At 39.0% G+C, this 72,089-nt stretch overlaps 2 protein-coding genes, 2 long non-coding RNA genes and 1 pseudogene across 5 annotated transcripts in view; 2 read left to right on the forward strand and 3 right to left on the reverse strand.

The window, feature by feature from the left end:
* Positions 1 to 5,535: 5,535 nt before the first annotated feature.
* On the forward strand, positions 5,536 to 34,634 carry LOC144316907 (uncharacterized). Its single transcript, XR_013382735.1, has 3 exons — positions 5,536 to 5,597; positions 5,873 to 6,000; positions 34,480 to 34,634. It is a non-coding gene; the product is annotated as an uncharacterized LOC144316907 (long non-coding RNA).
* A 4,356-nt stretch (positions 34,635 to 38,990) lies between these two features.
* On the reverse strand, positions 38,991 to 50,566 carry LOC144317725 (uncharacterized). Its single transcript, XR_013383722.1, has 3 exons — positions 49,809 to 50,566; positions 43,121 to 43,313; positions 38,991 to 40,112 (listed from the first exon to the last, which is right to left on the reverse strand). It is a non-coding gene; the product is annotated as an uncharacterized LOC144317725 (long non-coding RNA).
* On the forward strand, positions 43,640 to 56,254 carry LOC144317724 (DLA class II histocompatibility antigen, DR-1 beta chain). The gene is made up of 6 exons (XM_077904539.1): positions 43,640 to 43,834; positions 50,851 to 51,120; positions 53,770 to 54,051; positions 54,808 to 54,918; positions 55,384 to 55,407; positions 55,910 to 56,254. Exons 1-6 carry the CDS (start codon positions 43,735 to 43,737, stop codon positions 55,921 to 55,923), a joined length of 801 nt encoding a protein of 266 aa, XP_077760665.1. The 5' UTR covers positions 43,640 to 43,734; the 3' UTR covers positions 55,924 to 56,254.
* Positions 47,699 to 49,818, reverse strand: LOC144317723 (large ribosomal subunit protein eL8 pseudogene; annotated as a pseudogene).
* A 13,596-nt stretch (positions 56,255 to 69,850) lies between the features above and the next one.
* Positions 69,851 to 72,089, reverse strand: part of LOC144317726 (HLA class II histocompatibility antigen, DR alpha chain) — a 4,782-nt gene continuing 2,543 nt past the window's right edge. The window contains exons 3-5 of one of the 2 annotated variants that reach the window (XM_077904540.1): positions 71,446 to 71,727; positions 70,980 to 71,145; positions 69,851 to 70,245 (exon numbers count right to left, since the gene is read on the reverse strand). In XM_077904540.1, coding sequence (XP_077760666.1) covers positions 70,991 to 71,145; positions 71,446 to 71,727 — 437 coding nt within the window. In that variant the 3' untranslated portion in view covers positions 69,851 to 70,245; positions 70,980 to 70,990. Of the gene's footprint in view, positions 70,349 to 70,979; positions 71,146 to 71,445; positions 71,728 to 72,089 lie in introns of both variants that reach the window. The other variant, XM_077904541.1, reaches the window with a different exon arrangement.

The raw sequence follows: 72,089 nt of genomic DNA on the forward strand, positions 1-72,089 counted from the left end.
AGGAATTAAATAGACATTTTCTAAAGAAGCCATCCAAATGTCTAACAGGTACATGAAAAAATGCTCAGCATCACTAATCATTAGGGAAAAGCAAATCAAAACCACACTTAAGGGAACCCTGGATGGCGCAGCGGTTTAGCGCCTGCCTTTGGCCCAGGGCGCGATCCTGGAGACCCGGGATCAAGTCCCACATCGGGCTCCCGGTGCATGGAGCCTGCTTCTCCCTCTGCCTATGTCTCTGCCTCTCTCTCTCTCTCTCTCTCTCTCTCTCTGTGACTATCATAAATAAATAAAAATTAAAAAAAAACCCACCACAATTAAGATATCATCTTACATATGCTGGAATGGCTGTCATCAAGAACACAAAAGATCTGGCAGCCAGGGTGGCTCAGTGGTTTAGCGCCACCTTCAGCCCAGGGTGTGATCCTGGAGACCTGGGATCGAGTTCCATATTGGGCTCCCTGCATGGAGCCTGCTTCTCCCTCTGCCTGTGCCTGTGTCTGTGCCTCTCTCTCTCTATGTCTCTTATGAATAAATAAATAAAATCTTTAAAAAGAAACACAAAAGATGGAGTGCTTGAGTGACTGGCAGTTGAACATCTGCCTTCTGCTCAGGAAACCAGAGTCCTGGGATAGAGCCCAGCATCAGGCTCCCTGCTCAGGAGGGCAAGGATGTGGACAGAAGGGAACCCTTGTATATTGTTGGTAGAAATACATATTGGTTCATCCACTATGAAAACAATATGGAGTTTCCTCAAAAAATTAAATGTAGAACTATCATATGATCCAGCAATTCCATTCTGTGTATATACCCAAAGGAAATTGAAACAGAATTTCAATTTCTGTTTGCCAGATTTATTGCAGCATTATTCACAATATCCAAGATATGGAAACCACCAAAGTGCCCATCAATGGATGAATGGATAAAGAAGATGTGTTTGTGTGTGTGTGTGTGTGTGTGTGTGTGTGTGTGTATTATATACATATGGAATACTATAGCTATGAGAAAGATATCTTGCCGTTTGCAAAATCATGGATGGACCTTGAGCAAATTAAACTAAGTGAGATAAGTCAGACAGAGAAAGCAAGTACTGTATGATATCCCTTCAACGTGGAATCTAAAAAGTCACTCATAAGAAGAGTAAAAATGTAACCAGGGGATAAGAGTGGCAGCATAGGACAAATGTTGTTTAGGGTACAAACTGGCAACAAGTAGTAAATCTAATGCATGGTATATTGAATAAAGATAACAATATTGTATTTTAATCATCCAACACGCAAATATTAATAATAGGAAACCTCACTAAAATGGAGTTGGGAGGATAGAAGGGGAAGCTCAAACCAGTACCACCCGATGCCTGTTATAGACCATAACCAAATTCTCAACAGGAGAGAATCAATTACAGACTCCAACAGGAAAAGATGTACCTTGCACCTTCTACAAGAAACAGACTATCCCAGCAGCTCAGCCAATGAAAGAGTGTCATCACCTACATTCTTCCTTTTCTTCAATGGATTTTTGTTCAAAACAACCCTTCCCAACTTCCTCCTTCCTTTCCACAAAATAATGTTCCTCTCCTTTTTTTGTTGACCTAGCTGATAGTTTTTACCAAATCTTGTTTTGTCCCAAATTGCAATTCTCTGCTATTCCTGAAGAAACCCATTTTGCCAGTAAAATAGCTGTTTTATTTTTAAGTTCAACACTTATTAAGAGAGTAGAACTTTATTATTTCAACTATTAAAAAAGGATAATTTTTATAATGTGATAGATACTAAATATTGATAAAATGGCAATCACATTAAATATGTAAATGTGTTAAATTAACATGTTATACACCTTCAACTTATACAATGTTATGCATCAAATATATTTCACTATAAAATGAAAAAATAGAAAATAAAATAAAAAGGAATACTTTAAAATCTATTAAACAAATTAAAATTTTAGTTTAAAACTTTTAATAAAGAGAACTCTAAGACCAGATGACTCCACTGGCAAATTTTACCAAACACCGAAGAAATAAATAATACCAATTCTATAGGACTTCTCCATAATTTAAGAAAAGAGAAAACATATCCCAACTCATTTTATGAGGTTAATATTTCCCTGATACCAAAACCTGACAGATATTACAAGAAGAACAAACAATAGTTGGTATTTATATATACCAATTCTCAATTAAATACTATCAAATAGAATCCAATAATTACAGAAAAGCTTAATCATAATTAAATGGGATTCATCCATTAATGCCAAGGTTGTTCATCATGATATGATGTAACTTATCATATTAATAGCATGAAAAACACCCCACAATGTAATCATGTCAATAGATGCAGAAAAAGCAGAGCTGACAGAGTCTTGACAGAGTTTAACCTCTTTTCATGATAAAAACTTTCAGCATGTCTTCAGCCTGATAAATGGCATCTACAAAAAACCTATAATCAACACCACGGTTAAAAGTGAAAGACTAAATGCTTCCTGCTAAAAATGGCCACAAAACAGGATACGTGCTCTTACCACTCCAATTAAGTATCAGTTCAGAAAAACAAAACAAAACAAACAAATAAATGGCATACCGATTGGAAGAGAAGAAATAAAATATCTCTATTCATAGACAATATATTTATTTGTCTATGTATAAAATCCCAAAGAATCTATAAAACTTACTACAGTAGATGAGTTTAGCAAGGTTAGAGTTTGAAGATCAATATACAAATATTTATTTTATTTCTATTTATTTGCATTAAACAATTTAAGAATAAAATAAGTACCACTTACATAGCACTAAAACCCATAAAATATTTCACTATAAGTCTTATATAAAATATACAAATCTGCATAAAAGAAATCAAAGACCTAAAATACCCTGTTCCTTGATAAGATGACTCAATACTATTAAGGTGTCAATCTCTTCATTTGATCTATAGTTTCAATATCTTTCTATTTAAATTCTCAGCAGGATTTTTTTTGTACAAACTGACAAAGGAATTCTAAAATTTATAAGGAAATGCAAATAAAAGAGAAGAAATTAGCCAAACTCCAATAAGTGTGGCTTATTGAAAAAGCAAAACAGAGTTGGAAGACTCATGTTCCCTGATTGCCAGATTTATTCTAACACTAAAGTAAGACAGTATTGTATTGGTGAAAGGACAGGCATATTGATCAATAAAACAGAGTAGTCTCAAATTAGGTCCACATATATATATAGTCAACTGATTTTTGCCATAGTGCAAAAACATTTCAATGAAGGATAGACTTTTCAACAAATGGTGTTGGAAAATTGGATATGACATTATTACGAAAGCAAATTATAAGGATAGGGAAAGGGGTTGACTATAACGGGGCACAAGGAAATATTTTGGAGTGATGAAACTATTTTACATCTTGATCATGGTGGTGGTTGCATGATTATATACATTTGTCAAAACTCACAGAATTGTGAATTAAAAAGGGTGAATTTTAATTTCTCTCTCTCTCTCTATCTATAGATAGATAGATATCTTAATTTAAAAAATGGAAAAACAACCAAAATCATAACTATCAAAATGCATAATATAATTAGAAATAATTATAATGAAAAATATGGAAGACCTCTAATCCAAGACCCACAAAATACAACTGAGTAAAATTTAAAAGATCTAAAACATTGATATATATATATATATATATATATATATATAATACATATACATAATGAATTTAAATCTCCAATATTTTTAAGAGGTTAATTCTCTTAACTTAGTTTATGGAGTTAAGTTAATTCTCTCAAGTTAGTTTATAGAGTCAATATCTTAGCAGGATCCTCCCTCCTCCTACGTCTTTTTCCTCTTTAGAAATAGCTGGACTAAATACATTTATATAGATATGCAAAGGATCTGGAATAGCCAAAACAATTTTCAAAAAGAAGAAAACCTTGTAGAACTTAAATTTTAGGGATATGATGGGATAGCATACAGCCCAATTAGCAGTGATCCAGTGTCCTTGCTGCCCAAATCACATAAAAAAGATGATGTTAAAAAAAAAAAAGGTGATGTGATTACTTCGAAAATATGGGAATTTATTTTCTCATTCTCCCCCCACTCTCCTGCCATGGATTAATATAATGAATGTAATGAAATATCTTGTTTCTTAAAGCCATTCAGATTTTTGCAGCTGAAAAGGAGAGATTGTTGTTCAGTTATCTGAAGGATAACTGAATACAAGCTGTCATAAATCTGGAAGAGCTTCGTTCTTTGAAAACCTCGGCAGAAGTGTTCTAAGAGAATGATGAAACAAGTTTTTGTAGGTGAAAGCATGTGCTTCTAGTGTGGGGAGAGTAGATATGTTTCTCAGGGTCCCTGTCCAGGCTACAAGTGTGCTGAGGTCATCCTAGACTTTTGAGAAGGCTTTTATCCAGCTTTGTATTTCTCAAATACCTTGGCATACACCACTGCCATTGCTGGCAGGTTGTTAGGTGACAAGAGACTGTAAGTGTACAATCAGAATTAAGATGAAATTTACCACTCAAGTGTCCATGTCATTTGGATGATAAATGTAGACACCATGAAAGCCTACCTGCCTTTTTTTTTTTTTTTTTTTTTTTTACCTGCCTTTTTTTATTGATGGGGAATGATCCTTTGTGCCTCAATGTGTCTCTTCCAACTACTGACTTGAGGAAATATCTTATCTCCTCAGACTACAGAGTATGGGAGAAAGTATTGTCTCCTTAGGTAAAGGAAATGCATGCTGAAAGAAGGAAATACTTAGGTAGATTAAACAGTGTGGGTGAGAAGAGTAATTATAAGGCACGTAGTAAAATCAGGAAAAGACAAGAGTTCTTCCTTAGTTCTGCTTGTTCATCATTCCTGGAGAATTTTAGATTTACATTGTAATTTTAGAATTTTATGTGATATTTGATTTATCTTTTTTCTCTTAGCTTTTCATGTTACACTAAATTAAAATTATTAATACTGAAATCAGAGACGATGGGATAAATCATCTCCATAGAAGAACAAAATATTTCCAAAAAGAAGCAGCATTTTTATAAATTAAGCAGTACAGTGGATACAAAATCTAATTATTTATAAAAAGTACATGGCATAGTGTCAGATACACACACATTTAATCATTTATTGTTTATTTACAAAAATTTTGAATACTGACTTTCACAAACACATCATTAATTTTTAGGTTGTCATGTAGATCTTGATGGAAACTGCATTATAATCATACATTTATATTATATTTCTCACTGTGAATATTGTATTCTGCAGTACTTTTCCAACTTTGGTGTACTTTTGTAATGTTTTCTCTGATGACTCTTTACATCGTTGTTAAATATATGGCTTAGTATTTATTTTTTGTTTTTACTGTTTTCTTTTTAATGGATACGTTTTTCTTCTCATACATCTAAACATTTTTTTCTTATGCTCCTTCGTGGCTTAGTCTGCCAGAGACCAATGATGCTGCCTCCCATGCGGTTTTCATTTGTCTGAGAGGAACGCACCCAATGTCTTATTTTGGTTTCACTTAAACCCAATTTCCACAAAGATTGTCAGCAGAGCCTGGCTAGAGAGAACTGGGTTATAGAATTGCAGATTTGGGTGAAAAAAAAGGTGATAGCACATAGAATATGGGTGTGCCTTTCAAAATGCTCTGCTTCTCTATTGATAAAAATGTTCCATATGCAAAGAGAAGCAAAGGGCTCAGCAATTAGATGAGGGAATACATATTACCCCTCTGATCTAGGTCACAATGCATCTGCCCTTAAACCAAGGGTGGGGTCACAATCATAGGTTGGTAGGGTAATGACAGCTATTAATACTGACATCTTAAAGTGTTTCCACTTCTCGAAACGCAGAGGAAGTTTTATTTAATTATGTCTGCTCAGTTTCAGGATACCCTCTGCTCACCGATCTGCCAATAAACCCCCAAATCAACTACACATTTGACCTGAATCAATCAGGTGTAAGCCTGATTCTTGCAGTTTTCAGCGTCAACCAACAATTTCTGGGACATGTAAGTGGTGCAAAGGAAATCAGGGAGGGAGGGAGGGAGGAGGTGGATCCAGCCCTTTGCCTTCCTTTCCTATTGCTGGTTAGTTTCCTGGAGGTGAGCAGGGCAATGGCAAGACCTAAAGCATGAATGGCTGTTCCCTACTCCTTCCCTACTCCTTCCTTTCTTTCCTTCTTTCCTTCTTTCCTTCTTTCCTTCTTTCCTTCTTTCCTTCTTTCCTTCTTTCCTTCTTTCCTTCTTTCCTTCTTTCCTTCTTTCCTTCTTTCCTTCTTTCCTTCCTTCCTTCCTTCCTTCCTTCCTTCCTTCCTTCCTTCCTTCCTTCCTTCCCACCTAATGTAAAGAAAGCCAGGCTATTTTAGTTTTGACACGGAGACTTTCCTCCCTGAGGTATTGGATCCCAATCAACCAGGCTAGTGAGAGAGTGAATAAAGACAGATTGCCAGGTTACCCTCGAGGCCTGATAATTAATTGAGAAAAATAGTGATGATGATAATAATCATAATCATAATCATAATAATGTATAATGTTTTCAGAGTGCTTTCTATATGCCAGACACTCTTGTAAGTGCTTTTCCTATACTAACTGTCTTCATCTTCATGATACCATGAGGTAGGCATATTATTATCATCTCCCTTTCCCATTATACCAGCAAGGAAATTGTAGCATGGACATTGCCTAAGGCTGTACCATCAGGAAGGAGTGGTGCCAGAATTCAAACTCAGGCAATCTAACCTCAGGGTGATGTGCTGGAGGGGCAGCTGTGCTGCACTGTGAACCAGAAGGACATTTGTGCACACTTCCCCTCACAGGCACTAGGCCACAAATTCTCCTAAAGAACGAATTGCTTAGACCTCGGGCCACATATGTACACCTTCCAGTGCCTCCACCTGGCAGTGTTTTACCACGATAAGCCTGGGCACCTTGGGGGTAGAAAAGAGCTCTTCCTCCTCTCTCTGTTTCTCATACCTGACAGCATTTTGTTCATGCGTGCATGGATGAACACTCCTGGTCAGTTCTAGTGTCATTTACTAAGGGTTCTTTAAAGAGATGATACGTTTTGGAGACATCCATGCTCAGCTGAAGATTCTGAAGTTGTATTCAGTCAGACTAGACTAGGTTCAAACTCTTGGAGGCCAAACCACTCTCCAGCTTCATCAAAATCCCAACAAGTGTTCCTGTGCTGAGACCATTGCTAACTGCAGCCAGAGTCAAGGCTTCCCGCCGATCACAAAAGTTTCAACAAAAGTTGCTGTGCCTTCACTCCAGACCGGGCCTTTCTTCTGAAAGTTTCCTTTTGCAAGGAAAGGAACAGCAGTGTCCATGGGTTCTGAATTTAAGGCTTTATTGGATTTGAGGAGTGTTCATGTTTTTCTTCTTTGTATCTGGGAGGTACAAAGGAGTAATTCTTTTAGTTCTCTGAAGTGAGTGGATCAAAAAGGCACACGGTGAAGGGAAATGAGAGATAGAAATGACTAAGATCTATACAAGGATTGCAAAGTGGGCGGGAGCCCAACCAAGTTCAGAAACTTTGTGGCCATGATCCCTGGGGGACCATGACATCCCGTGGGAGAGAAGAAAGGCAGGGGAGTCCCAGTGGGTATGGCATGGACAGTAACTTCAGAAATTCTGCACGATGCTCCATAAACAGCATACACCGATGCATACACCGATTTTTCTGAACTGAGATGTTAATAGAATTTCTCTCCCCTGCTCTGTCTGCCACCACAGGTTTGGGTGTGCCTTCTTGACGGTTTAGTGGGAGACTAAACCAGAGACAAATGACGCTGGCTTCCCTCATTTGCCTTGTGAGCTGGGAGGAAATGTATTTAACAGCGTATCATGGTTTCATGTAAATGTGGGCTCTGCAAAGATTGATGTCATCATCCTTCCTCTTCTACCTCAACCCTGGTCTAATAACTGCTTCCTATGCCCAGACAGCTTCTCCCTTCCAACAACCATCCAGGGTGTTACTGTTTTTTCTGATGTTTTCAATGTAAATTTTAGACAATAACGTAGTCTTTGGTCGATTCTCCAAAAGTTTCACAAAAGAGGTGAGGACCATCAGGGCAAACTGTAGGTAAAGACATCCAAGGAGTGTAGGCTACTACTCCCAACTGTGAAGGCAATTTTCAGTTAAACACTGTACTTTACAGAACAGCTTCCAGGCCTCTGAATCCAACATATTAATAACCACACTGCAAAATTTTCTAAACACATTGGGGATGCCCATTACAGTAAGTAGAATCTGGGATTGTTTGGCCCAATAGTGAGAGTGTGTTCAGCTCTGGGCCAGACAGCCTTAGGGCCACTGTCTCAACATCAACATGAGAGACTGTGCTGGAAAGGTAAAGACTACATTAACCAGGAGGCTGGGCCTGTAAAGCCCACCCCTGAACAGAGATGGGAACCCTGTTGACTGTCAACTCAGGGTCTGGGCAGTAAAGGATCCCCTGCTGGAGGTGAGCATATGAATACATGCTGGCCATCAGTAAGGGCACCTGTGTGTTTTCTAGAACACATAGCTCTTTAGGGCCTGGGCTAAATTATCCAGCACCCTCCTCTCCCTCCACTCTTACTATTTAGTCAATGGCAAATCTGATAAATCAGCCCTCATTTGCCCTGTATTATAGATTTTCTAAATGCAGGAGCTGGTAATTTGAGCCAAGCTGGTTTCCATTGCTACTGACTCAAGAACAATGTGGGAACTGAAGTCTAAGAATAGGATTTTGTATTGCTATGCACATTTATCAGTGAGGTAGTATATCTCACTACCCATTCATATACCTGTTCTTTGCTGGTGCTGACTAAAGATACATGACATTAAGGAGCTTTAAACGAGATTGGTACCATGAAAGGTTCACTTGCAGCTGTCCTGGATTTTCTCTATTACAGTTTGTTGTATCTTTCTCACTCTTGCTGAGGCATCATCCAGTAAGCTTGCAAGTTCTGTAATCTCTTTGTTCTGGTCCAGTTCCTCTCTTTAAATTTAAATGTAGTATTATGAATCCTTTCTGACCCTTGGACACTGAGAAGAAGCATCTCTCTATTCCCTTGTTTACTAAAAGGGGCCTTCTGGTCAACTGGAGACTCTGCTCACCCTAGCCAAGGATAAATTTCTCTACTAATTACCTCAGTTATTGAGGGTTCCTTAATATGAGAGTTCTTACTATATCACATGGGGAAAATGAAGGACATGACTGAGCTTGCTGGGTTGCTTTGGGGCGATCTGCTGCACTGTGTCCAGTAATTTGGTGAAAGGCACTGTTGTCTTTTCCTATTCTGAGCATTTTGATGTGAACATCTCCTTCCCAGGAAGCCTTCATGCAGACCTGGCAAATGGTGAAGAGATTCTGAGAAAGTTTCTAAAAACCTTTTCCATGATAGAAATTGGTTATTTCATATTGCTTTATCTGATGTCATTTGCAAATACCTTCTCCCATTCTGTAGGTTGTCTTTTAGTTTTGTTGACCGTTTCCTTTGCTGTGCAGAAGTTTTTTTTATCTTGATGAAGTCCCAATAGTTCATTTTTGCCTTTGTTTCCTTTGCCTTTACCGACATGTCTTACAAGAGTTTGCTGTGGCTTTGATCAAGAAGGTTGCTGTCTTTTCTCCTGTAGGATTTTGATGGAGTCCTGTCTCATATTTAGATCTTTCATCCACTTTAGTTTATCTTTGTGTATGGTGCAAGAGAATGGTCCAGTTTCATTCTTTTGCATGTGGCTGTCCAATTTCCCCAATGCCATTTATTGAAGAGATTGTCTTTTTTCAGTGGATATGCTTTCCTGTTTTATTGAAGATGAGTTGACCATAGAATTGAGGGTCTATTTCTGGGTTCTCTATTCTGTTCCATTGATTGATGTGTCTGTTTTTGTGCCCTTGCCATACTGTCTTGATGATTACAGGTTTGTAATACAGCTTGAAGCCAGACATTGTGATGCTTCTGGCTCTGGTTTTCTTTTTCAACATTTCCTTGGCTATTTGGGGTCTTTTCTAGTTCCATACAAATCTTAGGATTATTAGTTCCAACTCTGTGAAGAAAGTCCATGGTATTTTGTTAAGTATTGCATTGAATGTGTAGATTGCTCTGGGTAGCATACACATTTTCACAATATTTATTCTTCCAATTCATGAGCATATTATTTTTTTCCCCATCTCCTTGCATCTTTCTCAATTTCTTTCCCAAGTGCTCTATAGTCTTAATTTATAGATCCTTCGCCCTCTTTGTCAGGTTTATTCTTAGTATCTTACGCTTTTGGGTGTAACTGTAAATGGAATCAATTCCTTAATTTCTCTTTCTTCAGTCTCGTTGTTAGTGTATAGAAATGTCACTGATTTCTGGGCATTGATTTTGTATGCGGCCACATTGCCGAATTGCTGTATGAGTTTTAGCAATCTTGGGGAAGATTCTTTAGGGTTTTATATGTACAGTATCTTATTATCTGCAAAGAGGGAGAATTTTACTTCTTCTCTGCCAATTCGAATGCCTTTTACTTCTTTTTGTTGTCTGATTACTGAGGCTAGGACTTCTAGTACTATGTTGAATAGGCAATGGTAAGAGTAGACATTCCTACTGTGTTCCTGATCTTAGGGGAAAGGCTCTCTGTTTTTCCCCATTGAGAATGATATTTGCTGTGGGCTTTTTATAGATGGCTTTTAAGATGCTGAGGTATGTTCCCTCTATCCCTACACTCTGAAGAGTTTTGATCAGGAATGGATGCTGTATTTTGTCAAATGTTTTCTCTGCATCTATTGAGAGGATCATATGGTTCTTGTCTTTTCTTTTATTAATGTGATCTATCAAATGTTGAACCAATCTTGCATCCTAAGGATAAATCCCACTTAGTCATGGTGAATAATTGATCTCTTAATGTATTGTTGGATCCTTTTGGCTAGTATCTTGGTGAAAACTTAGGCATCCATGTTCATCAGGGATATATTGTTCTATAATTCTCCCTTTTGGTGGGGGTCTTTGAGTTTGGAAGTATTCCATTTCTATCCTTTGAAACAGCTTTAGTACAGTAAGTATTATTTCTTTTTTAAAGAAATTGATAGAATTCCCCTGGGAAGCCACCTGGCCCTGGACTTTTGTGTCTTGGGAGGTTTTTGATGACTGCTTCAATTTCCTCACTGGTTATTGGCCTGTTCAGGTTTTCTATTTCTTCCTGTTTCAGTTTTGGTAATTTGTAGGTTTCAAGAAATGCAACCATTTCCTCCAGATTGCCTAATTTCTTCGCATATAGTTGCTCATAATAAGTTTTAAAAATCGTTTGTATTTCTTTAGTATTGGTTGTGATCTCTCCTCTTTCATTCATGATTTTATTAATTTCAGTCTTTTTTCTTTCCTTTCTAATAAGTCTGGCTAGGGGTTTATATATCTTATTAATTCTTTTGAAGACAAGTCCTGGTTTCACTGATCTGTTCTACAGTTTTTCTGGTCACTATTTCATTGATTTCTGCTCTATTCTTTATTATTTCTCTTTTCCTGCTTGTTGTAGGTTTTATTTGCTGTTTTTCTCCAGTTCCTTTAGGTGTAAAGTTAGCTTGTGCATTTGCAATTTTTCTAATTTTTTGAAGGAGCCTTGTATTGAGATGTATTTCTCTCCTAGGACTGCCTTTCCTGTATCCCAAAGATTTTAAACAGTTGTACTTTCATTTTTGTTAGTTTCCATAAATCTTTTAAATTCTTCTCTAATTTCCTGGTTGACCCTTCATCTTTTAGTAGGATGCTCTTTAACCTCTAAGTGTTTGAGTCCTTTCCAAATTTCTTCTTGTGATTAAGTTCTAGTTTTAAAGCATTTTGGTCTGAAAATATGCAGGGAATAATCCCCATCTTTGGGTATGAGTAGTGACCTGATTTGTGACCCAGTATGTGGTCTATATTGGAGAAAGTTCCATGTGCACTTGAGAAGAATGTATATTCAGTTGCATTGGGATGGAATGTTTTGTATATATTTGTGAAACCTGTTTGGTCCAGTGGGTCATTCATGGCCCTTGTTTCCGTGGTTATCTTCTGCTTAGAAGACCTGTCCTTGACTGAGTGTGGAGCACTGAAATCTCCTACTATTAATTGTATTATTATATATGTATCTCTTTGGTTATTAATTGGTTCATATAATTGGCTGCTCCCACATTATGGTTATAAACATTCACATTTGTTAGGTCTTCTTGTTGGATAGACCCTTTAATTTTGATATAGTGTCCCTCTTCATCTCTTAGTACAGTCTTTGGCTTAAAATCAAAATTTTCTGACATGAGGATTGCTACCCAAGCTTTCTTTTGAGGACCATTTTCATGGTAAATGGTTCTCTTTCCTCATTTTCACTCTGAAGGTGTCCTTATAGATAGCATATGGGTAGGTCTTGCTTTTTTATCCAGTCTGATACCCTGTGTCTTCATACTGGAGCATTTAGACCATTCACGTTCAGCGTAACTATTGAAAGATATGAATTTGTGTCGTAGTATTACCTATACAGTCCCACTTTCTGCAGATTGTTTCTTTGGGCTGCCTCTTGTCTTACAAGGTCCCCCTTAATATTTCTTTCAGAGCTGATTTGGTGATCACATATTCTTACAGTTTTTGTCTATCCTGGATACTCTTTATCTTCCTTCTATTTTGAATGACAGCCTTGCTGGATAAAGTATCCTGGGCTGTATGTGTTTCTCATTTAGTACTCTGAATATATTATCCCAGTCCTTTCTGGACTGATAGAGCTCTGTGGATAGGTTTGCTGTTAATGTATAATTTCCCCCCAATATGTTAGGAATCTCTTGTCTCAAGCTGCTTTCAGGTTTTTTTCTTTATCTCTGAAATCTGCATGCTTCACTATTTTATGTCTGGGTGTTGATCACTTTTGTTGATTGAAGGGGGGGCATCCTCTCTATCTCTTGAATATAAATGCTTGTTTTCTTCCCCAGATTAGGGAAGTTCTCAGCTCTAATGTATTCAAATATATTTTCTGGTCCTCTCTCTCTCTCACTCCATACTCTCTGGAATCTCATTAACAGGAATAATATGCTTTCTCAAACTATCACTTATCTCCCAGATTTTCTCCTTGTGGTCTCTAATTGTTTTTCTTTTTTCCTCAGCTTCCTTCCTTTCCATCAACTTGTCTTCTATGTCAGCCAGTCTCTTTTCTGCCTCATTAACCATAGCAGTTAGAGCATCCAATTTAGACTGCATCTCAGTTAAAGTAGTTTTAGTTTTGGCCTGATGAGATCTCAATTCTGCACTAAGAGATTCTGTAGAGTCTTTCCTGCTTTTTTCAAGCCCAACTAGTAACTTTATAATTGTAATCCTGAATTCTTTCTCCAACATTTTACTTAAATTCATGTCCACCTGGATCTGTGGCAGAGACTATTACTTTTGGTTCTTTCTTTTGTGGTGAATTCTTTCTTCTATTCATTTTGTGCAGTGCAGAATGGCTATATGAGTGAGTAGAGTAAAAAATATCAACCATGCCCTAGTAAAATATACCCTAGATAATTCCAAAGAGGTCATAAACCAGAAAATAAAAGAAAAAAGAAAAAAGAAAAAAGAGCAAGAAAGTAAGAAACAAATTTAAAAAAACAGTAAAAATAATAAAATTAAAAAAGGGGGAGAGCAAGTAGTGGGGGAAGGAGAATATAATCTCACAGAGTAGACTAAGACAGTGATCCTCTTGGTTCTGAGTATATTTCGTTCTGTATGTTAGAAGGTGCTAAATTCCAAATTCAAGTCAAACTCTCCCTCTTCGCAGATGACATGATACTGTACATAGAAAACCCTAAAGACTCCACCCCAAGATTGCTAGAACTCATACAGCAATTCAGCAGTGTGGCAGGATACAAAATCAGCGCCCAGAAATCAGTGGCATTTCTATACACTAACAATGAGTCTGAAGAAAGAGAAATTAAGGAGTCAATCCCATTTACAATTTCACCCAAATGCATAAGATACCTAGGAATAAATCTAACCAAAGAGGCTAAGGATCTATACCTTAAAAACTATAGAACACTTCTGAAAGGAATTGAGGAAGACACAAAGAGATGGAAAAATATTCCATGCTCATGCATTAGAAGAATTAATATTGTGAAAATGTCAATGTTGCCCAGGGAAATTTACACATTTAATGCAATCCCTATGAAAATACCATGGATTTTCTTCAGAGAGTTGGAAGAAATCATCTTAAGATCTGTGTGGAATCAGAAAAGACCCCGAATAGCCAGGGGAATTTTAAAAAAGAAAACCATAGCTGGGGGCATCACAATGCCAGATTTCAGGTTGTACTACAAAGCTGTGGTCATCAAGACAGTGTGGTACCGGCACAAAAACAGACACATAGATCAATGGAACAGAATAGAGAATCCAGAAGTGGACTCTGAACTTTATGGTCAACTAATATTCGACAAAACAGGAAAGACTATCCACTGGAAAAAAGAGAGTCTCTTCAATAAATGGTGCTGGGAAAACTGGACATCCACATGCAGAAGAATGAAATTAGACCATTCTCTTACACCATACACAAAGATAAACTCAATATGGATGAAAGATCTAAGTGTGAGACAAGATTCCATCAAAATCCTAGAGAAGAACACAAGCAACACCCTTTTTGAACTTGGCCACAGCAACTTCTTGCAAGATACATCCATGAAGGCAAAAGAAACAAAAGCAAAAATGAATTATTGAGACTTCATCAAGATAAGAAGCTTCTGCACAGCCAAAGAAACAGTCAACAAAACTAAAAGACAACCTACAGAATGGGAGAAGATATTTGCAAATGACCTATCAGTTAAAGGACTAGTATCCAAGATCTATAGAGAACTTTTTAAACTAAACAGCAAAGAAACAATCCAATCATGAAATGGGCAAAAGACATGAACAGAAATCTCACAGAGGAAGACATAGACATGGCCAACATGCACATAAGAAAATGCTCCGCATCACTGGCCATCAGGGAAATACAAATCAAAACCACAATGAGATCCCACCTCACACCAGTGAGAATAGTGAACATTAATAGACAGGAAACAACAAATGTTGGAGAGGATGTGGAGAAAGGGGAACCCTCTTGCACTGTTGGTGGGAATGTGAACTGGTGCAGCCACTCTGGAAAACTGTGTGGAGGTTCCCCAAAGAGTTAAAAATAGATCTGCCCTACAGCCCAGCAATTGCACTGCTGGGGATTTACTCCAAAGATACAGATGCAGTGAAATGCCGGGACACCTGCACCCCAATGTTTATAGCAGCAATGTCCACAATAGCCAAACTGTGGAAGGAGCCTCAGTGTCCACCGAAAGATGAATGAATAAAGAAGATGTAGTTTATGTATACAATGGAATATTACTCAACCATTAGAAACGACAAATACCCACCATTTGCTTCAATGTGGATGGAACTGGAGGGTATTATGCTGAATGAAATAAGTCAATCAGAAAAAGACAAACATCATATGGTCTCATTAATTCGGGGAATATAAAAATTAGTGAAAGGAAATAAAGGGAAAGGAGAGAAAATGAGCGAAAATATCAGTGAGGGTGACAAAACATGAGAGACTCCTAACTCTGGGAAATGAACAAGGGGTAGCGGAAAGGGAGGTGGGCGGGGGGTTGGGATGACTGAGGGGGGCACTTGGTCGGCTGAGCACTGGGTGTAATGCTAAATGTTGGCAAATTGAACGCCAATAAAGAATTTTTTTTAACTAAAATAATAAAATAAAAACATAAACAAGTAAAACTTGTATAGAGAAACAATAGCAACAACAAAAACAAAAACAAGAAGACAAAAGAGAGAGGTGGAATGGGAAGGAAGAGGGAGTATAATCTCATAGAGTGGACCAACACAATATTCCACGTGTTTCTGAGTATATTTTGGTCTATGTTAGAAGGTACTAAATTCCAAAATTATAAACCAAACCAAAACCAAAACCAAAACCCTCCAAAAAGTACATATCTACAAACATGAAATGAAATACATTGAAAGGAAGCCAAAAATGAAGAATATATCTATGACATGTAATTATAAAAATATGAATGTCCAAAAGGAAAAAAAAAACTTAAAAATGAAGAGTTGATGAAATATTGTAGTTAAGGTAGGAAAAAAGAAAGACTATTGGAAATCTTTAACCTGAAAGATAAACGAATTATAAGGAAAAAAACCCTAGAGTTCTATACACTATTTTTCCTCAATCCTGGAGCTTTCCAGGGCTGCTTGGTTAGTAAACTTGCTCTTTCTCTGCTCTTCCGTTGGTCTTCTGGGGGAGGGGCCTGCTGTGTTGATTCTCAGCTGCCTGGGCCTGGGCCCTGATGCCCCTCCCCTGGCCAGGTAGCTGGGCTCAGTGTGAGCTGGCTGCCCTGTGAGGCCTTTGTTCCGGGAGGCCAGGCCTCTCCAGGGGGAAAGGAGAAAAGAAAGTAGCTGTGGCCAGATCTCTAGCCCGGGAGCCAAGCGCTTCGCTTCCAGCGTGTAAGGAACTGCAGTCTCTTAGCAGCGCTGGCTCAGATCCTCCTGGGGGCAGGCATGGGGGTACTGATTTGTACAATTTGAAGGGCGCCTCACAGCGGGAGAGCTTTCACTGTCTTACGTGCTCACTGGCTCTACTTCTGCCAGAGCAAACAGAGGATAGCCCACTCCTGCCTGCTGCCAGGTCCTGGGGCAAAGAGCGTTCACCAGCTCGAGCATGCACCGCTTCGCCACTCCCAGACTCCCAGTCCTTTACCAGGACCTAGGATGCTATCCGTCTGATGATCTGATAGGAGTTTGTGGTTTATGGCACAAGTTGAGCTTTCTCCTTGGTGCCCCTATTCTTACTCTGTCTCTGGGAATATTGAGATGTCACTGTCCCTCCTGTGATTCTGCCCTATGTCACGACTCTGCACTTTTCAGGCAGGGAAGACTCTATCAGGAGCAGATTTCTAAAGGAAAGCCCTAGTAAGCCCTAGTGCTGTACCGCTTTTGTGCAGCGGCTTAGGAAGGCTCCCTTCCCCCACCCTTTATCTCCCGATATATCCCTCCATTTCTCTTCTCCACACTCTTTCCTTGTAGGAAGCATCACTTTTCTCTCTGCAGTGTTCCAGCTGTTTTCTTTATACCTCAGATTGAATTCATAGGGGTTCAGGGTGGCTTGAAAGTTATCTAGCTAAGTTTGAGGGACCAGGTGAAAGGAGGACCCCTACTCTTCCATCATCTTGCCTTCTCCACTCAGTTGGACCCTAACCGCCAGAGTGACATGGCCTGGGTGCGGTAAGCGCTGGGGCTAAGCGCTGGGGCGGCAGGGTGCCTAGCATCACGGGCTGCCAGCCCACGGGGCTTCCACCTCCAGCACTCGATCCTGCTCCATTTTTCTCCTTTCTTGACAGATAGTCCAATAATCTACAGTTACCTATAGGAAACTTCAATAAATCCTACTTAAGGATATTCCTGTCTCCATTAAGAATGATCTTGTGGGACAGCCCCGGTGGCACAGCGGTTTAGCGCCGCCTGCAGCCCAAGGTGTGATCCTGGAGACCCCCGGATCGAGTCCCACATCGGGCTCCTTGCATGGATCCTGCTTCTCCCTCTGCCTGTGTCTCTCTCTGTGTGTCTTTCATGAATAAATAAATAGATTTTTTTTTTTTAAAGAATGATCTTGTGGTTCATATGTAAACAAGGATTTCCTCCATAGCCTTGGAACTGGCAAGCCTAGAATAGTATACAGATCTCCACCTGTTATAGAAACCCAAGTACCCATGCCAGGTTTTCAGAGAAGTATTTATATGATGTTACAAAGGGGGTAGCTATCAGTAAATCAGGGAATGGATTGGAAAGTTAGTTAATACATAGTGATGAAAATTATGCTAACATAGATTTTTGTCTAATTTAGAAAATATATTTTTTCCACCAAAAGAGTGAAGATCCTGTCCCACAGTTCTATGTTAGAAGGCAAAGAGTGCTAGCAGTGTACTCACTAACTCCTGAATTACAATGAGCACAGTTACCCCAAGAATAGTTTAACAATAACATCCTATTCCTGCCATTAAGATCTCTTAATCTTAATCTCTTAATCTCTTAATACTTTAAGAAGAATCCAAAAAGGACTAATATTTTTATTAGTATTGTTTGGCCATATTGAGAATTTATTTTCTTCTGAGATAATTAAATTTTTTTTCTTTATTTGGGTAAATACCCACTTGTGGAATTGCTGCATCATATGGAAATTCTATTTTTTAACTTTTTGAAGAATTTCCATACTGTTTTCCACAATGGTTGTACCAGTTTGCATTCCCACCAACAGTGCACAAGGGTTATTTTTTCTCTCCACATCCTTGCCAACACTGTTTCTTGTGTTTTTGATTTTAACAGTTCTGCCAGGTATGAAGTGATATCTCATTGTGGTTTGATTTGCATTTCCCTGATGACTAGTGATGTTGAGCACATTTTCATGTGCCTGCTGGCCATCTGCATGTCCTCTTTAGAAAAATGTCTGTTTTTGTCCTCTGCTCATCTTTAATTTTTATTTTTCTGTTAAGTTTTTAATTGTTTTCCCAGTATAGTTAATATATGTGTTATATTAGTTTCTAGTGTACAATATAGTGGATTCAACATTTCTATACATTGCCCAGTGTTCATCATGATAAATGTACTCTTAATCCCCTTAATGTATTAACCCATACTCCCACCCACCTCCCCTGTAATAAACATTATGTTTTCTTTACAGTTAAAAGTCTATTTCTTCGTTTTCTTCTCTTTTTCTCCTTTGTTTTTTTTTTTTTAATTCCACATATGAGTGAAATCTTCCTCTGACTGACTTATTTCTATTAGCATTATACCCTCTAGCTCCATCTATGTTGTTGCAAATGGGAAGATTTCAATCTTCTTTATGCTGAATAATATTCCATTATATATATTGGAATATATATACATATATATTCCATTGTATATACTGTGTATATATATAATTCTTCTTTATCCACTCATCTATCAATGGACACTTGGGCTGCTTCCATAATTTGGCTATTGTAAATAATGCTGCAATGAACATCGGGGTGTAAATATCCTTTTGAGTTAGTGTGTTTGTATTCTTTGGTAAATACCCAGTAGTGCTATTGCACCATATGGTAGTTCTATTTTTGAGTTTTTGAGGAGCCTCCATACTATTTTCCACGGTGATGGCACCAGTTGCATTTCCATCAACAGTATGTGAGAGCTCCTTTTTCTCCACATCCTCACCAGCAACTGTTGCATTGTTGATTTTAGGTATTCTGACAGATTTGAGGTGATATCTCATTGTAGTTTTGATTTGTATTTCTCTGATGATGAGTTGATGTTGAGCATCATTTCATGTGTGCCTGTTGGTCATCTGTATGTCTTCTTTGGAGAAGTGCCTGTTCCTGTTTTCTGTCTAGTTTTTAATTGGATTATTTGAGGGTTTTTTGGTGTTGAGTTGTATAAGTTCTTTATATATTTTGGGTACTAACCTTTTATAAGATATGTCATTTGCAAATATCCTCTTCCATTTGGTGGGTTGTCTTTTTGTTTTGTTGAAGGTTTCTTTTTGCTGTATAAGAGCCTTTTATTTTGGTATAGTCCAATAGTTTAATTTTGCTCTTGTTTCCCTTGCCATATCTAAGAGACATAGCTAGAAAAATGTTCCTATGACTGATGTCAGAGATTACCATCTGTGATTCTTCTAGGAATTTTATGGTTTCATGTCCCACATTTAAATATTTAATCATTTTTGAATAAGGCAGTCAGAGAAAGACAAATACCATAAGACTTCACTCATATGTGTAATATAAGAAACAAAACAAGTGAACAAAGAAAAGAAGGGGCAGATATACAAAACAGACTCTTAAATATAGAGAGCAAATTGGTGGTTGCTAGAGGGGAAGTCAGCGTGGGGATGAGTAAAATAGGTAAGGATACTAAAGGTACACTTATTGTGATGAGCACTGAGTAATGAATGTATAGAAATGTTAAATCACTGTATTGTATACCTGAAACAAATACAAAATTGTACATTAATTATACTGGAATTTAAAAAGTAAATAAATAAAAAAATTTAAAAGGTAAAATATAAATCTGTTCTCAAAAAAGAATTTATCCTGGGATCCCTGGGTGGCTCAGCGGTTTAGCGCCTGCCTTTGGCCCAGGGAGGGGTCCTGGGAACCCGGATCCAGTCCACATCAGGCTCCTGGGATGGAGCCTGCTTCTCCCTTCTCCTGTGTCTCTGCCTCTCTCTCTCTCTCTCTTTGTGTCTATCATAAATAAATAAATAAATAAATAAATAAATAAATAAACAAATAAATAAATCTTTTTTTAAATGTCATTGTTTTATTTTATCTTTTTAAATAAATTTAATTTTATTGGTGTTCAATTTACCAACAACATACAGAATAACATCCAGTGCTCATCCCATCAAGTGCCCCCCTCAGTGCCCGTCACCCATTCACCCCCACCCCCCACCCTCCTCCCCTTCCACCACCCCTAGTTCATTTCCCAGAGGAGTCTTCATGTTCTGTCTCCCTTTCTGATATTTCCCACACATTTCTTCTCCCTTCCCTTATATTCCCTTTCACTATTATTTATATTCCCCAATGAATGAGACCATATAATGTTTGTCCTTCTCCGGTTCACTCATTTCACTCAGCATAATACCCTCCAGTTCCATCCACGTTGAAGCAAATGGTGGGTATTTGTCATTTCTAATGGCTGAGTAATATTCCATTGTGTACATAAACCACATCTTCTTTATCCATTCATCTTTCGATGGACACCGAGGCTCCTTCCACAGTTTGGCTATTGTGGACATTGCTGCTATAAACATTGGGGTGCAGGTGTCCCGGCATTTCATTGCATCTGTATCTTTGGGGTAAATCCCCAAAGTGCAGTTGCTGGGTCGTTGAGGAACCTCCACACAGTTTTCCAGAGTGGCTGCACCAGGTCACATTCCCACCAACAGTGCAAGAGGGTTCCCCTTTCTCCACATCCTCTCCAACATTGTTGTTTCCTGTCTTGTTTATTTTCCCCATTTTCACTAGTGTGACGTGGTATCTCTCATTGTGGTTTTCATTTGTATTTACCTGATGGCAAGTGATGCGGAGCATTTTCTCATGTGCATGTTGGCCATGTCTATGTCTTCCTCTGTGAGATTTCTGTTCATGTCTTTTGCCCATTTCATGATTGGATTGTTTGTTTCTTTGCTGCTGAGTTTAATAAGTTCTTTATAGATCTTGGATACTAGTCCTTTAACTGATATGTCATTTGCAAATATCTTCTCCCATTCTGTAGGTTGTCTTTTAGTTTTGTTGACTGTATCCTTTGCTGTGCAAAAGCTTCTTATCTTGATGAAGTCCCAATAGTTCATTTTTGCTTTTGTTTCTTTTGCCTTCATGGATGTATCTTGCAAAAAGTTACTGTGGCTGAGTTCAAAAAGGGTATTGCCTGTGTTCTCTAGGATTTTGATGGAATCTTGTCTCACATTTAGATCTTTCATCCATTTTGAGTTTATCTTTGTGTATGGTGCAAGAGAGTGGTCTAGTTTCATTCTTCTGCATGTGGATGTCCAATTTTCCCAGCACCATTTATTGAAGAGACTGTCTTTCTTCCAATGGATAGTCTTTCCTCCTTTATTGAATATTAGTTGACAATAAAGTGGAGGGTCCACTTCTGGGTTCTCTATTCTGTTCCATTGATCTATGTGTCTGTTTTTGTGCCAGTACCACACTGTCTTGATGACCACAGCTTTGTAGTACAACCTGAAATCTGGCATTGTGATGCCCCCAGCTATGGTTTTCTTTTTTAAATTCCCCTGGCTATTCAGGGTCTTTTCTATTCCACACAAATCTTAAAATAGTTTGTTCTAACTCTCTGAAAAAAGTCCATGGTATTTTGATAGGGATTGCATTAAACGTGTAAATTGTCTTGGGTAACATTGACATTTTCACAATATTAATTCTGCAAATCCATGAGCATGGAATTTTTCCATCTCTTTGTGTCTTCCTCAATTTCTATCAGAAGTGTTCTATAGTTTTTAGGGTATAGATCCTTTCCCGGGATCCCTGGGTGGCGCAGCGGTTTGGCGCCTGCCTTTGGCCCAGGGCGCGATCCTGGAGACCCAGGATCAAATCCCACGTCGGGCTTCCGGTGCATGGAGCCTGCTTCACCCTCTGCCTATGTCTCTGCCTCTCTCTCTTTCTCTCTCTGTGACTATCATAAATAAATAAATAAAAATTTAAAAAAAATTTAGATCCTTTCCCTCTTTGGTTAGGTTTATTCCTAGTTATCTTATGCTTTTGGGTGCAATTGTAAATGGGATTGACTCCTTAATTTCTCTTTCTTCAGTCTCATTGTTAGTGTATAGAAATACCACTGATTTCTGGGCATTGATTTTGTATCCTGCAACGCTACCAAATTGCTGTATGAATTCTAGCAATCTTGGGGTGGAGGCTTTTGGGTTTTCTATATAGAGTATCATGTCATCGGTGAAGAGGGAGAGTTTGACTTCTTCTTTGCCAATTTGAATGCCTTTAATGTCTTTTTGTTGTCTGATTGCTGAGGCTAGGACTATGTTGAATAGCAGTGGTGAGAGTGGACATCCCTGTCTTGTTCCTGATCTTAGGGGAAAGGCTCCCAGTGCTTCCCATTGAGAATGATATTTGCTGTGGGCTTTTCATAGATGGCTTTTAAGATGTTGAGGAATGTTCCCTCTATCCCTACACTCTGAAGAGTTTTGATCAGGAATGGATGCTGTATTTTGTCAAATGCTTTCTCTGCATCTAATGAGGGGATCATATGGTTCTTGGTTTTTCTCTCGCTGATATGATGAATCACATTGATTGTTTTACGAGTGTTGAACCTGCCTTGTGTCCCGGGGATAAATCCTACTTGGTTATGGTGAATAATTTTCTTAATGTACTGTTGGATCCTATTGGCTAGTATCTTGTTGAGATTTTTTGCATCCATGTTCATCAGGGATATTGGTCTATAATTCTCCTTTTTGGTGGGGTCTTTGTCTGGTTTTGGAATTAAGGTAATGCTGGCCTCATAGAACGAATTTGGAAGTACTCCATCTCTTTCTGTCTTTCCAAACAGCTTTAGGAGAATAGGTATGGTTTCTTCTTTAAACGTTTGATAGAATTCCCCTGGGAAGCCATCTGGCCCTGGACTTTTGTGTCTTGGGAGGTTTTTGATGACTGCTTCAATTTCCTCCCTGGTTATTGGCCTGTTCAGGTTTTCTATTTCTTCCTGTTCCAGTTTTGGTAGTTTGTGGCTTTCCAAGAATGCGTCCATTTCTTCTAGATTGCCTAATTTATTGGCGTATAGCTGTTCATAACATGTTTTTAAAATCGTTTGTATTTCCTTGGTGTCGGTAGTGATCTCTCCTTTCTCATTCATGATTTTATTAATTTTAGTCTTCTCTCTCTTCTTTTTAATAAGGCTGGCTAATGGTTTATCTATCTAATTAATTCTTTCAAAGAACCAACTCCTGGTTCTGTTGATCTGTTCCACAGTTCTTCTGGTCTCAATTTCCGTTGAGTTCTGCTCGAGTCTTTATTAACTCTCTTCTTCTGCTGGGTGTAGGATCTATTTGTTGTTTTTTCTCTAGCTCCTTTATGTGTAAGGTTAGCTTTTGTATTTGAGTTCTTTCCAGTTTTTGAATGGATACTTGTATTGCGCTGTATTTCCCCCTTAGGACTGCTTTTGCTGCATCCCAAAGATTTTGAATGGTTGTATCTTCATTCTCATTAGTTTCCATGAATCTTTTTAATTCTTCCTTAATTTCCTGGTTGACCCTTTCATCTTTTAGCAGGATGGTCCTTAACCTCCACGTGTTTGAGGTCCTTCCAAACTTCTTGTTGTGATTTAGTTCTAATTTCAAGGCAGTATGGTCTGAGAATATGCAGGGGACGATCCCAATCTTTTGGTATTGGTTCAGACCCGATTTGTGACCCAGTATGTGGTCTATTCTGGAGAAAGTTCCATGTGCACTTGAGAAGAATGTATTCAGTTGAGTTTGGATGTAAAGTTCTGTAGATATCTGTGAAATCCATCTGGTCCAGTGTATCATTTAAAGCTCTCGTTTCTTTGGAGATGTTGTGCTTAGAAGACCTATCGAGTAAGAAAGAGCTAGATTGAAGTCACCAAGTATAAGTGTATTATTATCTAAGTATTTCTTCAGTTTGGTTATTAATTGATTGATATATTTGGCAGCTCCCACATTCGGGGCATATATATTGAGGATTGTTAAGTCCTCTTGTTGGATAGATCCTTTAAGTATGATATAGTGTCCCTCTTCATCTCTCACTACAGTCTTCGGGGTAAATTTTAGTTTATCTGATACAAGGATGGCTACCCCTGCTTTCTTTTGAGGACCATTTGAATGGTAAATGGTTCTCCAACCTTTTATTTTCAGGCTGTAGGTGTCCTTCTGTCTAAAATGAGTCTCTTGTAGACAGCAAATAGATCGGTCCTGCTTTTTTATCCAGTCTGAAACCCTGGGCCTTTTGATGGGGTCATTAAGCCCGTTCACGTTCAGAGTTACTATCAAAAGATATGAATTTAGTGTCACCATGATATCTATTCAGTCCTTGTTTTTTTGGATTGTTCCACTGAACTTCTTCTTAATGGGGGATTTTAAGAGTCCCTCTTAAAATTTCTTGCAGAGCTGGTTTGGAGGTCACATATTCTTTCAGTTCCTGCCTGTCTTGGAAGCTCTTTATCTCTCCTTAAAGTATTCTTGGTTGCATGTTCTTCTCATTTAGGACCCTGAATATATCCTGCCAGCCCTTTCTGGCCTGCCATGTCTCTGTGGTGAGGTCTGCTGTTATCCTAGTACTCCTCCCCATAAAAGTCAGGGATTTCTTGTCTCTTGCTGCTCTAAGGATCTTCTCTTTATCTTTGGAATTTGCAAGCTTCACTATTAAATGTCGAGGTGTTGAACGATTTTTATTGATTTTTGGGGGGGGGGATCTCTCGATTTCCTGCATCTCAATGCCTGTTTCCCTTCTCAGATTAGGAAAGTTTTCAGCTAGGATTTGTTCAAATACATATTCTGGCCCTCTGGCCCTTTCGGCGCCCTCGGGAACCCCAATTAAAAGTAGGTTTTTCTTCCTCAGGCTGTCGTTTATTTCCCTTAATCTGTCTTCATGGTCTTTTAATTGTTTGTCTCTTTTTTCCTCAGTTTCCCTCTTTGCCATTCACTTGTCTTCTATGTCACTCACTCGTTCTTCCACCTCGTTAACCCTCGTCGTTAGGACTTCTAGTTTGGATTGCATCTCATTCAGTTGATTTTTAATTTCTGCCTGATTGGATCTAAATTCTGCAGTCATGAAGTCTCTTGAGTCCTTTATGCTTTTTTCTAGAGCCACCAGTAGCTGTATAATAGTGCTTCTGAATTGGCTTTCTGACATTGAATTGTAATCCAGATTTTGAAACTCTGTGGGAGAGAGGACTGTTTCTGATTCTTTCTTTGGTGAGGTTTTCCTTCTAGTCATTTTGCTCAGTGCAGAGTGGCCAAAACAAGTTCTATTTGGGAAAAGGAGAAAAAGAGAGAGAGAGAGAGAAGGAAAGAAAAGAGAAAAAGAAAAAAGGAAGAAAAAAAGGAAAAAAGAGAAGAAAAAGAGAAAGAAAAAGAAAGGAAGGAAAAAAAATGGTGGGGGAAGCAATCAGAAATCAAAAAGAAAAAAAAAAAAGAAACACACGGGGGAGTATCTTCTGATTCTGTGTACTTTAAGTCCCTTGGCTTCTCTGGAAGTTGTCAGTCTAGCTGGTCTTCTGGGGGAGGGGCCAGCTGTGCTGATTTTCAGGTGTTAGCAGTTAGGGGAGCTGCTGTGCCCCTGCCTGGTGCAGGGCTCAGTGGGGGGTGTTTACCCCGTGAGGCCGCAGGAGGAACAGCCCCAGTGGCGGGGCAGCTCTGGAAACCTGGATTCAGCCCCCGCAGGAACTCTGGAGCTCTCCGTCTGCAGGGCCTGGAGGCTCCGGGGCGGGGCCGCTGATCTGCTCAGCTGGGGCAGGAGCGTCCTTGCTGTCCTGGGCCCTCCCGGCCTCTGCCTGTCCCGGGGGGAGGCCGGATCCTGGGCTGTGTCCCGGCGCCCTGTGCTCCGGAGCCTGCGCTGTTGGATTCGCGCTCCCGCCCCGCAGCCCCCTCCGCGGAGCTGCCGCCCAAGCCCCTCCGAGCTGCTCCTGGAACCTCGCAGGCCCCTCCGCACGGAGCCTCTTCCTCTGCCCGAGCCCGGCCGAGCTGCTCCCGCCCCGCAGCCCCCTCCGCGGAGCCGCCCCCGAGCCCCCCGAGCTGCTCCGGGTCCCGCCGTGCGCTGCAGCCCTTAGGGAGCTCGGCGCACTCTCCCGGGGCTCAAGTGTCTGTTACTGTCCCAGGGAACCCGAGGGCATCCCCGCCCTCCTGGGTCCTGCTCCACCTCCCTGAAGCCCCTTTCCCCCGGGAAGGTTGGTGCAGCTCCTGCTCCTCCGGGACGGGGCTCTCCTGTCCTGGGGACACTCGCCCCGGCCTCAGCCCGGCTCCTCGCGGGGCCCCTCCCCCTCGGAGGCCTTTTGTTTCTTTATTTCTTTTTCCCCGTCTTCCTACCTTGATAGAAGCACGAACTCTTCTCACTGTAGCATTCCAGCTGGTCTCTCTTTAAATCTCAGGCCGAATTCGTAGATTTTCAGGATGATTTGAAGGTTTTCTAGGTAATTTGGTGGGGACGGGTGACTTGGGGACCCTCCTCTTCCACCATCTTGCCCCTTGATTGAGTAAATAAATCTTTTTTAAAAAAGAATTTATCCTTATTTTCTGTTGAAGTCAGTTTTTTTTTTCAAGTCAGTTTTTAAGCCATTTTCCTTTCCCCTTTATGTGATTATTTTGTTACTGAAATGATGAATGTAAGTGAAATAGAAATTAAATATTTATTAATAGATATCGTAGTCCAGGAACCAGGTAGGTGTTAACACGGGGAATTAAATGTAATTCCGTCTTTTAATTTTAGTGATGAAGAAATGGAAGCTTAAAAGAGTAGATCATGGATGAAGATATAGATCAATTGCCAGAATTCTAATCTCATGACAATGAACACAATTCTTTTTCTAATTTGCAATATATATTTCCTAACTGAATTCCAGAGTAAGTCTGACAAAGCAAAATATTGCTTTGTATTGGAGGGATACTGGAAGAAGAAATATTAAATTGAAGTGTGTAAAATTCATAGAATGAAGATGCAAGTTTTATTCCAGATACACTTTGACCTCAGATAATCTTTTTAATTCCTGGGTTTTAGACGTAGGCAGAACTGGGATTGGATCCTAATAATTATGATCCTATGTCTCTTAAATTCACTAATTCTTAGTATCCCCATTTATTAATTAATTGACCCACCATATATTGAATATAAAGAACTATTCTAAGAAAAAAAAAAGAACTATTCTGGAGACTGAGCAGTTAATAAAAATGCAAGTCTGTTATGATAGTTAATTGAGAAATAACATATCTGGAAGTCCTGCCTTGCTGGAACAAATATTAGTATATGATATTGTGACTTTCCCTCAAGTTGTCATATGAAAATCAGCAGGTGATCATGGATTTTTTTCACAATTTTCTACTTGTCCACCACAGGTACTCACATATCACTAGCAGGGAATGCTCAATGTCATACCCATTTCCTTCTCTTTTAAACTGAACAGGGACTTTCCACAGATGCATGAAAAATATCAGGTACCCTCCCCTCCACCACCCAACACTAAATAGTTAGATCCTCACTCTCTACTCTGCTTCACAATTATAAAATGTAGTTTCTTGGCTCTCCAACATGACATATCATTTCTTTCCTTGAAACTAGGTGGTCAGCCAATCCTCTCACCACATATCAGTCATCCTGCTTCCTATTGATTTTCTCTCTAGAACCTAGAATCAGATCAGACCTGTGAAGCAGATACGTCTGCTGGAGACAAGTGATGCTGTTTCACTTTCTATCCTTATTGGTCAATAAAGGGATGGGGATTTCCAGGATGACTTTCCTTTCTTAAAATGCCTCAGTGCAAGAGTTGGAATACCTTCCCAAGAAGGCATTAACCTGAACCTGGACTAGCTAGCTGATGACTCAGATTCTAGGTTTGAGGGCTGAGTCTGTAGGTGCTGCTTTAAAAAGAGAGAAGATGAATTCCTCTCTTAAGCAAATGTTATTTGCTAGCATGACTATGAGAATTTTAGTGTTCTACAAATCCAGAAACTCCATTCTGTCACTTTCTAGCCTTGTAATTACACTGGAATTGCCAAAACGACTTTTTGGTTTGTTTCCTTTTCTATCTGCAGTTGCACAATTCCTTTGCTTTGTTGGGGTGGTCCCACTCTGTATATCTGCTCTCATTCCTTAAGGAAGACTTTTCTCTAATACCAGGCAGGACTCTTCTCCCTGCCTGCATCTTTTATCTTTTGTTGTTCTGCATATTATTTCATTATATTTTCTTTGCCCCTTCTGCTTCTTTAATCAATCTGAGATATAGTCTCTTTCCCTTATTATTTCATGTACAGAGAGAGCTTAGTCTTTAATTTTTAAGGTTCTTATAGGTTTGTAAAACACTTAAACAATTTTGCCCACTATTGAAAACTCATAGCCCTACCCATTTACTCACTTTATGTCATAAACAAATTTATTGCAGTTCTTGTTGCAGTATAAAATAGCAAGATTATATAGGTTCTGAACTCCTAGGAAACAAGTTCGACAGATCCCATTCATCCTTGTAATGCCAGCACCTTGAAAAATGCTTTGCATGATTGCAGTACTAATACAGTTGTACTAAATTTATATTTCCCAAAAAGAACATTTTTTCTTTTTGAAATCAAGCTATAATTCCCACATTCCTACTAACATTTCTGCAAATGGTATAAATTTTTATTTGCAGAGTTTTTAAAGATTAAATGCGATAATTTTAAAATGCCTAATCAAGGCCCAAAACTATTGATTGCCTTTTCCATCATCACCCCTGCACTTTCTCTTGATGATCAGCAAATGAAGTGATGGCCCTTAATCTCTTTCTCCCCCCATCCTCACTCCCTCCTTAATCTCTCCTTTTAATCTTCTTTTTACTACAGAGTTTTTTTTTTTTTTTTTTTTTTTTTTTTACCAGCAAAGACACACTAGCACCACAGCAATTTCCTTTCCATTTAACTCTGGCCAGGGGCTTTCCAACTATGCCTGAAAAAGAACAAGTATCCTGATTAATAGCACTGTACACCCATCTAAATTGTGCTTGAAAACCAAATATGGAGAGTCTCTGACAATCCATACTGCCAATGTCCTGTTTCTTACCACAAACTTCAGGTGTTCGACCTTCCTCTCCTTGTGTAACTCACCTGCCCCTACTCCACTTTCTCACAAGATCTTGAAACTGGACTAGTGCTAGAGCTATTGAAGTAGCATTATTTGGTGAAGACAAGTCATGTTACTCCACCCAACAGTTGTAGGAAAAAAATTGATTAGTAGTAGGAACTTTAAGTAGTGCTTTGTACAGAAAACTGACTTAAAAGAAAAAATTGGGGGTACAGAGTAGAGAAGCAGCTTGAAGTTCAAGGACTGAGTCTCTGGATGCTACTCCTGAAAGAAGAGAGACAGTTCTAAAAAGCTTTACATTTTCTTTCCCTACTCATCTGATAGGAGTACCTTGTACACGTTTGTGAAGACACAAGACTTTCAGTAATGCCAGCCCCCTAGTCTCACTGTTAATCTTCCTAGTTTTGATGGTCTTCCTATGCCTACAAGACACGTGGGTTACCAACAGTTGATTTTGTTGCTTTGCATTTATACATGTAATATATTTCAGTATGAGTCATTTCATCACCTTTCAAAAGAAGTAACTGCTCTGCCCAGCCTCCAAGGCCTCTTCTACAGCAGGTCCTCTCTGCCTATCTTCTCTTATCCCATACTGTTCTTTAATCTGAATGTACACTCCAGCCAATCAGAGTTGCTCCTTACATTAAGTCACCCCACTTGGTACTGCTTTTGCTCCTGTGGGTCATGATTGTTCCTTTTCCCCTGCTGTTCTTCTGAATCACAACCTCTTCCTTTTCTGCCTCAAGTCTCACTTCTGCAAATTTTCAAGTTTCCTCTAAATATTCCAAAATCTGTGAATATATCCTATCTCTCTACTATTTTAAAATTTTGGGGGCACCTTAGTGGCTCAGTGGTTGAGCCTCTGCCTTTGGCTTAGGTTGTGATTCCAGGATCCTGGGATTGAGTCCCCCATGGGGAGCCTGCTGCTCCTTCTGCCTATGTCTCTGCCTCTCTCTCTGTGTCTCTTATGAATAAATAAATAAAATCTTAAAATAATAATAAAATAAAATTTTGTTACTTTTAAATTATACCCATTTGTATCTTTTTTTTTAAAAGATTTATTTATTTATTCATTCAGAGAGAGCGAGAGAGAGGCAGAGACACAGGCAGAGGGAGAAGCAGGCTCCACGCAGGACGCCTGACGTGGGACGTGGGACTCGATCCCGGGTCTCCAGGATCACACCCCGGGCTGCAGGCAGCGCTAAACCACTGCGCCATCAGGGCTGCCCACCCATTTGTTTCTTTATTGTGATTTATAAATGCCTATATTTATCCTTAATATATTATTTATTAATTTGGCAACTACTTATGATTACCTGCTTTGAACCAGGACTTTCTGTAAGACTGAGGAGGAAATGGTACACAAAGAATATAAAGTCTCCAACTCATGGAGTTTCTGTTCTATGTGTGTTTCTATTCTGGTAGATATTGACCTTATTGAGATCTTTATCTGGTATTCCTAACCCTTCTCACAGTCCTTTGAACATAGGAAGTGGTCAATAAATATTTGCTCTTTGAATTTCACCAATTGTATTCCATGCTTGCATTGTTCACACAGTAATTAGCATAACGCTTGACATTTGTAGGTGATTGGGTAACATTTATTGTTTAGTTGATACCATTGCATCAAGGAGAAATTAAGGTGGATAATGAGGAAGAATTTCCTTCTCTGACTTTGGAAGTGATAATTAGAGAGGTTGCCACTGACATGCCACTCTCTCCTTCCCTCTTTGCTTTTCAGTTCATCACCTTCCTAAAAGTCATCTTGTTTCACAGATTTTTTTTAAATTTTTATTTATTTATGATAGTCACACAGAGAGAGAGAGAGAGAGAGGCAGAGACACAGGCAGAGGGAGAAGCAGGCTCCATGCACCTGGAGCCCGACATGGGACTCTATCCCTGGTCTCTAGGATCGCGCCCTGGGCCAAAGGCAGGCGCTAAACCGCCACCCAGGGATCTCCTTGTTTCACAGATTTAACCACCCCTTTCCCTTCAGTGATTTCCAAAGTATCTGAGGGTGTGCTCCCCTGTCGACTTATTTCTCTTTTTCTTAACCAAAAATATTGAAACCCAGCTAGTGAGAGGCTTCTGGCATCGGTGTCATCTGCTCATTGAAGATCTACATCAGGAGTTTTCCTAGTGTATCCCATGACACTCTCTAGTAGTGTGCAATAATTTCCTACTGTCTTCATTTAAATGTTATACTTGTGACTGCTGGCTAATTGTTTTCTTTATGGCTAGTGAGCTTTGGATCCTATGTTAGGCATTATTTCCAACTTCAAGGTTATAAAGAGAGCCTCTAATATTATCTTCTGAAGGTTTTATTGCATTGCTTTTTGTATATACAAATATATCTTAATTGGAATTAATTTGTGTATGGTGTGAAAGAGGTGTGAAATTTCATTTTTTTTTTTTATTGGCCGCGCGCCGACTCCCCTCATATATTTTTTTAATAAAGATTTCCAACTGGCTCAGCAGCATTTATTGACAAGACTATCCTTTCCTGGCTGCTCAGTTGAAAACAATGAGCACACAGAAGTTAATTTGTATACTGCTACTAAACATGTTTAGAGATAAATAACGCAGGGTGAAGGCATATCTCCAAGGAAATGTTCAGCTTGTCTTATCCTTAATAGTCATCTAACTTAGTCATTCTGCCCTCCCTTGACTTCTACCTCAGACTTTATTTTTTTTAATTTATTTTTTATTGGTGTTCAATTTGCCAACATATAGAATAACACCCAGTGCTCATCCCATCAAGTGCCCCCTCAGTGCCAGTCACCCAGTCACCCCCACCCCCCGCCCACCTCCCTTTCTACCACCCCTTGTTCGTTTCCCAGAGTTAGGAGTCTCTCATGCTCTGTCTCCCTTTCTGATATTTCCCACTCATTTTTTCTCCTTTCCCCTTTATTCCCTTTCACTATTTTTTATATTCCCCAAATGAATGAGACCATATAATGTTTGTCCTTCTCTGATTCACTCATTTCACTCAGCATAATACCCTCCAGTTCTATCCACGTCGAAGCAAATGGTGGGTATTTGTCGTTTCTAATGGCTGAGTAATATTCCATTGTATACATAGACCACATCTTTTTTATCCATTCATCTTTCGATGGACACTGAGGCTCTTCCGCAGGTTGGCTACTGTGGACATTGCTGCTGTAAACATCGGGGTGCAGGTGTTCTGGCGTTTCACTGCATCTGTATCTTTGGGTAAATCCCCAGCAGTGCAATTGCTGGGTCATAAGGCAGATCTATTTTTAACTCTTTGGGGAACCTCCACACAGTTTTCCAGAGTGGCTGCACCAGTTCACATTCCCACCAACAGTGCAAGAGGGTTCCCCTTTCTCCACATCCTCTCCAACATTGATTGTTTCCTGCCTTGTTAATTTCCCCGTTCTCACTGGTGTGAGGTGGGATCTCATTGTGGTTTTGATTTGTATTTCCCTGATGGCCAGTGATGCGGAGCATTTTCTCATGTGCCTGTTGGCCATGTCTATGTCTTCCTCTGTGAGATTTCTGTTCATGTCTTTTGCCCATTTCATGATTGGATTGTTTGTTTCTTTGCTGCTGAGTTTAATAAGTTCTTTATAGATCTTGGATACTAGTCCTTTAACTGATATGTCATTTGCAAATATCTTCTCCCATTCTGTAGGTTGTCTTTTAGTTTTGTTGACTGTATCCTTTGCTGTGCAAAAGCTTCTTATCTTGATAAAGTCCCAATAGTTCATTTTTGCTTTTGTTTCCCTTGCCTTCATGGATGGATCTTGCAAGAAGTTGCTGTGGCCAAGTTCAAAAAGGGTGTTGCTTGTGTTCTTCTCTAGGATTTTGATGGAATCTTGTCTCACATTAAGATCTTTCATCCATTTTGAGTTTATCTTTGTGCATGGTGCAAGAGAATGGTATAGTTTCATTCTTTTGTATGTGGATGTCCAATTTTCCCAGCACCATTTATTGAAGAGACTTTTTTCCAATGGATAGTCTTTCCTCCTTTGTCGAATATTAGTTGACCATAAAGTTGAGGGCCCACTTCTGGATTCTCTATACCTCAGACTTTAAAGAAGACCTTCTAGTCAGGTGGATCTGCTAGAAATAAGTGATGTTGCCTTACTCTTTATCCCCATTGGATACAGAGAAAAACAATTATCTGAGAAAGGATGGAGATTTTTCAGCATACTTCTCTCTCTCTATCTTTCCCTTTCTCCAATGTGTCTTACCCACAAGCTAACACCTACACCAATACAAAGTCTGATCCTTTGGGTGTTATTTCCAAAAGGAAAGCAAAATACATTCTTTAGGGAAAAAAACTCAGGTTCTTTCCTTATTCATCAATTACCAGTTTCTAAAGATTTTATTTATTTACTTGAGAGAGAGAGAGAGAGCGCATAAATAGAGGGAGGGGCGAGAAACAAAGACCAACAGACTGCCCGCTGAGCAGGGAGCTTAACTTGGAGCTCCATCCCAGGACCCTGAGATCATGACCTGAGCCAAAGGCAGATGCTTAACCAGCTGAGCCATGCAGGCACCCCAAATACTAGTTTCTAATGCATGCCTGGGAATAAAAAAAAAGCACGGTATCCTTTTAAAACATTTTTTAAAGATCTTATTTATTTATTCATGAGAGACACAGAAAGAGGCAGAGAATTAGGCAGAGGGAGAAGCAGGCTCCCTAAGGGAAGCCAAACGTGGGACTTGATCCCAGGACTCTGGGATCACGACCTGAGCCAAAGGCAGATGCCCAACCACTGAGTCACCAAGCTGCCCCAAAATGCATGGTATTCGTATTGTCCATTCCTATAGATCCATTCCTATTGTTATCATGCTAATCTCTATGCCCAATCCCTTGACTTTGGCTCAGACCATGATCTTAGAGTTGTAAGATCAAGCTCTGAGTCAGGCTCCGCACTGGGCATGGAGCCTGTTTAAAATTCTCTCTCTTTCTCTGCCCCATCTCTCTCTCTAAAGAAAAAAGAAGAGAGTCCTGTAGGAATCAGTAATCTTATTTCAATACTTTCTCATTTTTACATTATCCACTAACTTTATTCAATATTGCTACTGAATTATTACTTTATTTTTTGACTAGACTTTGATAACTGGCCTAGGGCACCATTTTGGTTTATTCTCCATATATTATGGTACTTCTATGATTCACGCATGCTACTTCCCATGAACCATGAACGTTCCTTTTTTTTTTTTTTTTTTTTTATGATAGGCACACAGTGAGAGAGAGAGAGAGAGAGAGGCAGAAACACAGGCAGAGGGAGAAGCAGGCTCCATGCACCGGGAGCCCGACGTGGGATTCGATCCCGGGTCTCCAGGATCACGCCCTGGGCCAAAGGCAGGCGCTAAACCGCTGCGACACCCAGGGATCCCCCCATGAACGTTCTTTATCATAGAACACCATGCTCAGCTTCTCCCCCAGCTCCCACCCCCTCTCTCCAACATTTATACGCAAGGAAATATTTCTTTCCTACCTCCCTTTTCCACACTTACCTTCTTTTATCTGCTCCAATATCCACAAAAATATTCCCAGTTCTCAAGGCCTTTTATTTAAAAATACTGTTTTATTTTTATGCATTTAAAAATTTTTATATATGTTTAGTACTTTATACATAATTGAGAAAATGTCAGGTTGGTGCCACTTTTGAATGCCAGTTCTCAATTTGGTGACAGTCTGAAACAGGGTGGCAGCAGTGAACAGAGTATTGATGGCACAGCTGTGAACAGATATATGTTCTGTACATGTCTCACCTGAGCTGTGCCTCTAGAAGTTATTTGAGAGTTTGTCTTCATTCTCCATACATTTGAGAGTTTCTTCCCTGCTTGATTTCTAATAACTTTGAATTTTTCACTGATGATGAGCCTTGCACCCATTCTCTTACCAGCCATACCACAGATAACATTCTTTATCATAAATAAAGATATGATATTCAATCACCTTTAAAATGGATTCTTGGTATTAAATTAAATCTTCAGGAAAAAAAAAGAGTCCAGTGTGTGACTCCAGAGCACCATTACAAACGAAGATGTTAAAAAAAAAATTAAATATATATTGATACCCAGAAAGAGTGCCAGAGAGTTCCTGTTTTGATTTCCTTATTTGGAATTAAACACATTTTTGTTTAATACAGTAGTAGAATTTCTTCATAATATTTGGAATATTTCTTATTACAATATTACTTGGATACAGTTTATTAATATTAAATTAATTGAATTTTTATTATACTTTTCAAAAGGTTACTCTAAGGAGGAAAGGAAAGTTTAAGAGTTTGGGATTTGCTTACTCTTTTGTTCCAAATATCTCTCATTGGCTAGAATTACCAGTGCAATACTTACTGCTACTGGTACTAGTTTGTACATTCTTGCTTCATGATTTGAACAGGATTGATCCCAGGAATCCACATATTATATTCCATTAGTTACTCACTATTGAAAGCAAGAGAGAGACTGAGCCTAGGCCTACATTGTTAAGTGTGATTTGGTGTTAGTATTTTTCATCTAAATAAATAAAATCAGCCTCTTCTCTGCTCTGGAAGACATGATAGCTGATATGGATAATAATTATTTCTGTTTTGAAAAAAAGAAGAAAACCAATACAAAGATGTTGAAGTGATTTAACACTTTATACTCTCTCACTTTTTACATATTCTTGTTTAAATTACATATTATTTTAAAACTCCACAGGATAATTAGTTTGATTTTATAAATTGAGATATGTTAGCATGGCTCATATATTTACTAACTGTCTTTGTTCTTCATTTCATTCCAGACTTTGTATCTGGGATTACCTTCCTTCTGCATGAAGTACATATTTTTATAATTTTCTTCATTAAAATATGTGAGGGCAAATGATCTTGATTTTTGTTCATCTGAAAATGCTTTCCTCATTCTTGAAAAATAGAGTCACCAAGTATAAAATTCATAGGTGGGCAGTTATTTTTATTAAACATCATGAAAACATCACTGTACTATTTTTGGTTTCCATTTTTGCTGATGAAAAGTCAGCAATTAGTCCAATTTCTTCTTTTTGAAGATAAACTGCATTCCTCCCACTTCTGATGCTTTAAGATTTCTTTGTGTTAGGTATCCTATGGTTTTACTAGAGTATGTCTAGTATGTTTTCTTTTTTATTTATATTGCTTGGTAGATTTTGAGTTTCTTAAACATAAAAATCAGTGTTTCATTGGTTCTGGAAGCTATTTTCAGAAGAGGTAAGCATCATCATCAGTGCTCATGAAGCATTCTTCAACATCTTCAGGACCTGGTGCTAGTCTGGCTGGCTGGCTGTGGCACAGGTTCATTCAGCTTTTACTAGAGGGATTATTGACTTATTATCAGCTGATGGCTACCATGATTACCACGGTGGAATTGGCACCCTCTAACAAATGGTGATTTCATGTGGCTATAGGATATCTATGTATAGGCTTTTTAAGCCACTGAGCTGACTGATGGCACCTGTTTTGGGGGGTGATGCTGTGAAGAGTAGTGGAAACAAAATTGCCTTGCAAGTTAATAGCTGTTTCTTTCATGTTTGCCACATGTGCTATTTTGAAAATCAGGACACTGTGACCCTGTTGCTTTTGAGCATTATTATAATATAAACATTATCAAAATATATGATCTGCAATGCTCCCCATGTTTGAGATGGGGAAATGAATTGGAGATGATAATAAAAGACAACTCTCAACCTCAGACTTTCCATAGCAGCTGGGATCCAGAGACGCTTCTTTTGAGGAATTTTTATTCCTTTTGCATGAGGCTTCTTAATCTAGAGAAACTTTCATTACTACCCTGCTGTCAATTTTAGAGATCATTTTTTGGTGGGTCTGGGGGTAATAATCAGACACAGTTAAGGATATTGTCATACTTACCAAGGATATTTTTCATCTTTCTGATCAGGGTGTTTGAAAAGCTGAAGTTTACTCTGTTGTCTGCAGATACCACTAGCACAGCAATCTGTGCAGCAATCTGCCTTCTATGGAACTCAATGTATCTCTGCCCAAAGGTTACAGGGTCACTAAGATATTTGAAGTTTATCATTTTAAGAATATTTTCACTGAACTCTTTGGAATCTATATTGGATTGCATTCTGGAAGGGTTCTGAGTTTCTCCCTGGCTGTAAACTTCAAATCTGGAGGCCCAATACAGAGAGGACTATCAATTTGTGCCCTTATGAAATCAGCCTAAATTTTGCCAATTTTCCTGATTTTTATAGTTGATTGAATGAAATTAAAATCATGGTCACAACTCTCAGCACTTCTTGTTTAGGAAAAGCTATGGAGAGTTTGATTATATCTCTTCACTTTCCCAAGAAGTTTTATATTTAGACTTCATAGGTGACATTTTAAGTGTGATCTGTCAGAGGTGTGCCAAAGATCACAGCATGCCACAAATTTCTGCCAACATTTAATGGCCTACTTGAACTTTCTTAAACACATCTAGAATTTTACAACTCACTTACTTAAATCTTTATCATGGTAGTGATTCTGTTTTTAACTAATAGAGAAACCAGATTCACCTTTAGAAACCTATCTATGGGGCAGCCCGGGTGGCTCAGCAGTTTAGCGCCGCCTTCAGTCCAGGGCCTGATCCTGGAGACCCTGGGTCAAGTCCCACGTGGGGCTCCCTGCATGGAGCCTCCTTCTCCTTCTGCCTGTGTGTCTCTGCCTCTCTCTCTCTCTCTCTCTCTCATTCTCTCTCTCTCATTCTGGGTCTCATGAATAAATAAATAGAATCTTAAAAAAAAAAAAAAGAAAGAAAGAAACCTATCTATGTAAACACTCCAGGGAATTGTCCACAAGGAGCTTGTTTCTGATAGTTTGAAGTCACATGGCTATAAAACTTCAGATTAAAAAGACCATGGTTAATATTAATGATATTGCAATTAAACCAGCAATAGCACTAAAGGATATGTTGACAGTTAAAATAATTTTGTGTTTAACTGCTGTTCTATATGGAAAATAAACCAACAGCTATGTATTTTGCTGCATGTCAGAATCGATTGCCTATAGGATTGATCCTTATTAATCCTTTTGTGGTTTTCATAGCTTAAAAATTGTAAAAGCAATAAGGATCCTCACTTCTGAAGAAGCTTAAACTTTCTAAGTGTCTTTATGTTATCTTCTGTTGTGGTTATTAGGAAACATTTTTCCTTGGTTAATATATATATATATTTTAAATTAAATTAAATTAAATTTGAATTAATATATATATTAATATATTTTTTAAAATTAAATTCCTTGGTTAATATATATATTTTTTAAATTAAATTCCCCTTGGATCCTATTTTAACAACTGACATAATTCATCTGAAAACTTTTTCTTTAAGGTCAGGTACTAAATTCTGAACTCTAAAAACTGAGAGGTTGTCATTGCACCCAAATCAGCTTTAGCATCTTTAGGTGGAAGTGTAATAGCACCAAGTTATGCTCCTTTTCTTGCTTGTATAAACTATGGAATGAACATATGACCAAAATATAGATGCCAGCGATAATTAGTGAGAGTCTTATGTTTTAATGTTCTCAAAATTGCTCTCCAGTATTGAAAGAGTTGGGGTTTTTTTTTTACAGGCATACCATGTAGGAAGAAATTATAATTACTAATAAATTTACTTTCTCAGGGTGGAAACTTGCTTGTTTATAAGGAGATAGGCTGCTGAACTATTAGTCAAATAGCTAAAAGATTTTATTAGTTTTGAACAAAACAGACAACATTCCAGGCACACAACAAGAATCAATGGGCAGTTGACTAATGAAACAACAAAGCAGAATTTTGAAAAATAATATGGCCAGTATTTGTACCAGATAAGAGATAAGTATTTTGCCATAGTACAATTAAAACATGGCCTAGAACAAAAAGAAAGTAAACTAAAATTCTTCCTACATATGATATTAATGACAGGCCTATGAGTACAATTAAAACATGGCCTAGAACAAAAAGAAAGTAAACTAAAATTCTTCCTACATATGATATTAATGACAGGCCTATGAGAATTCTAGTTGTTCTTTCTGTGACTAGTCAATAGCAAACATTCTGGTTCTAAAAAAGAGTGCATGTTAAGTATTATAAAACACAGAAAAATTGAGTCAAAAAATGACATTCAGAAGTTGGAGAAGCCCTGTCTATTGACTTAGGTAATGCCACAGTATAAAGACTGGCTTCATCCAAAGTTCCCCAATAGAAGACATCATTGATGAGATCTCACTGGAGAGGGTCCTATCAAGTCTGCTAAGTGCTAATATGACCTGTAAATGGGACAGTCTTCTGCCAAAGATACATGTCTTCCATGGTAGAAGAAATTGGCCGCATTTATCCACTTCTTATTGTTACTATTTTTTCTTAGATAAAGGGACTTCTGACCTGCTTCTCACTTCTCAGTTCCATATTCATGGTCATAGCTGTCTGAGAACTGCAGAGAATATTTTGAGACTACTTGGATAAATGATGGACATTCTGTGCTAACATTCTGTGGATTGCTGATTTCCCAGATATATTGCAACTTTTCAGGCTTACCACAAATGAGTCCCATTCTGTGATAACTGGTAGGACTCAAGACATTTTGTGGTGCTGCAAATTTCCACCTGCCTGTGTTCAACAAAAGCTTGTGCTTCTGATGTCTTTTGTTAGTTCCCAAAAGTGTTTTGATTTATTATCAATGAAAACAAACCTATCACTTCATGTATCAAGAACAGAAACTGTAGAACTTGTGTATTGATAACCACTCTTCTAGAAACTGATTTAACCATCTCTTCTTCAGGAAATAAAGTCTTACTTGACACTCCTTATACACAGCAGAAGTTGAGAGCTGCTCCTTTTGCTTCACGGGAAGAAGTTCAGCTTAGACACCTGTAGGATTGGTGGTTTGGTAAAAGTTGTTATATTCTTTTACCTGAATTTTCCTTATACTGAAATAATGTTGAAGAAAAGTATGAAATATATAATATTTAAAGCAACACATTTTGTTACTCATAAATGTATGCAACTACAGAATTTAGGTCATAGTTGCTGGCCTACTTTTTTCAAAAATAAATTTGTATGATTTGTAAATTGTCAAACTTATATGGGCAAGTTTTGATAGTATTCTCTTTGATATTTCAATATATTCAATATGTATGTTCTTGACACACAATTACTTTTCTTTGCCATTCCTTTTATCCTATAATTTATGGTGAATTTAAGCTTGACTCTCCCAGATTGTCACTGGTACAGCAGTTAATTTGGAGTAAATTATTATTTTAATTTCTAAAATTAAATATGGCATTCTCCTGGTTGCAATTGTACAACTTACAATAGAACTGAATTAAAACTGGGGTCTAGGAACATACTTTCTTCTGAAATCCAGGGACAACAATGACTTTTATCCCACTTGTACAAGATACTTTGAAGTTTCCTCATTAGCAGAAATACATTTTTCCAAACTATATGAGATAAAATTTCTATCTATTCTTGACTTATTTAAATTTGTAATAAATCATGCTGAGAAATTTGAAATTATGATTGAGAACAATAGATTTTATTTAGTAATTTGGAGCCACTGTTATTTTTAATAAGAAGGACATTTGCAGGAGCTTTGGGAGCCATTGCATAAGATAAATGCATGGTTTGTCATTTTCACAAGATGTTTATGATAGTGATGAGAGGAATCTTTGGGAGGAACTACAATTACCACAGAGGAATTGCCTCAATTTATATAAAGTTCTGTATTCATTAAAAGGAGTAGTCACATAGACATCCATAACCATGAATTAAAGTGACAATAATAGTTTTAACATAATGGTCACTATTCTCATCATAAATTAAATGTGAGATGGTAAGGTGTAATGGTTGGACGTGTGGGATTTAGACTCACATATAACTTGGCTCAATCTGGAATACACCATTTACTTGCCTTGTGTCCTTGCCAAAGCTTTTTTATTTTTTAAAGATTTTTTTATTTAATTATTCATGAGAGACACAGACAGAGAGAGAGGCAGAGACACAGGCAGAGGGAGGAGCAGGCTTCATGCAGGGAGTCTGACATGGGACTTGATCCCGGGTCTCCAGGATCACATCCTGGGCTGAACGTCGTACTAAACTGCTGAGCCATCCGGGCTGCCCTTGCCAAAGCTTTTTAATGTCATTTATCATTTTATTCTTTCCATCCATAAGGATGCAAAGGGTACTCAAATCACTGAGGTGATGTGAGAATTAAATATAAATATGATGTATAAATAGCCCTTTTATAATCTGGGTGCAAAGCAAAATGCTCAAAATTTGCTTAGTAAATATTAGTCATGTTATTGCAACATGGTATCCATAGTTTGTCACTAGTCCATAAAGGACTGTTTATCAGACTGTGGTAGAATGTGAATTAATGCAGAAGTTTAGATAGATAGTTGTCCTTTAAAGTCCATTCTGGGGGCACCTGGGTGACTCAGTTGGCTAAACATTGGTTCAGGTCATGATCTCAGGGTTCTGAGATCTAGCCCTGCATTGGATTCTCTGCTCAGCAGGGACTTGTTTCTTCCTCTTCCTCTGCCCTTTCCTCCTCTGCTTGTGTTCTTATAAATAAATAAATAAATAAATAAATAAATAAATAAATAAAATCTTTTAAAAAGTCCATTCTGAATCTGAGATATTACATTTATATTAATATAATGTATAATAATTTTCTAAAAGTGGAAATATATGTTTAAAATTATATGGTTATATCAAAGGATATAATTCATAATATTTCCATTGTGTTCTATTTCCTGAACATTCTATAATGTATTCATTAGCACCAGCTTCTTATATGTCTCCTTAAAACAAAGCAAGAGAAGATGCACACTAAAAACATATATCCAGTAAAATGAGGAAAACAGAATGGGATCCAGGAGTATGGATTGAACATATTTGCCACATATATATTAATTATCCAAAAGCAGAGCTGTTACGCTAGAAGCTGACTTTGAGTCCTTTATAAATCTCTTAGCTCCCTGTAAGTGTAGATTTGGGCAGTTGGCCTTATCACTTTGTTAGGTTAAGTGCTATATGAAGGAACTTTCAAGACCCTCTATTCCACATAGATCATGTTCTAAGCCCTTTCCTTATGCATATTCTGGAGATGCCTCCAAACTCAATGATAGTAATGAATTTTTGGAATATAGGTGAGGTCTGGAACCAATGACCAAGAAAGAATTCTTGAGACGTCTTTGGTGCAAAATTGTGGTTTTATTAAAGCCGGGGGACAGGACCCGTGGGCAGGAAGAGCTGCTGTCCTGGCCCGTGAAGGTGGCTTATTATATACCTGGGAGTTGGGAGGTGGTTAGGGATAGGTTAAGTGTCTAAGGGATTTTGGAAGCAAGGTTTCCAGGACCTTGCTTGGACCTTGCTGGGGGCTAGTTATTGTTGGGAAAAGGTCACTTATTACCGTCTAATAAAACCTGAGTCATGAGACCCTTCAGATGTGTATGGGTGGGCCATGTGCTTGGGGGATGATTGCCAACATGTATCTTTGGGGTTTAGAGATAAAGGAACTCTCTAAAGGAATTTTATGTTAAAGTAGACTTACAGGATCCTGGGGGTCTGGCTAAGATTCCCTTTTCTCCTTAGCAAAGTATGAACATCGAGGCAGTTGAGTCCGTAGAGGAATGTCTCTCTGCCTGTTTCAAGGGCTTGTCAATGTGCTGCCCTGGGCTCCTGCTTTGTCCTCAGCCAGTCCTCTGTTCCCCCATCAATTGTATCAGGAAATAAACTTGAAGGACCTTTTAACTCAGGTTAATTTAATGACTGAATTTCAATTCCTTTAGCTTTACCAGAGACTTCCCTACATATAAGGAGGTAATACTATACTCTCCAATCAATAGCCATAATTCTTTTATATCATCAGTTACCAGGAGATGCTGCTCCTTGGGCTGTCCAGAGAATCACATCACTTTCCATATCGAAGTACCAGAAAGATTGCAGTGCCTTCATTTCAAGGTTAAGGTTAAATATTTTCCTCAAATCTACAACACTAAGTGATGGTGCAGCAAGGTCCAGAGCAAAGGGTTCTTGACTTGCAATCACTCTCCATGTCCTCAGCTCCTAAAAACACATTACATGGATCAAAACAATTCTGTCTTCAAGAGAGACATGAATACTCTTAGAAGGCTCGAACTTTCGTGCACATCACTGCCCAGCACAGAACTGGCTCACAATAGGGGTCCAATAAAATGTTTCATATACACCTGGATCAAATCTTTAAAGTATTAAGTTAAAACAATCCTTTCAATGAACAAAATCAAAGTTTCAGAAGAGGCTCTTCATACTGAATCTCTGACCAGCAACTGATGATGCAATATATTGCTGTTGCTGATTGGTTCTTATCACCAAGATTACCCAATCCAGGGACAATGAAATGAATTCTTTGGTTAGTGTTATTTAGGATGTGCCCAAAGTAGGGTCCCAGTCTTCACTGAGTGACACCTGACTGCTCCCCTGCACCCTGTCCTTTCTGTTTTCCAGCATGGTGTGTCTGTGTTTTCTTGGAGGCTCCTGGATGACAGCTCTGATGCTGATACTGATGGTGCTGAACCCTCCCTTGGCTTGGGCCAGGGACACCCCACGTAAGTGCACACTTTGGGTGGTAAGATATTGTGGGTTGGAGGGAAGAAAGAAATTAGTTTTGCCACTGTGTCCAGGCTATGTCCCTTAGAAAATTGTGATATTTTCTTCAATAACCACCAATTTTTATTATATATAGACCCCCAATTCTATTGAGAACAAAAGGAGTTCACCGGCTTGCCCTCTACAAGAGTTGCTTAAGGGGTCTTTCATATATATAGGCCATTTCTTCTCAACTCTCCTCCAATAAAAGCTTTTCAGGCTTGCATCTCATTCCATCAGGGTCTTGAGAAGACTTAGAAATAATGACTCCAAATTAATTCCCATCAAGTAGTTCCCTTTATTATGTTGAGTTATGCTAGAAAGTAGGAAAGCTTCTCTGAAAATTTTATGGTGAATGAAAAAGAATTAGAAAGTTCTCTCTGAGAAGACCCTGTTTTATGTCTTCATTGGATCAGTTATGTTGGTGTCTCTTTCTAATATGTGAGAATGTATCAAGAGGTTTCTCCCATGATCTCCTTTCCTTTCTCCTGAGCCCCAAAGTTTATAAGGCCTTTATCCTATACTGGAGGTTCTCTGAAAAAAGTTGGGGTTAATTTTTATCTCTATATCTCACCCTGGAGCTACAGCAGTGATCTTTAGTACTTGAAATAATACAGTAAATAAGAAGCACATATTGGGTGTCCTTTGGTGTCTTAAAGAACTTAATATCTCTTCCAAGAACTTGGCACAGGTTAATTTTCATTATGAATCTATTTCGAACCTTTCTATAGAGTCACTTTCTCCTGCATATTCCCATTTTGCCCTGAGCCCACAGGAAGGGGTTCAACTAGTATTGGAGAAATTATATGAAATTATGTTTTTGAAAGCCAAAATTAGTTAAATATCAGGAATTTCATGTATTCGAACTGCAAACCCTGAGCAAGGTACAGAAAGAGTGAAGGTTATTTACATTTTATAGGACTGAAAGCCAAGAGCAAAAACTGAACTTACTACCTTACTGAGGTCTTGGTCTCAAATTGCATAGATTCATTCATCATGTTTTCTTTTTCCTTAAATAGCCGTATTTGGTTGCTTCCACTTCCAGTTTGTCACTATTCTTTCCTAACTCTGTCATCACCATTACTGAGAATGCCCAGTGTTCGCACAGACCTTCAGCATTATCACAAACAGGATGAGCTGAAACCTAATGAAATTTTCCTTTTTTAAAAAAATGTTGTGTATTTTTTTTAAAGATTTTATTTATTTATTCATGAGAGACACACACACAGAGACAGAGAGAGAGAGAGAGAGAGAGAAAGAGAGGCAGAGACACAGGCAGAGGGAGAAACAGGCTCCATGCAGGGAGCCTGATGTGGGACTTGATCCCAGGATCACACCCTGGGCTGAAGGCAATGCTAAACTGCTGAGCCACCCAGGCTGTCTGAAATTTTCTTTTTTTTTTTCTTAAAGCCAACTTTTCTTTATCAGTGATATTTTTTAGAACAGTAGGAGAAAGAGGAAGTTTGTTTGATTTTCACCCAGGAAGTAGAAGGGAAATAATATATCATAAAAATAAAGGAGTGTTGAAGCTTAAAGCCTCTTTTTACTTCCCAGGATCCTTACAGTGACTGATTCTCAGAACACTGAGTTTATTTGTTTAAATCACAGATATTTTTCTGAGCACCTATTTTGTAATGGGTTCTGTTCTAGGCTCAGTGAACTCTATTTGAATAAGATAAAATCACTACCATCATAAGTGGTAGTGTACTGACAGAGTAGAAAGCCCAAAAAACATTTAAAGAAGAAAAAATTTCAGAGAGCAATCAGTGCTCTGAGAAAAACACACCAGGTTTGTGAAATAGAGAGAACTGGATTCACCTGACTACATTGCAAGTGGCTAGGGAGCTCCCCCTGAGAAAGTGACATTTAGTTGAGACATGACTGATGAAGAAAAGTCCACCATGTGAAGAATTTGAGGGAAGAGAGAACAGGACAGAGGCCAAAGTGTGGGAAGATGTTTGCTGAGTTTAAAAGACAGAGGAAGGCTAGAGGGGCACCTGGGTGACTCAGTCCATTAAGCATCTGACTGGATTTCGGCTCAGGTCATGAGATTGAGCCTCTTGTCAGACACTGGGCTCCATGCTCAGGGCATTCTGCTCTATATTCTCTTTCTTCTTTCTCCCTCTGCCTCTGCCTGTCCCCCTGCTCATGCATGCACTTTCTCTCTCTTAAATAAATAAATAAATAAATAAACTTGAAGAAAAAAAGAAAAGGAAGACTAGAGAGGCTGGATTGTAGGGAGGAAGCTGGGGAGTGCTGTTTGTCACCACTACCAAGTTTCCAGCACTCAGGGAATGCCCAACATGGCCTCATTGTCAGTGCTCAGTGTTTTTTGATGTTATTTAGATTTTTATCTCATTAACTCTAGCTTATATTGAAGTTTTGATGTGATTTTTTTTCATTAATGACATGACAGTTTTCAAAATCTTCATCTGCTAGTTCATGCACAAATGAACGTAACCTAAAGGCTGTGCCAAACATTTGTTAAAGTTGTTTAATTAATTCTTAGCTTCATAATAGGCACTAGCGTGCTCGCTTCGGCAGCACATATACATAATAGGCACTAGTAACTGATTGCTCTCAGAAAGCCATGGATTTGTAGGCTTCTCTGTAAACTGCAATAAGAATGGGGGATCCCTGGGTGACGCAGCGGTTTAGCGCCTGCCTTTGGCCCAGGGCGCGATCCTGGAGACCCAGGATCGAATCCCACGTCGGGCTCCCGGTGCATGGAGCCTGCTTCTCCCTCTGCCTGTGTCTCTGCCTCTCTCTTTCTCTCTGTGTGACTATCATAAATAAATAAAAAATTTTAAAAAAAGATGGAGTTTAAAAAAAAAAGAATGGAATTTGAAAATTGTTTATACCTGCTCTTGAAGAGATAAAAATGCCTTGGTCACAATATTTCAACACAGACATCATACTGGGGGAAATTCAAGGCCAAAAGCTTTAGTTTTTACAAGAAGTTCAGAGGAGCCATATGTGGCACAATTATCCAGAAATAATGACATTCCAGGTTTCTCACAGTCCAGCGTGGCCATCAGGAATGTAAGTCACTGATGCAAAGTAGTGATTGAGCCAGTTAGAAAATCTGTATCTGATTATCTGTATTGCCTTGTTTGAAAATAATGCACAGGTAAAATAGTTACAGCTTTTAGGAGTGCCTGGATTTTAGTTTTCAATCACCATTCACTTTGTTCTGGGTGAGCCTGATGCATGAGCACAGCCAAGAACAATCATCTTTATGTTAGACTTCTTAGCAGCTTTTTGATACTCTCTTATTAGGCCTTATGAATGGTTTTTAGGAATCTGATCCCAGCACTGAGCTATTTTATAGCAAAATACATTTCCTTAGGATAAGCTTTTTATCAGATATGATATTGGCAAATTTTTCAATGTAATACTCAGCTGTTCCATAATTAGCATCAGTTTTTTCACCGCATATATTTCAGTTAATATAACAGTGGTTCTTATGCAGGAATTGTTTTGGTACCCCCTCCCCAGAGAATATAGCAATGTCTGGAGCCCCTGTTTGGTTTTTTAAGCTGAGGTTTCATCTGACATTGAGTGGGTAGAGGCTAGTGATGCTGATAGACATCCTACAATGTACAGAACCGGCTTCCCAACATTATCTTGTCCAAACTGTCAACTGCTGTGATTATCTATTGTATTATTTTCTCTTCCATTTTTCATTTCAGGTTTTGAGGCTTCTCTCTTTTTTTTTTTCTTAGTTAATGTAGATAAAGCATTGGAAACTTTGTTTATTTTTTGGGAAAACTAGTCATTACTTTCAATGTTATTCTGGTCTCTTATTTATTTATTTATTTTTTTACAAAGCTTAGCCTTTCTTTTTTTAATTTTTTTTTTATTATTTATTTATGATAGTCACAGAGAGAGAGAGAGAGGCAGAGACACAGGCAGAGGGAGAAGCAGGCTCCATGCACCGGGAGCCTGATGTGGGATTCGATCCCGGGTCTCCAGGATCGCGCCCTGGGCCAAAGGCAGGCGCCAAACCGCTGCGCCACCCAGGGATCCCCTCTGGTCTCTTATTTATCTCTGATTTTTCTTTGTTACTTCCTTCCTCTCCTAAATTTCCCCCATGTTTCTTCTTTTTCTAGTTCCTTGTGGTGTGATGTTGTTTGTTTGAACTTTTTTTTCCTTGACACTGGCTGAAAGAGTACTTTTTATTGCTTTTATGTACAGAAAATTCAACACTACACCCATAGTCCAGTTTGGTGGTCAGTTCTTTAGCCTTTGCCTTTTCCAGCTTGGCAATGCCAGCCACTGACTTTGAACCCAGGATGTTGCCTCCCCAGGGACAGTGGGTCTCATCATGTCTGTCATTGTAACTGGTCCTAATTGCTTCCACCAGCTTAACCAGAGCTTCTTTGTCTTCTGAGTTAACCTGTATAAAGGTGACAGTGGGGCAGGTCTTCTCGTGGACCAGATGCCCCAGTCTGGCCTTCCCCTTGATGATGCAGTAGAAAACCCCTATCTTATGATACAGGGCAGGCAGGAAGACAACCAGCTCAATGGAATCCACATCATGTGCAGTCACTACCAGCTAGTCTTCTTGTTTTCCACCAAGGTGGTGACAGTATTAACCCTAGCTTGAGGGACAGGGAGCCTCTTAGTGGGGATATCCGTTTGCTGGCAACTTTCTTCTCAGCCCGGGCCAGCAATCTCTGCTTCTTCTCTTGCTTTGCCTCCAGTCTGTATCCACGGGCCAGTTTAAGCAGGTGAGTAGCTGTTTGGCCTTCCAAGGCTTGGGTGAACTAGTTAATCGTGAGAGGCACTTTTAGACGTTTATAGAGAATAGCCCTTTGCCACTGCCACCAAATGTAGCAGGGGCATTTGACAAAGAGGGTAAGGTGCCTTTTGGGTTGGATGTCCTGTCAGATGCCAAAATTCTTGGGCCTTTTCTCAAACAGGATATTGACCACCTTGTTGGCCTCCTACTTCTTCACAACATCAGAGGCTCGGGCCACCTTCTTCCCCTTAGCCTCCTTTCCTTTCAGCATCTTGTGTGGCTGGAGAAGAAAGCTGAGATTTCTTTCTTAATACAAGCATTTATAGCATAAATTTCACTTATGTTTTCTTTTTCTTTTGCTTTAAGACATATTTTTATTTGCCATTTGATTTTTTTTGGCCCATTGCTAGTATAGTAATGTGTTGTTTAATATTTACAAATAAATATTTAATATTAACGTTATAGATTTTCCAGTTTTGTTTTATTTTCTTTGGTTGTGTACCATTGTGGTTGGAAAATATACAGGGTATGATTTCAAACAAAGAATCAGACAAAAACTCTAAAATGTTAACTCTAAATGTTAATGCTGAGATCAAAAACACTGATTTATATACTGTGGGGCTTCTAAAAATTCTTGACTCACACTTTATACACACATTCACCTTCCAATTCAGGCCTTTGTGGTTTATTTTAGTTTGTTTAAATACAGAAGTAATAAAGTATAAAATTGTGTAAATTCACCAATTTCTTGTTGAGCCGATTCAATCAATGCAAGCCAAGATTTTTGTTTTTTATTTTTTGCCTTATGCAACGTTTTTCAGTATTTCATGATTTCTTGATCAGCCCCATCTCAGTCATAAATTGGGACTGCCACAAATATTTTTTTAGTAAAATATGTCAAAATTTTGTACTAATTCTACAATCTAGTCTATTAATAATGTCAGATGCTCTCTTTTATTTGTCTCCCTTTTAAACAGTTATTTTTTCCATATTTAAAAAATTTTCATGTTAATTATACTTGAAAAAAACACTTGTCTTAATTTAATTAAACGTAAAACATAAATATCAAAATATATACATACATGTTTGCATGTATATATATACATGAATTATGATGTGTGTGTGTTTACATATATTGAAACTACAGAAGCACACGTGACTGACCAGTAAGAGCTCTGACCGACCCTTACCTCATCAGATTAGATTTGCCAACGGGTTCTGCATCAAAATTCTTAGAAAGATCTGGTTTTCTGAGATTTCTGAATTTGGAAACGTAGGTAAAGGATTGAGAACTGTATTGCGATCATGGTTTTAATCTCGTTAAAACTTCAGTCACATCCCATTGAATTTAGTATAAAAGTCAAAAGCTGTCACCACCCACGGGCTTTTCTTGTGGGCTCCATTTGATGACTCCAGTCGAAACTGCCCTCTCCTTCCTCTCACTGTCTGTGTTTCCATCAACTGTTTCCTCTGGGTTCTTGAGGAAATTCATCAGTTCTTTCAGGCTCTTGCACAGTCACATTTACCTTGACCTGAATGGTGCCTCCCTTTGTCCCCAAACTCTTCTCTCTCTCTCTCTCTCTCTCTCTCTCTCTCTCTCTCTCTCGGCGCATCTACTTCATCCTTCATGTCACATCTCACGTCACCCTTGAACTACTTCTCTGGCACTCAGGTAATTCAGACCACCCAACTATTCTCAGTTCTAGAACTTCATCCCTCTAACATTCCTCACCTCTGTACAAAGTCTTGCCACTTTGGGTTTGGTCCGTCACTTTCCCTCCATTTTGAGCTCCCCGAGCGGAGGGGACGTGTGTCTTCCCTTCTCTGGATTCACAGGGGCGGCTCAGCCCAAACCAGGGGGAAGCAGCAGGGACGTGTTTGAGGACAGGTAAAGGGCTGCGGGAGGCGAGGGCGAGGAGCGAGGAGCCAGGGGCGAGGGCGAGGAGCCAGGGGCTGTCTGTCCCGGGGAGGCGTCCGGGAGGCGGCGGGGAGGGGTGAAGGCCGCGGCTGCTCGCGCTGGCGGGCGTCGGGTCACCCGAGCCGGGAGCCGAGTGGCCGCCAAAGGCCCCCCTGAGCGGGGTCTCGTCCCCCCGGGCCGCCTCCCCTCCCCCGCCAGCGGAGGAAACACGAACCGTGGGTGCTGGTGGTTGGGGTGCGGGTGGAAGCACCGCGGGGTGCCGCCGTCGGCGTCTTCCAGGAGCCTCTGGTGACCGGATCCCCCCGTCCCCACAGCACATTTCTTGGAGGTGGCAAAGGCCGAGTGCCATTTCACCAACGGGACGGAGCGGGTGCGGTTCGTGGAAAGACACATCTATAACCGGGAGGAGAACGTGCGCTTCGACAGCGACGTGGGGGAGTACCGGGCGGTCACGGAGCTCGGGCGGCCCGACGCTGAGTCCTGGAACGGGCAGAAGGAGCTCTTGGAGCAGAGGCGGGCCGCGGTGGACACCTACTGCAGACACAACTACGGGGTGGGCGAGAGCTTCACGGTGCAGCGGCGAGGTGAGCGCAGCGGGCGCCTGGTGCTGAGGTGTGTGACACACACACAGACAGACAGAGGCTGTCCCGGAGGGGCACTGTCTCGAGCCGGTACGAGTGAGGAGGGTCCCTCTGAGAGCCCGGTTTCAGGAGTGTCACTGTGCCTGTGTGACCGTGGAGACTGCGTAGCCGTGTCCCTGTGTGACTGTGGGGAGGGGAGGGGTATGCTGTGAAGTGAGGGGGACAGAGAATGGGTGTGGGGCGCTGTGGGCAGGATGTGGGGGATGGGTTGGAAGAGTGGGTGCGGGGGGGGGGGACAGGAGGGGACAGCTGGCATGGTGGGTGGTCCTGAGGGAGAGGGGAGGGGGCTCAGAGCTCCAGTTGGAGGGAACACTAGGCAGGTGGTTGGAGACCTGGGAGGGGAAGTGGCAGGTGTCCAGGCTGGGGTGCAGGTTTAGGGGAGGGGGCAGGGCAGATTAAAGACTGGGGAGAGAGTGAGGAGACCACTCACCTCTGTGCTTGGCGCACACCCTTCTTAACCCTGAACCCCCTGAAGTAGGTCTGCCTGTGTCTGGGGGGGGGGACCATTTCACTGAGAAAAAGTGTCCACTAAGTTTTGAGGGGGTAAGGGAACCTCGGAGGCCTCTCTGATCTTTCTGAGGCTTCCTCTGGGTCTCAGCTACTTGATTTGTATTTCCTAGTGTATGTATTCTTACATGAAATGATTGTGAAAGCTGGTGTTTTTTGTTTGTTTTAAAAAATATTTTATTTATTTATTCATGAGAGACACACAGAGAGAGAGGTAGAGACACAGGCAGAGCTCCGCAGGGAGCCTGGGGGTGGGTGGGTGGGGGGAACACCTCCATCCCGGGACCCCAGGATCAGCCCTGAGGCAGAGGCAGAGGCTCAACCACTGGCTACTCAGGCGTCCGCAAATCAGATTTTTTAATTATAACTTTCTTAACATACTGATGTTCCTATTTTTATGATGATGAAAGTATTTAAGGAGTTACATGTGATTTCTTTACATAGTCATAACAATTCACCTCACATTCCTCTTTGTTAGAACCTTTTTATCCATATTGCCAAACATTTATCTTTTTTATTTTTAATTTATATTTGTTTGATTTATATGGTTCTCGAACATTTATTTCACATATTTATTGGCTAATTGTTGTTGCTACTGTAAACATTATCTCCTGTCTATTATCTGTAGAGTTCTCATTTTTTCCTCAGTGATTTTGTGTCTCCATGCATAAGATTATTAAAGCTTTCCTGATATTTGATTCAACATTTTCCCTAGTTTGTGGTTTATATTTTGATTCTGTTTATTACTTTTCATGCTAGGAATGTAAACATTTTTATTGAATGAAATTTGCTACAAAATAGTTGGCAATGATTTGTCATCAATCTTAGATCTATAATTCTATGGTTTGTAAAAGGTTTTCCTCGTATTTCTCCTTTTACAAAAACGGAAATTGTATTTATGGAGGCTGTAGTGTCAGGGATTATCTTAGGCTCTAAGGATACCTTTTAATGAGTCTCAGACACTCCCCTGAATTCAAATGTCAGTTTATAATTAATAAATTAATGAAATGATGACAATTATAATAATGGATATTTTCGTATTGCAAAGAAGAAGGAGTAATCAGGCAAATGCAATTATAAGAACTTTTTTAAATAAATGAGTTCCTTTGCTCCTTTCCCTTTCAGGACTCATACTGTCCTTGGGACTCAGCTCCCAGACCTAGAGAAGCACCTCTGTCTTTCCTGCTTCCCAGGGTAGATCCATTTCCATGGTGTTCTAAGGTGTGAGTGTGGCTTTCCCAGGATGTCCTACTCTCTTCCCCCATCTATCTTAGGGTGTTCCCCACTTTAACAACACTTCTTCAAATCATATTTTCTCCCCAATTAAAAAGGATAATAAGGTAACATATATTGAAAGCTAAATTCCAGTTATTGTTTTATATACCTCGGGTGCATTAGTATCATGTAACCCTGAGAGCTAAGTTAGTATTACTATCCTCCTTGATAGGTTAAAAAGCTGGGGCACAGAAGAATGTAAAAATTCTCCCAGGATGAATCAGTAAAGTAATAGAGTCTGGACGTGAATTTAGTCAGCCTTCTCTAGAAATCATGCTTTTACTTAAATACATTATATGCCTTGCAAAATTTGTAAACACCTCAATTCAACAAGAAACTGTTTCACTCTATGAAAAACAAACCCCACAAATTTCTGCAACATCACTTAAATCTAATGGACTCATGCAGTCAGGATTAAATTCAAGAGTCACGATACTGGGGGCGCCTGAGTGGCTCAGTCAATTGAGTGTCTTCCTTGGCTCACCTTATGATCCTGGGATCCGGGGATCAAGCCCCCGCATCAGGCTTCTGGCTCAGTGAAGAGTCTGCTTCTCCTTCTCTCCCCTACTTGTGCTCTCTCTCTCTCTCTCTCACTATTGCTTGCTCTCTCTCTCAAGTAAATAAATAAAATCTTTAAAAAAAAAAAAAAGGCTCATGACACTGGCCCTTATTGGGCCACATGGTCAGTTTTGAGGGAAGCCTGCTTGAAATGCAGCCTGTGACCAGAGACTGGAGGCAGCAAGGCAGCCAACCAGGGAGACTTGCTTTGTCTGTCTTCCTCACTGAGTCCCTCTACCACTTCTCTTCTAGTCGAGCCTACAGTGACTGTGTATCCTACGAAGACTCAGACCTTGCAGCATCACAACCTCCTGGTCTGCTCTGTGAATGGTTTCTATCCAGGCCACATTGAAGTCAGGTGGCTCCGGAATGGCCAGGAAGAGGAAGCTGGGGTTGTGTCCACAGGCCTAATCCGTAATGGAGACTGGACCTTCCAGATCCTGGTGATGCTGGAGATAGTTCCTCAGAGCGGAGAGGTCTACACCTGCCAAGTGGAGCACCCAAGTTTGACAAGCCCTGTCACCGTGGAATGGAGTGAGAAGCTTCCTGACATAAGTTCCTCAACTACCAAAGAGGGGATTTGCTTATTCCTGAGTGTCAGGGTTCTCTCTCCTTATACCATATTTTCGTTTCCTCCGTATTCTCTTCTGTTTAGCACAGGTCCCTGGGGGTAGCTGAGTGATGTCCTCTGATAATTTAAGATATCCTGTGATTATTTCTACAGATCCTGCTGTCTTTGGGGAGGCAGTTAGATGTGGCAGGCAGAAAGGAGGTTATCCATGTTTTCAGATTTTCCATGGTTCACAGGTCAGAGTTCCATCTTGACACTGGGCACCAGTCCACTGCCTTTGGCTGGGCTTGTGCTTCTGGCACTGTTGCTCTGAGTTCTTCATTGTCATCTGAGAATCCTTTACATTGTAGGGACCTTTCTGACTTGAGGGGAATCCAATCTTGGATTCCTTTTATTAGCTCTGTCACCCTGCACAAGCTACTTGTACTTCACGGAGTCCCAGGCTCCTCATCCATAGATGTTGAAGTAGTGGATTTGTCAGAATTGTGATATTTAAAAAGGTCAATGCATAGACTTCGTATCTACTCAATGTGATTTTAGATTTCTTTTCCAGAAATTGCTAATTATTCTACTTCTTCCAAGGCAGCCTTCCTTCCTCATTCTCAAAGTTCTCAAACTGAGTGTCCATCAGTTTGGTGTAAAAATCACTAAAGTGACATTCTCAATCCCAGTGTCCATCAGTTTGGTGTAAAAAGCACTAAAACTGCTTCTTCTTTCAGGGGCACAGTCTGATTCTGCACAGAGCAAGATGCTGAGTGGAATCGGGGGCTTTGTCCTGGGTCTGCTCTTCCTTGCAGTGGGGCTGTTCATCTACTTCAGAAATCAGAAGGGTAAGGCACCTGTTGGTAACTGAGACTCCCCAGAGACTATGTGGAGAGAAATACAGCTTTGATCAAAAGCTCTCTGTGTACCGATGGCCCTGTATAAAGCCATTCTTTCCCAATTTGACCTCAGATTCCCTAGAAATCCAGAAGTCAGCAGTCCATGGTTACTGTGTCACAGCCTAAGAGGTCATGTGTTCTGTAGAGCTAAGAAGGAGATTAACAAGCATGAGGATCTTGGGTTGAGATCCTGGGCCAAATGCAGGAAGAGACGCTAAAGCTAATGAAACTGGATTTGTGTGACAGAGACTTCATGGGTCATATCTTTCACTTTCCACTCTCCCCTGGCATCATGCAATATGGGTTGGGCTGTTAGAGAAATCTAAGGAGGCAGGTCTGGGGCTGGAATCTTGTCTATGGGGCCAGATTTACCTCCATATCTGTTAAGTCTATGTCTTCCCTTCTCTTTTCCAGGACACTCTGGACTTCAGCCAACAGGTAATGCTCCTTCATCCCCTTTACAGATAGATTTGGTTATCCTGGAGCAGATAGTAAAGGTGAAAAGACAGAAATAATGGGAAAGACTTTGTTGTTGTTGTTGTTTTTTAAAAAGATTTTATGTATTTATTCATGAGAGACACAGAGAGAGAGAGACAGAGACACAGGCAGAGGGAGAAGCAGGCTCCTTGTAGGGAGCCCGATGTGGGACTCGATCCTGGGACTCCAGGGTTATACCCTGAGCTGAAGGCAGATGCTCAACCACTGAGCCACCCAAGCATCCCAGTGGGAAAGACTTTGGATCTGACTTCTGATCTGGCAGTTTATACTGACGCTACCTCTCTCCACTTAGTGAAAGGCCTGCGCTGTAAAATAGCTCTGGCCCAAGGAGACCTAAAAATATGTAATTACTGCAGCGCTTTGACATGAGGCCTTGAGAGAGAGGAGAAGAAGCTGCTTATAGAGGTGGGTCTGGAACAATACTCTGCTCTGTCTTCTGCAGGACTCCTGAGCTGAAGTGGAGATGGTGACCCTCAAGAAAAAACCTTCCTTTCCAGCTTCTTCTCAGAGTCCAAAGGTTTCCAGCTTGGCTCTTATTCTTCTACAAATACAGCGCTTTCTCAGGATCTGGTTTGCCCTGGCTTCAGTGACCCTGCACAGCTTGTGTTCCCCAATGGCTCCCTCTGCCCTGTCCTTGACCTGGAACCCCCAGTGCTGACTGCAGTACCTTATCTGCATTCTCTCCTTCCTCTTCCTATGCAGCCCTTATGTTTCCCTTGCATGGGAACTCACCTTCTGCTCATGTTTCTTTATAAGCTTTTCTCAAATAAATGTGGATTGAAAATCATCTGCTTCATGTGTTTTCAAGGAAGAGAAGTAAAAAAAAAAAAAAGAGGGAGAATGGGAGGATTCATCACAAAAAAATAATGGTTTTTATTTATATTCCTAAATTTTGTTCAGATATGCATCTGAAAGGTATCCTTGCTTCATTCTCTGTTTAATCATGGGCTCTATGCATTCTGTACTTAGGCATGTTTTCTGGAGCTAGGAGGAAGCCCTTGATGACCTATGTGACAGTGGTATCCTATATCTCTGTGTTCTCAAACACAAACACAAACGTCCCTTTGCACCATGGGATGAGGAAAGGGAACAAAAAATATCCATGCAATGTCATACAAGTAACTTGTAAGGAAATGATGCCCTCAGAATTTTTATAATCACTGTCTTTTGCCTCAGTTTTTAAATTTTAATTTCATTTTATTTTTTACGTAGGCTCCATGCCTAATGCGGGAGGCTCACAATTCCCCCTTCTTGAGTTTTATAGGAAAGTATCTAAAACTGAGTAAACCCCTCTCATTATATTGATGGGGAGCTCTATCTACACTTCCATCTTTTTCTGTCTCTCAGATAAACATCCGTGGCATGCTGACACTTTGACTTGAGATGCATCCTTCCCCATAAATAGGTCTCAGACCATCAGGACAAAACCACAACTCTAGGGGAAAAGATGCATTTCTGAGACCTTTCATATTGTACATAAATTTACCATCTACAGGAACATCCCAGATAGATATTATCTTAGCAGAAATCAGAGGAAAACTGGGAAAGAAAGGGGAAATTAGCAGAAATCAGAGGAAAACTGGGAAAGAAAGGGGAAATTATGAATACTCTGATGTCCATGCAAACAATGAAATACCATGCAGCTGGATGGAAAAATAACCATCCTGAAATGGAATAATCTCCAAAAGGCATTTGCACAGGTACAGGAGAGTTTGTACATCACACAACGATTTGTTTAAAAGATAGAGTAAGAGAATAGGAATATATAGCTATATCACTTTATCTATAACATCCAGCTATAATTATCTCTCATCTATCTAATCTACTTACTTTTCTATATATGACAATGGAAGGATTTTTTAAAAACCATTGCCTCTTGGGCAAAATGAATGAGTAGGTTGAAGGGAACAGAGATGAGAGCTGGATCTTCTCAACATGTCTTAGTTAATAGTTTTAGTTTGAGGATCCTAAAAACATTTTATATAATAACTTAAAAAATTTAAAAAGTCAATATGTAAAAATTAAAACCAAACTGTAGTGATGAAGAAAATGTGACAAAAAGTACATAATGGAAACAAATTAGAAAAGTAAACCAAGTATTTTTGGAGCTTGGACACTGTGGAACTATAATTGTAAATCAGTATATAGTTCTAGATTCCATAGACTTCAATAATATAAAAAAGTTGGAAAGGTTTCAGAGAATACACCTAAATTGGTTAAGGAGATGATGAGTTCTGCTATCATAATCTGTCGACAAGTCATTTTGAAAAGTAAATCAAATCTAAAGAGTAGACAATAGATTCAGAAGTTCAATTCAAGTTAATAGCTATTTCAGCACAATTTCTCCACTATAAGAGACAACAGACCAATTCAAAGTTTATTTTACAAATATTATAGTTCTATTATGCATTAATGTGTGAAACAGGTTATCGTCCTGTGGGAATTTAATAAGCTAACAGTCATGTGTTCAATATTTATATGGTTTAATCAGATGCTGTTTGATCCCAGGGTTGCAACTTTACTTTTGTTGTGTTCTTTAAGATGCAGAAATGAGTTGTCTCATTTTATCTGAGATCTATGGTGTGACATTATAATGTAGAATTTAAAAGTATGGCAGGAATATTTCAGTGGCGATGCTTTCTATTGCTAGTGAGAAAAATCAATTTAATTGGCTTTATTTGACTTTAACTCCTTGTCTCACGTAGCAGATAGACCCTGGGTAGTTAACCTCCAAGCTGGTGAGTTCATCAGGCCAATGGTGTTGCTAGTGATCCTGGGACTTTGTATCTCTTCTCTTTATCATACACCACAAGTCAGTATTCCTGAAATGGTAGTAGGATGGCTGCAGTAGCTTTAGGCTTCATTTTCTTCATAACTTCCAAAGACAGGAAAAGGGAACAGTTTCTCCTCATACATTTTTATAAGGGAGAACTAAACCTTCTTCAAGTGTTCTCAGTAGACCTACTTCCTCCACACATTGAGAGGACCACAGAATGACAGTGGTAGTCTCAGACAAACTATGCTTCATGCTTTGTGGGGCCTGCCTCATTTGATGCATTGGAAAGATGGGAGCAAATAATCTTCAGAAAGAAAGAAAGAAATGTGAGAGCGGGTAGAAGAGAACAATTTTAGGTAAGGAAACTATAGTATCTGGAACTATTAGAGTGTTAGTATTTTTAATTATTTCATCATGAAGGATGATAGGTTGAGGGGTGCATCAATAAAGGTTTTGAGGGTTTGTTTTTAACACGGAGTATTAAAATGCAGTTATAAACCCAATTATAATGAAAAAAACAGCAACTAAGCAAAAGGACTATTTGTTCTTAGAAGTTAACATGTTAATACTTAATTTTATAAGGAAAAATATATTTCCCAGAAAATTTTCAAAGACAATAAGTGTTAAGTTTGATAAAATGCTTAAACCTGTTATATATCAATTTTGCTTGACACTCTTTGGGATTGATTCCTTATTGGTTAAATACAGCAGTATAGCAGACTCCAGAAGTAGATTATGAACACTTGAGGTTTAAAGTAGAGCATTTCAAGAATATACAATGGGCTATGAATAGTCTCTTTAATAAATGGTATTAGGAAAACTGGACAGCAACATGCAAATAAATGAAAATGGGTCATTATCTTACATTATACACAAAAACTAATCCAAAATAGATTAAAGCCTTGCATGTAAAACCTGAAATCATACGACTTGTGAGAGAAAACATAGGCAGTCTGCTCCTTGACATCTATCTTGGTGATGATTTTTTTTGGAATGGACACGAAAGTCAAAGGCCATAAAAGTAAAAATGAAAAGTGGAATGACATCAAATTAAAAAGCTTTTGCACAGTAAAAGAAACCATCAACAAAATGAAAGGCAACCTACAAAATGGGAGAAAATATTTGCAAATCATATATCTGGTGAGGGGTTAATATCCAAAATATGTATAGAATTCATTCAACTAGTAGCAATAAAAAAACCCCAATCCAATTGAATTTGAGCAGAAGATCTGAATAGACATTTTCCCAAAGAAGACATACAGATGGCTAACAGGCACATGCAAAGATGCTCAACATCACTAATCATCAGGGAAAAAAGAAATCAAATCCACAATGATATATCACTTTATACCTGTTAGGATGGCTATTATCAAAAAGACAAAAATAACAAGGGTTGTTGGTAGGAATGTGGAGAAAACAAACCCTTGTGCACTGTTGGCATGAATTAAATTGGTGCAGTCACTATGGAAACAGTGTGGAAATTCTCCAAAAAGATGAAAAATAGACCTATCATTTGATCCAGCAATCCATTTCTGGGTGATTAAATAAAGAAAATTAAAACACTAACTTGAAAAGATATTTGCATCCCCTTATTCATTGTAGCATTATTTACAATGGTGAAGATATGGAAATAATCTAAATGTCCATCAAGAGATGAATGAGTAAAGCAAGTATGGTATACATACATCAACAAATATTATTCCTGGGATGCCTGGGTGGCTCAGCGATTAGATGTCTGCCTTCGACTCAGGGCATGATCCTGGAGTCCTGGGATCGAGTCCCACATCAGGCTCCAGGGAGCCTGCTTTTCCCTCTGCCTATGTCTCTGCCTCTCTCTCTCTCTCATGAGTAAATAAACAAAATCTTTTTTAAAAAGTATTATTCAGCCATAAGAAAGAATGAAGTTTTGCTATTTGTGACAACATGAATGGACCTTGAGGACGTTATGCTAAGTGAAATAGATCACAACAAGAAAGACAAATTAAAGTGATCTCACCTATATGTTGAACCCCCCCAAAAAAACAAAACAAAACAAAAAAAACCCCAAAAAACCCAAACCCAAAAATACAAAAAGCCTTGTTCACAGATACAGAAAACAGATGGGTGATTGCCAAAGGTAGGAAATTGGGGGTAATAAAATGAGTCTGATGTGTGTAGTAGGGTAGCTATTCTTTGTTAAATCAAGAAAATTCCCTTTTCATAAAATTTTTAAAATCTAGATATTGAAAAATTAAGTACAGGTGTTGAATTCTGTCCAATGATATTTTATTTTTCTATCAAGATGATTATATTTCTTGTCTCCTTCTTTAACTTAATATGGTAAATTGCATTAATTAATTCTCAAACGTTAAAAGAATCTTGCAATCCTGTAATAAGTTCCGCTTAGCCATGATGTATCATGCTTTCTGAATGTCACTGGATTCAATCTGATAATTTTTTCATAAGATTTTGGCATCTGTCTTTATGAAAGTGATGAGTCTGTATATTTCTTTTTGTTACAGCATCAGGTTTTGAAAAAAAGATTATCCTGGTCTCATAGGAAGTATTTGCAAGTGTTTTCTCTCTTTTCACTTTTTTGGAAGTTCGTATAAATTAGGATGGCTTCTTTCTTAAATACTTTTAAGAATTTACTGGAGAGCTAAACTTGGGGTTTTGTTGTGGAAAAGTTTTGCATAATGGACTTATTTTCTTCATTCGATGTGGAACTCTTAATTTTATATACTGTTTGTGAGCTTTGATACATTGCACATTTTGAGTAATTTATCCACTACATACAATTTTATTTTTGTAAACTTGCTCATAATATTTATTATTACTTCATGTAGGAGAATTTGTGGAACTACAAATAAAGATAAAATATTTGTGCTATTCAAGACCAAGAAGGAGATGAAAAGGAAGTGATACTGAAAAACTTTTTGATGGAAACTTGACTGAATATTCCAAAATTTGGCAAAAGTCATGCACCTAAAGATTCAGGAGCTGTGTACACTCAAAACAAATGATACAATGTCCAACATAAGTGCTCATATATTAATAATTGCATTAAATGTAAATGATCTAAAAACATCAGTTAACAGACAAACACCAGACTGGAGAAAAATGATCCAATTGTGTGCTGTCTACAACAAGCTCACTTCAAACTTAATAATATGGGAAGACTGAAATAGAGGAATGGAAAAAGATAAGCATAGAAAACAATTAACAAAAAAATAGAGATGGTTATATGAGTTAAAGTAGGACTCAGATCAAAGAAGACCTGCCCTATGACCCAGCAATTGCAGTGTTGTGGATTTACCCCAAAGATACAGATGCAATGAAATGCTGGGACACCTGCACCCCGATGTTTATAGCAGCGATGTCCACAATAGCCAAACTGTGGAAGGAGCCTTGGTGTCCATCGAAAGATGAACAGATAAAGAAGCTGTGGTCTATGTATACAATGGAATATTACTCAGCCATTAGAAACGACAAATACCCACCATTTGCTTCAATGTGGATGGAACTGGAGGGTATTATGCTGAGTGAAATGAGTGAATTGGAGAAGGACAAATATTATATGTTCTCATTCATTTGGAGAATATAAACGATAGTGAAAGGGAATATAAGGGAAGGGAGAAGAAATGGGTAGGAAATTTCAGAAAGGGAGACAGAACGTAAAGACTCCTAACTCTGGGAAACGAACTAGGGGTGGTGGAAGGGGAGGTGGGTGGGGGGTGGGGGTGACTGGGTGAGGGGCACTGAGGTGGGCACTTGACGGGATGAGCACTGGGTGTTATTCTATATGTTGACAAATTGAACACAAATAAAATATAAATTTATTAAAAAAGTAATTGTCTTTCTCTGACTTATTTTACTTAGCAAAATACTCTAGTTCCATTCACATTGTTGCAATTGGCAATATTTCATTTTCTGATGGCCGAGTAATATTCCATTGTATATGTATATTACATCTTCTCTATCCATGCATCTGTTGATGGACATCTGGGCTATTCCCATAGTTTGACTATTGTGGACATTGCTACAAACATTGGGGTGCAGGTATCCCTACGGATCACTACATTTGTATCTTTGGGGTAAATACCTAGAAGTACATTGCTGAGCCATAGGGTAGCTCTATTTTTTTTAACTTTTTGAGGAACCTCCACACTGTTTTCCAGAGTGGCTGTACCAGCTTGCATTCCCATCAACAATGTGAGAGAGTTCCCCTTTCTCTGCATCCTTGTCAACATCTGTTGTTTGGTGACTTGTAAATTTTAAAAAGCCTAATTCTTATAAATACCTGTCATCACACCAACTGTAAAAAGCTATTTTACAAACTAATTTTATCAATATCCAGTGATAGAGCAATGTCATATTTATAACATATATATAAACACAGATAGTAAAGATTTGTATGTATCCTTGACAAGTAATCTTCTGGAAACTGGGTTAGATTTGGAGCAAGAGTGTTTTTCTAGCCAGTTGAATTTTAAGAAGCTTCCACAGAACCCCCACACCACCCCATCCCCTACATGCCACCCCTTTTTTCTTCAGGCTTAGGAACAGAGAATGGTCTAGATAAGAGTTCCTAGAGAACCTGAAGGACTTTGAATTCCTTCTGGGCCTATATTTCATGTTTAGCAATGATGTTTTCTTTTTTAGGGTAACTGTTGTTTTCAATCTCTCAGGGAATTGGGTGGTCACTTAAAAGACATCATCGGTTGATCTATCCATCTGATCACTTTGCCTTCAATTTGCTTCTTCCTCTCTGGGTACATTGTCCTAATTTGTTCTTAATGGAGAAGGCCTTCAAGAATTCCTATCAGCCTCTTAATATCAGCTTCTACTCTAGCCAGCTCTTGACCTCAGAACTTTCATTGCCTTAGCATGGTGAGGAGAAGGAGGATTTTGATTTTAATGCCTCAATCCGTGGTATGGTATCTCATTTACAGGATAAGAAGAAGGTAGAGAAGTAGGAAGTATGAAGGAGTTGATTATTATTATTATTTTTTTTTAGTATATGTGCTGCCGAAGTGAGCACAGGAGTTGATATTTTTGAGCTCAATTTTGTCAGTATTTCACTCGGGTTGTTTAGTTTAATGAGCAGCTTTCTCAATTTGGGTGTGCAAATAGATTGATTAGGTAAGGCTTTCCTTTGCCCATTTAAAATCATCCTCAGTATTATCCTATTAAAACCTTTCTTCTGACTTCCTTCAGTGAGGATTTTTAGCCTACTTTGAGGAGCATCAATCCCCTGGAGCATTTACTAAAGTGTTTGTTGTCTCAAAACACCTCATTTGAGCACTCCTTCAATCCTTGCCATCAATAAGACAGAAGGGACTAATTACTGTGGCAAAGCCTTTAAAGGGCCGCCGAAAGCATAACCATGAGTGCCCACACTTAGACCAGGTATCTTTCCTCAACCTGGAAGGAAAGACTTCACTCAGCTACTTCTGAGTCTGAAAAGCTACAGTCCACCTGTTCCTCAACCTAAGGGCTTCAGTTCCCTTGCCTGCCCATAGAACTATTCAAAAAAACCAATAACATCCAGTTGTGGGAACCCGGAGGCACCTCATCTTCTTGTTCCTACAAAGCTTGCCTCTCAGCCCTGATGATTCCCTGTGTTCCCGAATGCAAACTTCATGGGCCCCTATATAGAATTTAGTGTCCTTCTCTCTCAGGCTGTGAGTACATGTAACAGCTGTTAATCTCATCTGTCCATGTCAATCTCATAAACCATCTCATCTTCTTTAGGGTGGGGGACCCCCCATCATCAACAAGATGAATAGGAGGTATTCAGAACAAAGGCACATCAGAAAGGAAGAAATAAAACTATATTTACACTAATTTGATGTGATGATAGTTTCCATAAAATATCCCAAGGAATTGCTCCCCCACCACACAAATAAAACCTAAAAAAAAAAAAAAAAAAAAAAAAAACTAATAAGAAGGCAGGATTAAAGATCAGCAGAAAAAAATCTATTGTTTTTCTATATATAGTAAGGAAGATGTAAAACAAAAATTAAAAATACAATACTATTAAAATCACTCAAAAAAAAAAAAAAAGTAAGGAAAAGCACAGAAAAACTAAAGAAGAATTCCAACAGAGTGTGCACAGGACTTCTATCTGAAATGCTGATGAAAGAAATCGAAGGTCTAAATAAATGAAGGTATTTACCATATTCATCAGTTGAAAAACTGAACAGAGTAAAGATGTCAATTCTCACTCAAATTGATATCCCCATTTAATGCAATTAATATTAATATCCGTATCTCGGCTAAATTTTTAATGGTTGTAGATAGTTATTCTAAATTCTAATAGTTATCTTAAATATCTTAAATATCTTAAAATATATATGAAAAAGCAATGAAATTAGGAATGAGATGAAGCTAAATTTGATAAAGAAAAATAAAGTTGAATAATTGAATAATTGTGCCAGCCAGATTTAAAACCTTTATATACATACTTATGATATCAAGACTAATGGGTATTATGAAGGGACAGGCACATAGACTGATGGAAGAGTATAGGCAGTCCAGAAATAGACCCACACCAACTCACTATTGACAAGGGTGCAGTGCAAATCAATGGAATATGCATAATCTTTTCAAACAATGGTGTTGGAACACATTTCATATCCATAGACAAAATAGATATCCATAGACAAAAACAAAGCAAACAAGCAAAATCAAAGGGAAAAGAAAACAAAAGGAAAGGAAAAAATTATCATTATTTTTTTTTAAAGATTTTATTTTATTTATTTATTCATGAGAGACACAGAGAGGGAGAGAGAGAGAGGCAGAGACACAGGCAGAGGGAGAAGCAGGCTCCATGCAAGCAGCTTGACATGGGAGTGTAAAATTTTCAGAAGAAAACAGCAGGAAATTTTTGGGCTGGTGAAGACTACTTAGACATAACATCAAAGGCATGATCCATAAAGGAGAAACATCAATGAATTGGGCCTTATAAAAATTAAATACTTTTATTCTGAAAAATATCCTATTGGGGTACTTGGGTGGCTCAGTTGGTTAAATGTCTACCTTTAGCTCAAATTGTGATCCTGGAGTCCAGGGATCAAGCCCTGCATTAGGCTCCCTGCTGAGCAGGAAACCTGCTTCTCCCTATGCTTCTGCTTCTCCCTCTGCCTCTCTTCCACCTAATGTTCTCTCTCTCACTCACTCACTCACTCACTCGCTCTCCCTCTCAAATAAATAAAATTATTAAAAAATAATTTTGAGAAAAAAAAAATCCTTTTGAGAGACTGAAAAGGTTAGATATAGACAAAGACAAAATATCTAAACATCCAAAATATAACAAAGAGCAAATTTAACAAACATAACAAATATGTCTAGAATCAATAAAGAACTCCCAAGTCTCCACAGTAAAGATACACACACACACACACCTACTCTAATTACAAAATGGGAGAAAGACACAAAGAGACATTTATCAGAAAGAATATTCATATGGAAAATAAGCTCATTGAATGATGTTCAACATCACTAGCTATTAGGAAAATGCAAATTAAGACCATGCTGATACATCGCTATACACCTATTGAAGCACTTAAAATATGAAATAATGACAAGGTCAAATGATGATGAGAATGCAGAGAAGCTGGATGTCTCCTGCACTGATGGGGATGTGAAATGGAAGATAGTTTGGGGCAATCTCTTAAAAACTAAACATACACTTACCTCCTGTCCCAGGAGTCACATTTCATGGCCTTTATGTCAGAAAAATGAAAACTCATGTTCACACAAAACTGTACACTAATTTGCATAGCAGCTTTAAATGTCATTGCCCTAAACTAGGAACAACCAAAAGGCCCTGCAACAAGTGTGTCCATATCATGGAAGCCTCTCAGCAATAAAAAGGAAAAATTGTGGGTACATTCAACAACTTAGATAGATCTAAAGGGCATTATGCTAATTGAAAGAGGCCAAGCTCAGAAAGCCACATACTCAATGATTCCATCTATTTGACATTCTCAAAATAACAAATTATAGAGATGGAGAGCAAATTAGCGGTTGTTAGGTGATGGGGTCTGAAGAGAAGTGATTGTGAATACAAAGGGCAGCATGAGGGAGAACTCTCTGGTAATGGAGTAGTTCTGTGCCTGACTATGGTGGTGGTCACACAGATGTACTCATGGGAGGAAACAGGCACATTTACCAATATGTTTCCTGGTTTTGATATGGTATTATAATTTTTAATATATAATCATTTGGAGAAACTAGATAAGACGTACATAGGGTCTATCTATACTGTCTTTGCAAGTTCTGGTGAATCTATAATTATTTCAAATTAAAAAAATTTTTTAAGGTGGACTTCTGGGTAAAATCAAGAACCCTCACAACACCAAATGCTAGCAAGCCAGAATTCAGTACAATAGGGGATCTCATTCCTTGCTGATGGTAATGCAAAATGTTACAATTATTTTGGAAGAAACACTGTGGTGATTTCTTACAAAGCTAAACATGCTCCTATATTACAGTCCAGCAATGTTTTCCTTGGTATTTACTCAATGAGTTGAAAATATATGTCCCCACAAAAACTGGCACAGGAATGTTTATAGCATCTTTGTGAAACTTGGAAACAACCAAGATGTCCTTTGACAGGTGGATTGATAAACTGTGGAACGTCCATACAATGAAGTATTATTCAGCAATTTGAAAAAAGCTATTAAGCTTTGAAAAGACATGGTGACCTTAAATGCATATTGCTACATGAAAGAATCATGTTAGACTAAAAAGCTCTCACTGTATGATTTCAACTATATGACATTCTGGAAAAGGCAAACTATAGAGATTTATATCATACAAAGAACGAACCCTATTCTAAACTATAGACATCTGTAAATAATAATGTATCAGTGTTGATTCATCAGTGTGGTAAGATCAAATGTACCACCCTGCTGCCAAGTGTCAATAATGGGAGAAACTGTATGGAGCAGGGAGGGGGAAAGATGGGGATATTCAGGAACTCTTGTATTTTGTGCCCAATTTTTCTGTGAACCTAAAACTGCTCATTAAAGGTAAAGTATTCAAAAAATGTCTTTTTATATGGGAGGTTGTAGATGTTTTCTTTTTTATGCCACATATGTCTGAGTTTTAGTGTATTCTCTATTGCCACCTATTTATGGTAAAAAATGGGAGTTACATAAAAGAAACACCTGTGACTATTTTCAAATTTCTAAAGATGTGCCTTGATTCTTTAAGCCACAGAATACAGAAACTTGCTAGTTTTTAGTAAGTCCTTTAAGGTGTTAGATAAACTAAGGCATAAGACAATTTCTAAGTGTTTACTTGAGAACATGATTCAAGTCTGGCTGTGCCAACCTGAAAATGGTGAAGAGTTCTGTGACAAGAGCTGGAGGAATAGGCTTTGGTAGAACAGGTGCAGAGGCAAAGCACAGAAATTGCTTTACCAATTCCCTGATTGGCTATATTCTTTTCAGTTGCCTTACCTGGAAAAGCCCATTTGGCTATTGGTGAATTTGCTGGCATACGAGTGCTTACAGGGATTGACTCTAGTTTAGGTTTCACTTTGCTTATGTAAGTTGTTACCAAGCTGTTAGCGCCATCTCAGTTTAATGGCCTCCTAGTAAAATTACCCAAAAATTATCCCCTTTTGGTTATCCTTGTACACATAAGAGGTGGACCAAAAATTTGATATTAGTATCACTCTAGGCACTATCAGGGTTAAGTGGTTCTTGTTTCCCTGTGAAACTCATAGGTTATAAAGTAAGGTTTGTGAAAGGTGTTTGCACCTCACTGTTCATGTCATTTCTGTTTCTCCAAATGCAGTGAGACCATCTGATATACTGCTGATGGCTCTGAGCATGTGTTTGAGACCCTTGAAGGAACACAGCTTCATGATGACTATCAGGACGAGAATACCAAGGGAGGGAAGTATGCTTTTTGTCAGGACCTCCATGAACCAGACCAGTAGGTATCAATGTGTTTTAGCCAAAAGGCTTGTTAATTTCTTGTACTGACTTTCTATAATATCAGAGGTATTGATCCAGGAGCAGCAGGAGGTATTTGCTATGGCATTGACTCCTTCTTCAGCTAACAAGCAATCTACAGCAATTTTATTACCTCAAACGCCTTATCACCTCAAAATAAGCCTTATGCCAGAGTGGCATATTTTGAGATGAGTTATTCTGCTACCCTTCAAAGTGATCTTGCTTTGATTTGTGCATTTCTGGGATTTTTATCATCAGGTTATAAACATTTTGAGAAAAAATAATGGAATTTATAATTTTTTGCAATCAATAAGCATGAGACATAATTACTTTTCTTGCATTTGTCCTTTAATTCCTTTTTTAAAAAATTATTTTATTTATTTCTGACTGCTAGAGAGAGAGGCAGAGAGAGGCAGAGGGAGAAGCAGCCTCCCTGCAGGGATCCTGATGTGGGACTCTATTCCAGGACCCCAGGATCATGCCCCCAGCCAAAGGCAGATGTTCAACCACGGAGCCACCCAGGTGTTCTGCATTTGTCCTTTAATATTATAATAACTCAGTGTGTAAAAATTGCCATCAGTATTTTCATGAAACAAATCAAGTAAGTTAAGCAAGGTATCAGTGAATACACAGCTAGTAAATGTAGAGTAAGATGAAGCCCAAGTTGACGTCAATTCAACATCTGGTATTTGCTACTCTATCAAACTGTCAGGATAATTGATCTTTATGGTTTGGGGTAGGCTCTGGTAACTAGTTAGAAATAAATTTCAAGTAATAGTTTCACAGAGAAGTAAGCAAGAGCTCACTGTATCTCAAACATTTTTTCACTCTATTTTAATGTCATGTTTTCCCCCAACTTTCCACTTTTTACTTGATTTTTCTGCATGGGGATACATATCCAATACAAGATTGTTTCAGGAATAAGTCAGACCATTTATCTAGTAATGACACAGGCATCAAAGACCATTTAATAAAATGGGTAATGCTGATCCACAGTGTCCTATCCTATTTTCCGTTAAACCTGGAGTGTCATTGATATGTAAATCCTGTAACATGTAAATCCTCCTCTGTTTTCCACTCCACTCTCATCTGCTCCCCATCATCAGTCTTGCCTATTAGCTGCGGCTAAACCCTATGCTTTAACATTCATTCTACTAAAGATCCACATGTATCACTGACTTGGAAATCAGGAACCAAAACTAGATTCTGAAATCATTCCTAAGCAGAGATCTCTCAACAAACAAACTCTACTCTAGAGTTTTCCATAGAGGGACTGGACCATAGCAACTGGATTACTTGCAGATGCTGTGAATGAGACATGGTCATAATGAACCTGGATATTCCTTTTTATTTTAAGATTATTTATTTATTTACTTATTGTTTAGAAAGCATGAACAGGGGGAGGGGCAGAGGGAGTGAGAGAATCTCAAACAGACACTGTCCTGCATGCGGAGCCCAGGACGTTGAGATCATGACTTGAGTCAAAATCAAGAGTCAAACACTTAAATGACTGAGCCACCCATGCCCCAAACCTAGATATTTCTGACTGCTTATAGAACTTATCACATACATTCAACATTCACAAATTTCAGGATGAAAGGATCACATATATTCCTTTGTCCCTGTGAAGAACTGGCTTAGACATAAAAACTTCATCTCAGATCCATCAAATAGTTTATTGTGTTAAAAAAAAATCACAATCACAATTTGAAGAAACCAAAGCACTAAGTGTAGAAGAGATATCTGTTTCGAACATTCACAAGGTTCCGTAGTAGAGAAAAGATCCTATGGGGTCTATTCCAGAGGCATTGCATGGTGATATTAAAATGATGGTAGAAAATGGAGGAAAACGGATCCAAGAAGGGTCAGCAAAGAGAGAATAACTAGATATCAGATCAGGAAGACATCATTTTTCTTAGAATATCTAAAAGTCTGGAAAATGCAAAAAAATGGTTGTCCTCAGTGAGGTGAACAGTTGGAGTATTGCCAGGTTTATAAAGCTATTGAAGCATAAATTTCTTCACTGATCTTCTCTCTAGGAAACTCCATTGCCTGTAGCAGGATACGCATAGTTACTAAAGAGTTAAGATTATTATTTTAAGCTCTTTTTTCAGATTCATTCCTCTTCTCCCTTAAACCTTTGACTTTGGAACCCCTTTAGAAAAAAAAAAAAAGAAAAATCCTTTGACTTTGGAAGTGTCTCTAAATATTCACTTGACCTCTATCTAGTAAATAGAAACTTTCTAGCATGAATTGCATCTCCCACTCTCCAAGTGAACATAAATGAGCAGACCAGAGCTTCCAGAGCTTACGCTTTCTTAGAAGTTTCAACACCACTTTTCAGATTGGAGAAGAAAAAACAGACATTGGCCTTAAGGAGATTTTTATTTATGCAGTGAATTTATCCTAACCCCCAAAGAGCCAAGCTCTGGAAATATTTCTGAGCTGAGGTACTGTTTCAGAAAATATATACCAGAAAGTACTCAAAGCTTTCCTAGATCATTGATTCATTAGTATTATGTGAAACAATAGTATTGGGTAGTGGAGATAATTTCTAAGACTGAGATTGTGGTATAGGTGCACATGTATCGGAGAGAATATGGGGTCTTAAAGTTTTGGGATACCAGATGGTGTCAATGTCTGATTCTGTTCTCGCAAAGATAAATTAAGAGTCATGACTTTCCTATCATTTTCCTTTAAAGATATCACATATCCTTCTCCCCACTCTGTTTCCTTCTTTTGGATAATTCTTTCTATATATATGCCTTCCTCTACATCAAACCCACCTGAAAGTGCCTCAAAGAGGCCCTCGGCGTTCACCAGCTTTGACCTTGCGCATGCCCTTGATGATGAAAATGGTCCCAGTAATGATGCCCACCAGACCCACGATCAGGCCCAGGGCACACACCACATTCTCTGTTGTCTCTGGGAGGGGGGTTGGTGGTTCAAACTCTGGGGAAAATAAAACAGAGTACAGTACAGAGGTAATGACTGTGTATGGCGTAGCAATTAGAATCAAAGGTAGTGTATTCAGTCAAAAAAATAATTATCAATCAATTAAATAAGAGGAAGACAGAATGATGTATGAAGGAAATGCATATTAAAAGGTGGGTGAAACTGAATAATGGGAGAAGACAAGGAATAGGAGTCATAGCAATTGTTATGGATGAGTTAGGGAACATCCCAAAGCACCAGACATATGCATCACCGGGGAAAATCATAAAAGAAAGGAGATGGAAGGATGGTCCATACCCCAGTGCTTGAGAAGAGGTTCATCCAAACCCCAGTGCTCCACCTTGCAGTCATAAACGTCCTCGGCTGAGGGCAGGAAGGGGAGATAGTGGAATTTGCGGAAAAGGTGGTCTTCTCTGGGCAAAAAGATTGTCTCTGACACTCCTGTGGTGACAGGGTTTCCATTTCGAAGCCACGTGACATTGATCACTGGTGGGGAGAACTTGTCGATGAAACAGATGAGGATGTTGGGCTCTCCCAGTTCCACAGGGGTGTTTGAGAGCACAGTCACCTCTGGAGGTACTGGGGACACAGGACAGAAATTAGCCTTCCCTGCTTGGGCTAGTCCTTCTCCCTCCCACTGAAACAGAATAAGCAGTTGAAACTCTGCCCTGAGGATCTGTACTACAGTCTCAGATACCTATCTCTGATACTCTCCTCCATGAACTGGAACCAGTGCTGTGGTGTAAGATATACAGGATATTTTAGGCACTGGAGATAATTTCATTCCTGCCCACCCTCCCCAGCATAGATTTGGGGCAATGGCTCTATAAGTGACTGTGGATGGTAAGGATGAGATATGAGCACATCAGGAAAGGAACAAACTCATATGAAATTCTTGGGCCTGTGGCATGAGAAGTAGGGACTTGTTTATGGCCACACTA

The sequence above is a fragment of the Canis aureus genome, chromosome 7, assembly GCF_053574225.1.
Source record: "Canis aureus isolate CA01 chromosome 7, VMU_Caureus_v.1.0, whole genome shotgun sequence".
NCBI classification, from domain to species: Eukaryota; Metazoa; Chordata; class Mammalia; order Carnivora; family Canidae; genus Canis; species Canis aureus.

Bases quoted from the DNA above. Each gene is read 5' to 3' on its own strand.
- LOC144317724 (XM_077904539.1), top strand. From the start codon at position 43,735: ATGGTGTGTCTGTGTTTTCTTGGAGGCTCCTGGATGACAGCTCTGATG. The intron at 51,121-53,769 runs GTGAGCGCAGCG...CTTCTCTTCTAG, and splicing joins CTTCACGGTGCAGCGGCGAG to TCGAGCCTACAGTGACTGTG. The intron at 54,052-54,807 runs GTGAGAAGCTTC...TTCTTCTTTCAG, and splicing joins CCCTGTCACCGTGGAATGGA to GGGCACAGTCTGATTCTGCA.